We start from the raw sequence: 72,089 nt of genomic DNA on the forward strand, positions 1-72,089 counted from the left end.
AAAATTTTAGAGGTGTATGGAGAGGGAATACGGTATGAGATTGTCAAAGGTACCTTAAATTTAAGAAACCATGATTTAAAATGAAAAATGAACTTGGGTGGGGGATACACGAGGATTAGAGTGGGACATTGTCTCTAAATCAACTAGAAGTTTTGTGGTAATTCTTCTTAGGGTACACGAATGCACTCAGGAAGCTCAACATAAACAAATTGTTGTAGGAAATTACCGAACAATTTTTTCTAGCAATGTCAACCTAGTTAAAAGGTATTACTATAGTTAAAGTTTCAAGACTATCATTTTAAGTTTGATTTTCAAGTATCCCAAGTTTTATGGCATTTGAGGATATCCACCATGCTTATACAATACCAATTTTTATAAGAGAATACCAATTTTTATAAGAGAATTTTGTTAAGCCCATTCTTGGTATTACAAAGGCATTGAAAGGGTTGTGATGTCTTTCCATTATGGTTATAGGAACATTAGTTTTGGACGGTAGTGGATAAGGTATACCAAGAGAAAAGCCTATTTGACAATGTTTCCTATGGAAGTTACCAAATCCTCAAACTCTAGCTTGACCACAAATTAAATACAGGAAGTCGTTCCTAGATCCATGTGATTTACTAGTGCATTCTATTTGCATTGGAACAGGGTGGAGTTCTTAACTAGTTTCATGTCATGATTTTGACTCCAAAAATTTACTAGAATTGGGGTAGGTAGCCAAGAGAGAAGAAGTATTACCAATTTCTTGATTTTGTATGGGAAAATAGGCAAATTTGTATATGGAATTCATCTACAAAGATGAGACATTAATGATGAACCAAATCAAGTGGACACCAACAATAATGAGGAAAGGAAAACAATTCTTTCTTTCTTTTTAATTATTAAAAATATAGAGAACGAACAATTTTAATTGGAAACATTCCTCTAATGAATTCGTAAGGAACTCCTATAGTAAATGGACTATACAGAAATGTGATCAGTCAAATATTGCAAAGCCCCGGTATCTATTACCGGTCAGTATTGGACTGTAACAAAATTTCGGTCTACACTAGCACCGTAATATCTTATTGGTGAGGAAGATTAAAATTAGAGATAGATCGAGAAGCAAAGATATGAGCGCGTGTGAGTAGGAAACAGAAAATATCTATCCTAGTTCTACCATCAGCTATGGGTTCAAATCTTAAGAGAAATTCTAGAGAATGTTTCTAACCCCGAATTTTTCTTTCTTTAATGATAGGGAGAGAGAAAAAAAAAATTTGGATCAAAAGAAAATGCCATTTTGGATATTTAAAAATGAGATTTTGAGAACTCATGGACAAACAGGTCAATTAGTGAACCTTTAGCTAAGTGTAGAAAATTGGATTTGGAGAACAATGTAAAGCAGAAACTAGTAAAACTATTGATCTAGTAGATGGAATCATAGTAAAAAAAAAAAAAAAAAAAAAAAAAAAAAAAAAAAAAGTGAGGAACATTTATTTCAATGTATACATGAACATTTATTTCAATGAAGTGTCAGAGCCACAAACCTTAGATGAATTATGTTGTCCACGAAATTTTAGAAGAAGACCCAATATGACATGATAAGGCTAGGTACGAAATTTGGTGACTATTAGGTTATGATAACGGGCTAAACCAAGTGTAGGTGTAAAATGACTAATGACCAAAGTGACCTCTAAATGACATGAAATTTGATGAGGAGCCTTATATCATGGTGTAAAGGGATTACACAAAGTTACAAGACCATTGGAATATGCCGAAGAATTAAACCAAGATTTGGAGATAAATGACCAAAAAACCATTTTGGAGTATGAATTAAGATTTAAAATACCTAACTATCTGACAAGACACCTTATAAGGATTCAAAGATTTTATGAATACAAAGTGATAGGCTTATGAAAGTTTTATGCATGCAAATAAATGTTATGACTCATACGAATTAAGGTATACTTGTTAAGAATTTTTGCTTAGTGGTACTTGAAGACTTAACAAAGAACTCTTAGAATAAGAACCCGAGTTATTCCAAGATTAAAACACTTTCGAGGACGAAAGTTTCTTTTAGAGGGATATAATGTAATAGCCGAAAAGTAAATAAAGAAATAAACAAATAAATTTTTTTTTATAAAAAATAGGTAAAATAATAATAATAATTAATTAATTAATTAATTAAAATTAGAATTAAAAAATAATAATCATTCCCCACCTCTCTCCACTAACCCTTTGTCCCTTCCCACAATTATCTCTCCTCGACCCATCCCACCTGCCAAAAGAAAAAGAAAGAAACAGAAAAACAACAATGGTCAGATCTGAGAAGAAGTACAATGGCTTTCGTAGATTGCAGATTTAGAGATTTTTGTCAGTTATTACGGTAAAATCCTATCTCAGATTTTCTTTTCCTTTATAGTTATGGTGATAAGAAATTAATTTAGTATCAAATCTTGTTTCCTATCTTAACAGTCTGTAATAATTAGATCCCATATACAATTATTAGATTTTTGTTAGCATTTTAATTATACAATAAAATTTTAGGTGGCAAATCTATAAACTAAAAGATCGTAGTCTTTTGTTAGCATTTTAATTATACAATAAAATTTTAGGTGGCAAATCTATAAACTAAAAGATCGTAGTCTGTACTTAAAATTGACTAGTAATATCTGTTTACACAATTACCAAACCTATTTACAAAAGGAAAAGGATGAGAGAGAGAGAGGGAGATTGAGGAAAGATTTGTTAAAGTATTTAACAATAAAAGTAAATATCAGACTGCAAGGAGCTCCTTTCAATTTTAAAACCTATTTACAGAATGAAAAAAGATTAGAGAGAGAGGGAGGGAGATTAAGGAAAGATTTGTTAAACAGTATTTGTTGAGCTCCTTCCACTTCTGTGTAACCGAAAACATCACAATTTTTATTAGAGGGGAGTGAGATTCTTTAAATTTTGTCTAACAGAAAAGATCAGAATTTTACTATTCGGCAATGTAAATTAGGGAAATAATTTTATAGAGTTCAAATTGAAACTGATGTCATGAACTCATATAGGTTGACTCGGATTTCAAAGGACGGAATTGAACTTTCATTAAAGATATATTTGTGACAACGACTTAAGCTATCCAGGTAAGTGACCTTACTATCGGCATGGTTATTTTTTATGTTGACACATGCCCTGTGGTTCTGCACGTGTCATATATATTGATATGTGTGAATTGTCTGTGGATCGATATGCTTCCTATATGTTATGTTATGTTATGTTATTATATGTGGATTGTATGATAATAATTATGGTACGATGTGCTCTAGAAGATGTTTGAGATAGGGTACGAGAAGGATGCACAAAACAAAATGTAACGATAAGAGTAAGATACGTTCATGAAATGTTAGAGTTAGGTTACATACCAGAGTGCTATGGATAGGAGAGATTGATGAAAGAATACGGTCAGGTTATGGGTAGAAAGGGTTAGGTTTGTGATAGATTGATAGAACGATATCGTTAGGGTACGTTCTTGTGACGATATGACCAAGGTACGTCACGTAATGATATGTCTGTGATAGGTATAGGAACATTAAGGCTATGGTAAGTTAGAGAACGATATGACTATGAAGTGTTTACGTTATGACTTGGTTATGATATGATACATTGTATGCTAGATTATTGTGCTTAAGTACGAAATCATGTGAACGTGAATGTATGTTATTTATGTTGCTGAGTTGATGTGATATGAATGCATGTGACGATGTGTGACCCTTGTACGATTATGGCTTGTTGTATGAGTATTGGAATGTAACTGAATGAATTGTATGACATGAAATACGGTAAATTGCATGAAACATAACCCCGCTAGGAATATGTATGATATGTAACAGAATGAGAATGAGAATGACATGTAAGCATGAAAACGTGACACGGGGTTATGTTCATTAAATGATGACTATAGAACTAGTGGGACCTCATGCATATTGTGTGATCATGCATTTGGGGGATACCCCTATCCCATCACGAGGGTACGGACGCATACATCCAAATGGCAGGACAACGATCGTTATGCCCTGCATAGCGCTGCCGTGACGGTTTTAGTTTTAACGGGTCCCGGTGGGCCCCCAGAGCATGCCCATCGGCTAGGGACAGTGGCCCAGCAGTGTGCGAACTAGCTGGTGAGCCCATACTCGCACGTATGGGCTGCGTGTAGAGTATATGGTACACGTCCACGATTACCTGTTAGGATTACACCGTAGGGAAAACGAAACGAAACGAAATGAAATGAAACGAAACGAAATGAAAGATAGATCCCATCATTTCATTGCATGTGATTGTTGCATTTAACCCCAATAGTGGGGTCACTTACTGAATATTTCTTTAAATACTCAGGCCATGTGCTACTACATTTTTCAGGTTAAGGCAAGGCATTCCTGTATGGCTGACGACGGCATCGCAACTCGAGATCATGGCACATGCATAGGATAGTGGTATTTATTTTCTTAGACTTAGGATAGAATAGGATGTTTTAAACTTAAACGCTTATTTATTTTATTTTGGGTCTTTTGTTGTGTATTTTAAAGATGTTTTCGAAACACGTAAGTCCATGGCTGTGTTTTTAAGTTAAAGGTTATGTTTTGTGGAATTTAAATGAAGTCTTCCGCATTCAATGTTTATGGTAGGTATACAGTAGCGACCTTAAATTAAGTAGAAAATTTCGGGTCGTTACAGTTGGTATCAGAGCCAGTCACCGGACGATGTGCCGGCGTTCTCGCTGTTCCCCGAAGGGGGGTAGACACGAGGCGGTGTGCTAGTAAGGATGCTGGGCCCCAAAGGGGGGTGGATTTGGGGGCGGTCCCACATCGATTGGATAAAGGAACGAGTGCCAGCGAGGACCCTGGGCCCCGAAGGGGGGTGGATTGTGATGTCCCACATTGGTTGGGGAGGAGAACAAATCACCCTTTATAAGGGTGTGGAAACCTTCCCCTAGCAGACGCGTTTTAAAGCCTTGAGGGGAAGCCCGAAAGGGAAAGCCCAAAGAGAACAATATCTGCTAGCGGTGGATCTGGGTCGTTACACTCAGACCGGCAAACCTCGACGTATTTACAAAGAAGATTTCAAAAGAAGAGGCCGCGATGGCCAAAATAGAAGAAAAGTTGGATAGAATCCTAAATCCTGGGATAACACATCAAGATTCATCTGTTAATGTCGTTAACAATGACGACGAAATTCAAGAATTCGAACACGTGATTTTAGATGAGGTAGAAGAGCCTCTCTACAATCGAATTGAAAGAATCTCCAGGAGAGTAATCAGAAAAACTGGTATCCTCAACCGTCTTTTCCGAATATTCAATTCGAAGAAAAGACTCTACAAACTCAAGCTCATTACGATGGTCTACCAATATATGAATGGAATATCGATTAATTATCCGACTATCAAATAATGAATGTTGTCAATGAAATGATGATGGCCGCAGGCGCGTATAAATTACAGGGCCATAAATCCGACCATTAAATAGCTTAAGTTTTAGTGAACGGATTTACCGGGCAACTCAAGGACTGGTTTGATGTTTAAACCGATTCATTGAATTAGTTTTGATCAAGCTAATTTTGGAGTGAATTGTCTTGGTATCTAAGAGTGACCATCATAGATTCCAAGTTCGATCTAAGAGTCATTCATCTTTTAACCAGCTCTTGGTTGGAATCAATCCGTTAAGTTAGCTTTCTCTGTGAGCGTTTTGCAAGGATTCTAGAAGAACCTCTAGCTTTGCAAAAATCAGCATTGTAGGCGCTTATCACCAGTCCTTTCATGGAGGCATCACTATAGATCACATATTCTTCTGAGCTCTCGGGTACTATGAGTACTGGGGCGGCTACCAATCTCTCTTTTAGGTTTTGGAAGCTTGCCTCACAAGCATCATCCCATCTAAATGGTACCCCTTTTTTTGTTAACTTTGTTAAAAGCAAGGATATTTTAGCGAAGTCCTGCACGAACCTTCGGTAGTATCCCGCCAATCCTAGGAAACTCCTTACTTCTGTTACTGTAGTTGGGCGTTCCCACTTTGTGATCACTTCGACCTTGGTGGGATCTACAAATATTTCGTCCTTTGACACCACGTGTCCTAGGAAAGAGACTTGTCGCAACCAAAATTCGCATTTGGAGAACTTGGTGTACAACTTGTGCTCTCTTAGGGTGGTTAGGACTTTTCAGAGGTGTTCCTCGTGCTCTAGGTCTGTTTTCGAGTATATGAGGATGTAGTCAATGAACACCATCACGAACATGTCTAGGCATTCCTTGAATACCCGATTCATTAACTTCATAAACACAGCTCGTGCATTGGTGAGGCCAAATGACATCACTACGAACTCGTAGTGACCGTACCTTGTCCTAAACGCTATTTTTGGTACGTCTTTTTCATAATCCTAATTTGGTTGTAACCGGACCAAGATCTATCTTAGAGAATACAGTTGCCTCTCTGAGTTGATCAAACAAGTCTTCTATTCTAGGCAGAGGATATTTGTTTTTTATGGTTCTCTTGTTAGCTCTCTGTAATCGATGCACAGACGCATTGATCCATCTTTCTTCTTAACAAACAACACTGGCGCACCTCAGGGGGACACGCTAGGTCGAATGAATCCTTTATCTAGTAAGTCTTGCAATTGCACCTTGAGTTCCTTCAACTCTGCTGGCGCCATGCGATAGGGTGCTTTGGAAATAGGCCCAGTTCCCGGCTCAAGTTCGATGACGAAGTTGACCGCTCGGGAAGGGGGTATTCCAAGTAAGTCGTCTAGAAATACATCCGGGAACTCGTTTACTATTGGCACATTTACTAGGGTCCTTTCCTTTCCTCTTACGTCTACAGCACATGCTAATATAGCCCATCCACCTTGTTGGACTAACCTCTTTGCTTTCATCATCGATACTACCTTGGGGGTAATCCCGGTACTTGTGCCTTTAAATTTAAAGGTAGGTCCTATCGGTGGTGAAAATTTTACTTCCTTTTTGCGACAGTCTATACTAGCTCGGTTTTCAGCTAGCCAATCCATGCCTAGTATGACATCAAAATCTGTCATGTTTACCACCATAAGGTCAATGCTTAAAGTTTGGTTCCCTATGATTACTTGGCCATCCTTTACTCTATCCCTAGATACTAAGTCTACCCCCGCAGGGGTGCTTACAGACATTTCATGCAATAAGGGTTCTAAGTCGAACCCTGCTTGTACAACAAAAGGCATGGAAATAAAGAAATGCGTGGAACCAGAATCAAATAAGGTAAAAGTGAAATGACCTAAAATGGATAGTGTACCTGTCACCACGGCGTCAGGCCTCCCAGTGTCCTTGCTGGTTGATGCGTAGGCCCTAGCTTGAGCTTGCGGTGGTGCTGGTTGATCCGTTTGCTCTACTACTCTTGGCGGGTTTGCTTGTGCTGCAGCGTTTCCGGCCGTGCAGTTCACAGCGATGTGCCCCTCTTGACCACATCTATAACACGCTCGGCTGCTAGCCATGCACCTCCCACCGTGTAGTCTTCCACAGATAGTGCACCCTTCCTCTCTCCTCCCTCTGGCTCCATCTTGATTCCTGGGGTTCCTGTCAGTACGTCGGGGAGGGCGTCGCTCATTCTATCTAAGAGCGGGTCTGTTATTGGAACGGTGCCTACGTGCTGGTGGTGGACGGTTAGAGCCTCCTGATTCATGACGACGCTTTTGCCCAATTATGACTGGCTCTTCACGTCGTTTCTCATCCTTTGGTTTCTCTAAAGCCTTGCCAGTTCTCAAGGCTTTATCATAGGTCTTTGGGTTGAACACCTCCAACATGCGGCGGATTCTTGGTTCCAAACCCAATACAAACTTCTCTGTCATCTTTTCCTCAGTGTCCACCATGGACGGTGCAAATCTCTTGAGTATCTTAAACTCTCGGTTGTACTTCTCCACTGTGAGTCCGCCCTGTACCAGGTGGGCGAATTCCTACTGTCTTTTAAGTCGCTCTTACTTAGGATAATATTCCTTAAGGAAGGCCTCCTGAAATCGTTCCCAGTTCATCGGTCCCCCTTCTGGGTTAAGAAGGGTTTTGTTATCTCTCCACCATATCTCTGCGTCCTTTTGTAGGACGAAGGTTGCATAGGCGACCTTTTGGTTCTCTAGGCACTCCATAGTCTCAAAGGTGGTTTCCACTACTGCAATCCACATTTGGGCTTCTATGGGGTCTACTAAGGAACCAGTGCATGGTCGAGGGTCGTATCTCTTGAAATCACTTATCCAGTTTGAACATCTAACAGGTTGTGGAGGGTTTACTGGGGCATTGGCTTGTGCCTGTGCCTGTACTTGTGCCAGTGCCAACGCCTGTGCTTGGGCCTATGCTTGGGATTGTTCCTGGGCCTGTTGTAGATTAGCTTGCTGAGTGGTTACCAAGGTTTGAATTAGGGCTTGGATGGAGTCACACATTAACCTAGTATTAGCATCTACTCCACCCGCTGGGGGTGCAGCTTCAGGTGTGACTTGGAGTGGTAGGGTAGGTTGGGGTGGAGGTTCTACTTGTGGTGGAGGCTCGACTGGTGGTGGAGGCTCAGCTTGCAATGGAGCTAGAGGAGGTAGCTCAACTGGTGATAAGACTGGGGGCGGTGTAATTGTTACTGACCCAGTCTCTGATTTTTCTTGAGGTGGGCCCTCTACTGCTACACCTTGTCCTACTTCTCTTCAACGGGGTCGTCCCCATCCTCATCTTCCACTTCCTCTTTCCCTTTCTCTTCCTCATCCTCGTTCTCTAGGCATGGTTCTATAAACAAATATAAGGTTGCTTAAGTCTAAGGCCTTAATACTATGCATATATATAAATAACAATACACACACTATACAATACATCGTAATGCCAAAGAAGTAAACATTCATCATGCTAAACATCATATCATACCACCAACAAAATTACTCAGCATGCAACACATGACATCATACTCTTAAATAATAAATACGTGAAATATCACAACCATTTCAGTAATGTCTACATAAAAAAAAAATGCATGCGAGTTTTAAAACGTTTCTCTTATCTTATCTTATGCAAGGCGTACCTGACGGTGACGCGGCATCGACGTTGGGACTGTAGGCTAGTCTACAGAATCTAAAATCTAGAGCTCTGATACCAACTGTAACGACCTTAAATTTCCACATATCTAGAGTCGCCACTAACGTCTCATGCTCATCTCTAATGCAGAATAAAAATCTAAGAATGCTAATCTTTATTAGCGGAAAAATTTAAAACTTCAAAACATTGGAAAACACTGCCGGACTTACGTGTTTCAAACATCATGCTGGAGTTCAAAAAGATAAAAAAAAAATGATTACAAATAAAATAATATAAATGAATTAAATGCAAACGCCCTATCCTAACCAAGACTAGGAATTTTAAATATGCAACTATCCTATGCACGCGCCACAGTCTCTGATCACGATGCCACCGTTAACCGTACATGGGAGTCTTGCCTTTACCTGAAAAACAATATGGCACACGGCCTGAAATACTCAGTAAGTGACCCCACTATAGGGGTCATGCTAATGCAAACACATGCAATCATGAATTAGGGACCTATCTCTAATCATCTTAGGGGTGGCCTCCAGTCTCAGACAAATTGGATGTGTAGTACTTCCCTACACACGACTCACACAAACGAGTGTGAATTCCCAGGGCGCTCACACACCCCCTGGACCCTCTGGTCAAGCTAATATATAGCGACGTCCGGAGGTCAGCGGAACCCCATAGTGTCATGCGCCTCATGAACACCCTCATTCGTGCGCATTCGCACCTATGCGAATTCGCGCTCATCATAAGGTGCGCGTCCACACTTATCATCTCTAGGGGAAGTAGCCTTATGCTTATGAATATATAATATGCATGACGTCCCTCTAAATCCATCGTAATGTCTCTTCTGACACAACCCTCTAGTCTCATCTCTTTGTTACTCTAGGTAACACATGCTCGTGGATATTTATATTAATATCATTTTCACGCTCTTAGGGTTGTGTCCTATGTCGATCTAACGACATGATGCAATATGGCACTCATCATCATCTAGCATGCTCAATATGGAAACCATCATCATATTAAGGTAAACATCATGTGATCATCATACTCATCATATTGCCACAAAGTGCGTCAAAAATATCAAGTACATCATTCATCAAAATATGTATATACTGCACATATCATCAAGCATCGTAATCCACACATCATCGTAACTCAATACAATTTTTTAGCCTATCCTATAGTAAGGCCACTTACTTGGTTGGCCTTGGTCGAAGTACTCCCTAAATAGCTAAACGTAAGCTCCCATTCCTTAAGAGCTGCTTCCTACGTCGCCGGGGTTTGTTTCCTATCACACCGTTCACCACTTTCTGTTAGTATTTCACAATTAATTTTCCTATAACTCAATAAATGTGAAATATGACTCTAAAACGGCCTCGAATACCTTAATCGGGGCCAAAAACAGAACTGGGAGGGTCGAAACAGTGGAAACCGGGCTGAAAATAGGTGAGCCGAGCCGAACAGCCGCTAGGAGCCGCTGGAGGGGGCCTGAGCCATTTGCGCCGCGTCGAGTCGAGCCGAGGGACTTCCTGCGCCGCTATGTGACACGTGGCAGTAGTAGAGCGAGCCACGTCATGCGGTAGCGTCGGGTCAAAGCACGGGTCGCAGTCCAATTTAGGTCGTGGTCCGGGTCGCAGGCTGCGGAGGCTACTAGGCCAAGACTATCGTTGGGCCTCGGCTTATTGGGCTGCTCCGAAAGTTTTTTTTGGGTTGCAGGCCTGCTCGATTGGACCGATGGTCTGGTTTCAGGTTGGTTCAAATAAATAGTAGCTTCTGGGCTGGTCTGAGGTTTGGGCCACTGTAGTTGGGCTGGGCCGAAGGTAGAGGCCGAGGGAAAGAATGGGCTGACTCTCTCGAGTTTTGGGTTCGGGTTGACCCGGATCCGTGGGCTGATAGTGTTAATATAACACATGCGGAAGCAATTTGGATCTTAGGCACTTTTAGAACATCAATTATAGTAAATAACTAGCATGTTCATAAGTATTAAAACTTAATGAGTTTAGATACTAACCTTTTGTAGTTCAAACTCCTTTTTCCTCACGAACCTGTTTCGAACCACCACTAGTGTCTTCTCCACTATTCTCCGGCCTTAGAACAGGATTGTGGAATCCGATGAGTGACTAAACTTGGGAGGGATTTTGTATATGTGAAGAGAGTGTTTGTAAGAGGTTTTTTCTCAAGGTTTTTCACCAAGAAGAAGAACACCTTCCATGTACCATGATCTCTCTATTTAAAGGGTCATATTTGCATGTTCATGCAAATTTGAGATCACCAAATTTTGACACTTAAAATTCCACTCAAATGTTTGGGATTATGTGGCAAGCATGCATGTTTGAGTTAACCAAATTTTGACACTCAAAATTCAACTCAAACTTGTGGGGTTTATTTGGCAAGCATGCAAGTTTAGTTCAACCAAATTTTGACACCTCAAAATTCCACTAACCTGGATTTTTCCATTAAATGAAGTCAACATTTTGACTTTCTTTATTTTAATTCAACAATTAATTTGAATAATGAATTTCAAATTAAAGTAACATTAAATGATTAATTAAACTATTTAATTAATTCAAATGTCAATCCCAATCAATTCCGACACATAATTGATTAAGATATTTAAATCTTATTTAAATATCTCAGATCCTCTCTTTTTGTTTAATTCGTAAATAAAACAAAAATGCGATTAAATATATCGTATATATGTAGTGCATATTCCCTAATTTGAATTCTAACACTTCGAACTCACTCGTCACACTGTTTTATGGTTTAGTCCGATATGAGCTAGCAGAGGGACCTAATGGACCTATATATCATAGGCTTCAACGATCCAAGATTAACCGGTTAAACTCATTAACCTTGTTAACCAACATTCGTTAACTACTAGGACACTCCACTATAGCCTAGTAGTTGCACTCCCCTCACTATAGATATATTTCTGTCCATTTGATATAACCATGATCAGTAAGTCGATCCTTCACAGGTTGTTCGTAACTAGAGCTAGGTCAATTTACCATTTTACCCCAAAAATTACTTCTTGTTCCTTATGTCTCACTGATCCTCTAATGAACAATTGGTTTGTGGTCCAACCAGTAAACCGAATCCCTCTCAGGCTAATGAGAGGGTGGGGCCCCTCGTTCAAGACCTGGAGTCAGTGTTTAAGGTAACTACCTCTCTTCTATCCTTAAAAGTGGGTAGGAGTGAATTCCATCTTGCACCCCACGTCCCCAGCCATTCACCCAGTCTTACCCTTGAAATGGGGGGCCTATTGAGTCGGCGAACTAGAGCCACTCTCACCCATGCAAATCTAAGAATAATTCCGAACAAACAGGAGTTCATGGTTAGCACAGGATTAAAACCGAGTTACCTAGGTTATCGAATGAAAAGAAAATCAGTCTCAACAGTAAACGACATTATAAAGTGAGAGTGGTTTTCTTCATGGTCCGATCTTATGCAATACTCATTGCATAGGACGTCCCCACTCACATGTCTCCACATGCACAATTTAGTGATCACATTGTTTATATCATATACAAAAGTGGGCCGCATCCATAGTGTCCCCAGAATAAGGTACTCAACCTTATCCTTATACTATAGATCATTTTGACTATATATACTTGAACTTGATCCACTCTTATGTCTCTACATATAGTTCAAGTAATCATACTATAGCCAGAGTGTTCTTAGTTTATTGGATTTAGATTAATGATCGTAAAGTTCACTTTATTCAATAACAATCTTTACTGAATAAACAACAATAATAACTTTATTGAAAATAGAATATGTTTCTGTTTACAAACTATGAGTTTTAGGACATAACAATCTTTACTGAATAAACAACATGGACCTCGTCTTCCTTACCCGACTCCGGTCGATTTTCCGGCGAGTTTTCTCTTTCCTTCCCGCGACGTTTCCGTTGCCAATTTTCGTCCTCTTTCTTCCTCTTCCTCTTTATTTGTCGTCCTTCTTTCTTTTCTGGGAGTTTTGCAGCCTAAAGGTTCCTAAAACCACATATCCAAGAACGATTAGGAAATACCCAATTTTCCGACCTTAGTTACCGACGACGACGTTTACGAAAAAGCACAAAACGCACCTTGAGTTATCGTGCTTTCGTTAGAGATCCTTCTCGTGGCGGTAACATGTCATTTGGTGTCGGTTTGAGGGTGGTTTGAGGGTTCGTCGGAGAAACTAGACACTCACCGACTTTTTTTTTCCCGAAATCTCTCTCTCTCTCTCGTAGTTTTTTTTGTCTTTTCTCCCTTTGTAGGTATCCTGATGGTGCTGGGAGTCGTGGGCTGAAGGCTGGCCATGCTGTGGCCGTCGTTTCGCGTGGGTTTCGCGAAACTTGGCGGTCGCCGGAAAACTCGCGGGTTTTCCGGCGACTAAGTTTTTTTTTGTTTTTCGTTTTCTCGTTTTCTCATTTTTTTTCTTTCTTTCCCGGGTCGTTACACTTGAGGCGAATGCAACTAAATGAATTGGAAGAATTCAGGTACCTAGCCTACGAAAATGCTAAGATGTACAAAGAAAAAACAAAAATGTGGCATGACAACAAAATTAGGCCCAAAGAATTCTACAAAGGACAAAGAGTGTTGCTATTCAACTCAAGGCTGAAGTTATTCCCTGGAAAATTAAAATCAAGATGGTCTGGTCCGTTTATAGTTGAAGAAGTCACTTCCTATGGGGCAATAACGATAAAACATGGAGACGAAAGGAGACCTTTCACAGTGAATGGACAGAGACTGAAGCCATATTTGGTGGAGAAGTAAAAAGAGGCATTGCCTCTTTAAGCTTAAAAAGCTGAAAAATAAAACATTTTGGAGCAAACGGGAGCTGACAAGAAACGGTAACAGGTAACAAACTCCCGGGAAGCCAAGTTAGTTTTTCTTCTCCTTTTATTTATGCACTTTTAATTGTTTTTAAATAGTTATCTTCACTTATCTTAGAATGATAGTTTTTTTTAGATGTTATTTTACATTTTTATCATGAATGACTCGCATGTCCCCAAGAAAGTAGCTAATTTTTTTTTTAGATGAATTAGGTGGATTCTGATGTGGTTAACCAGGCTAATTTCAAAGTACTAAGGAGGTTAATTACATTTGGTACATACTAAGTTGTGATTAGTGTCAAAGTTATTCTTTTTCGGTGTATGTTGCCATGAAGTACCTCGTTCTTCCTCATTTGCATGAATTTGATCTAATTTGTGTGCGCTTTCTCACGAAACCTCAAGTCAAAACACCAACACAAAAAGATGACATCAATTGATATCAAACAAGAAAAAGGAAAACTTTGAAAAAAAAAAAAATTACAGCAGCTTGCTGTCAACTTGACAGCAAACTGCTGTTCTACCCAAAGTAGAGCAGACTGCTGTTAGGGAAAAAAAAAAAAAAAAGAATACAAACTGTTGTCTGTTCTTGACACCAGACTGCTGAGCTGCATACTTTCCTTTGTGTAAATAAAATAAAATAAAATAAAATTACTTCCCCAAGAAGTCATCCTTTGTGTTATATACAAACTATTTCCACAAGAGATAACAATTCACCTTCACATTTACAAGCAACAAGGATAAAAAAAAAATTTCGCTTGCAACCGACAATCATGGCACTGAGAAAAAGAGAGAACAAAACGGTGCGAGGAAAGGAAGAAGGGCAGCAAGATGAAGTGCAAGAAATAAATCAAGATCTCTTCCTAACGGGCACCAGTTCGAAATGAAAAGAAAAGGGCAAGAACAAAATGGAGAACCTCCCAACACAAAAAGGAATATTCGCAAACGAGGAGACGTACAACAGGTATGAACTCTTCAAGTCAAGAGTAGTGTTGGTGGAAAGAAGGTTCCCAGCATTTTACCTTACATTCCTGGAGTTCTTTCTTAACGCCATCAACAATCTAGGGTGGGAGATGTTCTGTCACAAAAGGGAACAAGCTATAGTGCCGATAGTGAAGGAGTTTTACGCACATATTGATCAAGTGGAAGGGTACACAACATTAGTAAGAGGAAAAATAGTTGATTAGAGCCCTAAAGCCATCAACCAACTATTTCACCTACAATCTTTTGAGTATGTCACCTTCAACGAAATGGTGCTAGCTCCATCGGATGATCAACTTGAGATGGCCTTGAAGATGGTAGCCATAGAAGGAACACGGTGGCAACTCTCGAGAGGAGGAGCAAGGACGATAATAGCAGCAGACCTCAACCCCGAAGCGAAAGTTTGGGCTGCCTTCGTAAAAACCAACTTACTACCCACTACACATGATACTACATTGTTAGCTGACAGAGTTTTACTTGTGTATGCAATCATAATGAATTTGAGCATCGATGTGGGCAAGATTGTAGCGGATGAGATTGTCAAATGTGCAAGTAAGAAAATGGGGAGGCTGTTTTTTCCACAGCTGATAACCATGCTGTGCCTGGAGGCTGCAGTCCCTTTTGATGAGGAAGAAGAAAGACTTGAGGCAAGGAATTTGATGGACTACATAGAAACCCATAGGGATGGCGCCAGCAGTGGCAAAAGGAGGGACAGTAGAGCAACAGACGATATGGATCAACTGCTAAAACAGCAAGAGACTTTACTTAGCTGGTGTGAAAACAGTGAAGGGAGTTGTAAGGCGTATTGGTCTTATGTCAAAAAGAGGGATGAGGAAATACATAAAGCCTTAAGAACCAAGTCCAAAAATTCAGCATTCCCAAGTTTTCCAGACGAAATTTTTAAAGAGTGGAGCCGCAAAGAATCATCGCATGCGGTAGAGGACGAAGAGAACACTTTCTCTAATGATGCCTAAAATCAAGGGAATTCTCTTACCACACCTTTTATAACCTTGCTGCCTGATTTAGAAGCATGCATCCTTATGTTGTGTTTGTTTTGTTGTATTGACTGCATATAATTTTGAATCATGCTCATGCATGCAACCTAGAAGCATGAAGTTCTAGAAAGGGTAATAGATCATGCATATTTTGTTTCATATGTAGTCATGATGTCTTGTGCAAGAACTAGGGATGTATTGTCAAATGCTTTATGGATAAATAAAACAGTAAAGGTGAGCGGTGTGTTTTTGAAAAAAAGAAAAAAAGTTATCCTTATTGTTCAAGTGAGTTGCATCACAAATGTGGCCACACTGAAAACTACAGGATGCTAGCAAAAGAGTCGAGCTAAGGAGAATGAGTGTTAGCCTATATAGTCATCCCTTGAAGACATAGGTGATTTGCACCACAAGTGGGGCACCCAGAGAATAGGGGGATGACTTGAAGGATTATTGCGAGAAAAAAAAATGTAGAAAGTTAATCAAATAAATTATGAAGCCAAGTCACAAAAGCAAAGGTAAAGGCATAATAATCATTTTAGAAGTGTTTTGGGGAATATGGTGGAAGTGATGAATGTGTTATTTTTTTACTTGTAAGATTTGGTGATAAGTGTAGGGTGAAATGTGGGGAAAAAACTAATTTGAGGAAGGAATATAAAGAATGTGATCTAAATCATGCCTTTGATGAATACTCTACAAATATTTTGTTAATGAGAAAAAAAGGGGAGAGTGGAGAGAATGATTGCTCAAGGATGAGCAATATTTTAAGTTTGGGGGTGTGATAACTATCTAAAAGTAGAGTCGTATCAAGTCTTTTTGGAGTTAATATTGCACTCTTATTCACCATTTTCTCATTTATAACCCCATTTATTCTACTTAGTGAGCATGCAATTGTTTATTGCGGTCCAACGTGAAAAAAATATGATTTGGCATAAATCGATCTTAATTGTATATTTAATTGAGTTATGTGGTAAAATTTCAGACATTTATGCTAAACACGGTTGGAGTAGCGAATTTGGAAACAAATGGGGGATGACATGGAAATGATAAATTCACGTCAGCAATCCAAGTGGGTCATTGACTACCCAATGAGGAACATCCTATGTGTACTACTTATTTCTTTTCAGCCCTAAAGGGGAACCCATGCTCAATATAAAAGGAAAAGGAAGACCAAGAAGAGAAGAGCCACTTTTTCGGGAGAAAATCGAATTACACAGCAGCAGCTTCTGCTGCAATGAACTGCTGTGAAACTAGAGAAGAAGAAGAAAACCCTAATTCAGCAGCTGTAGACAACATAAGGAAAAGGAGACCAACAAGGATTGATTAGGGCAAAGAGGTGGACGTGAGAGCTCAAGAGAAGGGAACTTCCATTGACGAATGGCAACAAACCGGGATAACTCTTTATTTCCTTATTCCATCAATTTTACATGATGAAGATGCGGATTTCTTTGTTAATTCAGTTTGTATGGAAAGCTTAACTTAATAGGGGAGGCGATAGAGTTTTATATAGTTCAAGTATGTTGACGGTATGATTTTAGTTTATTAAAGAGTTGTTGTTAATGTAAATGTATGTTTAATTAGCTACTTTACATACATAGTTGTTCTCTTATTCGAGAGAAGAGAGGGAGCAATGAAATCCTCTTTAATACTCTAGTTCCATAGCAAGGAGACTTGAAGGGTAATAGAAGGGTTAGGAATAATTCTTCTGCTAGAGCCTTGTTAATAGAAATTACAACGATTATGGAAATAATCACCATTCATGACCCTCGGAAGTGGGCTTGAGAATCTATTAAAAGGAACTAAAATCTACAACAAAACTCAACAACTTATCTATTTAATCTCTCTTAGCTGAACCTTCCCCATTATAGTTGATTTTCTCATCATTTTCTGTTTTTCAACAGCAGTGGCACTCTGTTTTAGTTTTGTTTAAATAGTTAAATCTTCAACACCCATTTGAATGTTACTCAAATACTCACTTAATTTCCAGCGATAAAATTAACCAAAAAGATAGGTTCCCTGTGGAATCGATAATTTACTTATTACTTGCTACTTGTGATAGTGTATAGTTGCACTTATTCTTGTGAATTTTACATCACAAAGCATGTTGGAAAGACTACATTGGTCTATCGAGATAGTTTTCATGCCTAGAATCGAGTATCCGCTACAACATAAAAAAATAAAAAAATCGTAGGTGAAATATGTCAGGTCCTCACATATCTCATCATGTTTGTTTATCTTCTATCTTTTTCTTTATCATTTTCACTTTTCCCACCCATTTTCATCACATTATTGATGAATATGGATTTCCACTTTCATCTAATTATTTGTATGTACATTAAGAATTGTACTTTGAATATGTAAATTAAGCTAGGATGACAAAGCTCATGTAAATTGTAAGGGCTAAGAGAGATTAAGAAGAATTTGGAGTATGTGATAGCTGAGCGAATAACCCTTGTGTTCCAGGTGGTAAGACGCGGGAAGCGCAGTAAGTCCGTTGGCAAGCTTGGGTGCTTAGTCATATGAAAAATTCTGAAGAAAATCTTATCTACAACCTGACACCTTTATCAGAGACAAAAAAAAAAAAAAAAAAAAAAAGATTGACAACTTGTCAGCCACACAGTGAAGGCTCACATGTGAATTATCGGTGTTTGTAAATTATTAGTCTTTTAAATTGTTAGTTTGCTTTATATCTTTTCGAAAGCAGATCTTGCAGAGTCCTGTCATATTAGATTTGATCTTATCTCTTAGTTAGTGTTTTTCAAATTTACGTTCAAATCCGAAGTCTATAAAATGACTTCATCAATGTAAGGAGAGCATCGATCAGCTAATAGCTCTCTCTTAAATATCAATTGAAGAATTCAGAGAAAAAATATTCTACTCTATCTCTTATCTTATATATCTTCTTATGAACGAATTTCTGCGAAAGCTCAGAAAATCAAACCATTTCAAATGTTCTACCAATGAAGAAGAAAGTTCAAATGAACATAGAAGGGAGAAAATCTCACAATCTCAAATACTGTCAATCAAGAATCAGATTACCAAGATCGAAGATCAAATCCAAAATTGGACTATTCCAAAGGTAGATCCTAAAACTATCTACCAAATCTCAACCTTCAATTTTACTCAAAGATCATGCATCAAATTCTCAGAGAAAAACATCCCAATTCATAGCAATCGGGAATCTCTGAATCTTTTTTCAAAATCTCTTATACTCCAACACCGTGAAGAGTTTAACTATCTTCACGTCGGTCTTGTCCAAGTCGCTGTGAAACCATTGTTCAGACTTGGGTTAGATATCCCAGTCCTTATCTCCTTATGAGATAAGAGACATAAAGATTTCTCAAATTCTTTATTGGGAATGGTTCAATCCAATGTAGAGAATGGACCAGTCTATTTCAATTGTTATCCAAATTTTACTTTGTCGCTCCACGACCCGCACATATTATCAGCCCTCATGCTGGACTTACAATCAAAAAATTTGAACATCAAGGCTGAAACTCATTCTTCAGTCGTCATATTCAGGGTTTATTACAAACTCATGAATACAAAGATTTCTCCAAGAGCATTAAGATCCTCGCCAAAAGGATCAACCATGCTCATAAAGGCAAATATTGGAAAGTCCTCTGTGACTGTTCCAAAAACTCTTTCTTGGGATCAAATAACAAGAAATACTCTCTGGAAAATAAAAGATGCTAATCTTCTGAGGAAAAAGGAATCTCAAAACCCATTACAAATCATCGAACATGACGATGGAAGTGTTGAAATAAAATTTAGCGAAGAACCATCGTCAGAATCAAAAGTAAAAGAATTCTTTAGTTCTAGACCAAGTACGTCGGGAGTTTCAAGATCAATGTATGACCCCTTAAAGGTAAAAGAGGTCAGTTATGATCAAAAAAGGGCATCAATCCACTATGAAGATGGCTCAAGATCTCCAACCCATACAGATATGGATACTCAATCCGTCTACGAAAGTCAGCTAAATGTCATTACGACTGATTTCCAGATAGACAAAGAATTATTGAAGGCAGATTTTATGTCAGCTACCAACTCTTCAAAGAGAAAAGCTTTCTTCCAAACCTACAAAGAAGGTGAGCGAAGTGAATTAAGAGCTCAATGGTATTCTCATATGGAAACGATAAAAGAAAACATATCATTCTTCGAATGGTTTGAATAAAATATTTTGCAAATATGCATTTCGACTCAAAGAAGCTGGAAGACTACCAGAAGAGGCGAAGTATATTCAAAACATCCTCCGTAGGAAAACGTCGAATTTGACAATTATTACGGAGAAAGGGTCAAAGCTAGTCCTTTCAAAACTATCCAAGAAGAACTAGAAAAGGGCAATCCGGCCCTAAAGGATATCAAGAATATCCAACATCAAAATACTTATTCAAATAAGATTTTATCCATGATCTCCACCCAGCTTGAGAGTATCGAGGGGAAAATCTCAAAAAATTCTGGTACTCTGCAAGAACAAGTAGGCAGCTCTGTATCGAAAGTCGATGAGTCAATCCCAATACTCAGACCGGCAAACCTTGACGTATTTACAAAGAGGATTTCAAAAGAAGAGGTCGCGATGGCCAAAATAGAAGAAAAGTTGGATAGAATCCTAGATCCTGGGATAACACATCAGGATTCATCTGTCAATGTCGTTAACAATGACGACGAAATTCAAGCATTCGAAGACGATATTTTAGATGAGGTAGAAGAGCCTCTTTACAATTGAATTGAAAGAATCTCCAGGAGAAGTCAAAATAACACCAGTAATCAGAAAAACTGGTATACTCAACCGTCTTTTCCGGATATTCAATTCGAAGAAAAGACTCTAAAAACTCAAGCTCATTACGATGGTCTAGCAATCAATGAATGGAATATCGATGGATTGTCCGACTATCTGATAATGAATGTTGTCAATGAAATGATGATGGCTGCAGGCGCGTATAAATTACAGGGCCATAAATCCAACCATCAAATAGCTCAAGTTTTAGTGACCGGATTTATCGGGCAACTCAAGGACTGGTGGGACAAATATCTCGATGAAGCAATTCGCCAACAGATATTAAGCCACCATGTCAATAGGCCAACTACTCAAATCATCAAAGAGGAAGGTCCATCTGATGGTGTTAATATAACACATGCGGAAGCAATTTGGATCTTAGGCACTTTTAGAACATCAATTATTGTAAATGACTAGCATGTTCATAAGTATTAAAACTTAATGAGTTTAAATACTAACCTTTTGTAGTTCAAACTCCTTTTGCCTCACGAACCGATTTCGAACCACCACTAGTGTCTTCTCCACTATTCTCCGGCCTTAGAACGGGATTGTGGAATCCGGTGAGTGACTAAACTTAGGAGGGATTTTGTATACGTGAAAGAGAGTGCTTGTGAGAGGTTTTTCATCAAGATGAAGAATCCCTTCCAAGTATCATGATCACTCTATTTAAAGAGTCAAGTTTGCATGTTCATGCAAACTTGAGATCACCAAATCTTGACACTTAAAATTCCACTCAAATGTTTGGGATTATGTGGCAAGCATGCATGTTTGAGTTAACCAAATTTTGACACTCAAAATTTCACTCAAACTTGTGAGGTTTATTTGGCAAACATGCAAGTTTGGTTAAACCAAATTTTGACACCTCAAAATTCCACTAACATGATTTTTCCATTAGATGAAAGTCAACATTTTGACTTTCTTCATTTTAATTAGATGAAAGTCAACATTTTGACTTTCTTCATTTTAATTCAACAATTAATTTGAATAATGAATTTCAAATTAAAGTAACATTAAATAATTAATTAAACTATTTAATTAATATTTAATATTAATTCAAATGCCAATCCCAATCAATTCCGACACATAATTGATTAAGATATTTAAATCTTATTTAAATATCTCAGATTCTCTCTTTTCGTTTAATTCGTAAATAAAATAAAATTGCGGTTAAATATATCGTATATATGTAACGCATATTCCCTAATTTGAATTCGAACACTTCGAACTCACTCGTCACACTGTTCTATGGTTTAGTCCGATATGAGCTAGCAGAGGGACCTAATGGACCTATAGATCATGGGCTCCAACGATTCAAGATTAACCGATTAAACTCATTAACCTGGTTAACCAACATTCGTTAACTACTAGGACACTCCACTATAGCCTAGTAGTTGCACTCCCCTCACTCTAGATATATTTCTGTCCATTTGATATAACCATGATTAGTAGTCGATCCTTCACAGGTTGTTCGTAACTAGAGCTGGGTCAATTTACCGTTTTACCCCTAAAGTTACTTCTTGTTCCTTATGTCTCACTGATCCTCTAATGAACAATTGGTTTGTGGTCCAACCAGTAAACCGAATCCCTCTCAGGCCAATGAGAGGGTGGGGCCCCTTGTTCAAGACCTGGAGTCAGTGCTTAAGGGAACTACCTTTCTTCTATCTCTAAAAGTGGGTAGGAGTGAATTCCATCTTGCACCCCACGTCCTCAGCCATTCACCCAGTCTTACCCCTGAAATTGGAGGCTTATTGAGTCGGCGAACTAGAGCCACTCTCACCCGTGCAAATCTAAGGATAATTCCGAATAAACAGGAGTTCATGGTTAGCTCAGGATTAAAACCAAGTTACCTAGGTTATCGAATGAAAAGAAAATCAGTCTCAACAGTAAACGACATTATAAAGTGAGAGTGGTGGTGGTTGAGAATCCAAGAATGGCTGAAGAAAACCAATTAGGATGAGGGTGTTCATGAAGAAAACCACTCTCACTTTAGAAGACTTGTATGATCAACTCAGAGAGGCAACTGTATTCTCTAAGATAGATCTTCGGTCCGGTTACCACCAATTAGGATTAATGAAAAAGAAGTACCAAAAACAGAGTTTAGGACAAGGTACGGTCACTACGAGTTCGTAGTGATGTCATTTGGCCTCACCAATTCCCGAGCAGTGTTTATGGAGTTAATGAATCGGGTATTCAAGGAATGCCTAGACATGTTCATGATTGTGTTCATTGACGACATCCTCATATACTCAAAAACAGATCTAGAGCACGAGGAATACCTTCGAAAAGTCCTAACCACCCTAAGAGAGCACAAGTTGTACGCCAAGTTCTCCAAATGCGAATTTTGGTTGCGACAAGTCTCTTTTCTAGGACACATGGTGTCATAGGACGAAATATCTGTAGATCCCACCAAGGTCGAAGCGATCACAAAGTGGGAACGCCCAACTACGGTAATGGAAGTAAGGAGTTTCCTAGGATTGGCGGGATACTACCGAAGGTTCGTGCAGGACTTCGCTAAAATATCCTCGCCTTTAACAAAGTTAGCAAAAAAAGGGGTACCATTTAGATGGGATGATGATTATGAGGCAAGCTTCCAGAACCTAAAAGAGAGATTGGTAACCGCCCCGGTACTCATAGTACCCGAGAGCTCAAAAGGATATGTGATCTATAGTGATGCCCCCATGAAAGGACTGGGATGTGTTGGGTTTTATGTCTTAAAACTCATAGTTTTTAAACAAAAATATATTCTATTTTTAATAAAGATACTATTGTTGTTTATTCAGTAAAGATTGTTATTGAATAAAGTGAACTTTACGATCATTAATCTAAATCCAATAAACTAAGAACACTCTGGCTATAGTATGATTACTTGAACTATATGTAGAGACATAAGAGTGGATCAAGTTCAAGTATATATAGTCAAAATGATCTATAGTATAAGGATAAGGCTGAGTACCTTATTCTGGGGACACTATGGATGCGGCCCACTTTTGTATATGATATAAACAATGTGATCACTAAATTGTACACGTGGAGACATGTGAGTGGGGGCGTCCTATGCAATGAGTATTGCATAAGATCAGACCATGAAGAAAATCACTCTCACTTTATAATGTCGTTTACTGTTGAGACTGATTTTCTTTTCATTCGATAACCTAGGTAACTCGGTTTTAATCCTGAGCTAACCATGAACTCCTGTTTGTTCGGAATTATTCGTAGATTTGCATGGGTGAGAGTGGCTCTAGTTCGCCGACTCAATAGGCATCCCATTTCATTTGTAAGACTGGGTGAATGGCTAGGGACGTGGGAGGCAAGATGAAATTCACTCCTACCCACTTTTAGGGATAGAAGAAAGGTAGTTCCCTTAAGCACTGACTCTAGGTCTTGAACAAGGGGCCCCACCCTCTCATTGGCTTGAGAGGGATTCGGTTTACTGGTTGGACCATAAACCAATTGTTCATTAGAGGATCAGTGAGACATAAGGAACAAGAAGTCACTGTGGGGGTAAAACGGTAAATTGACCCAGCTCTAGTTACGAACAACTTGTGAAGGATCGACTTACTAATCATGGTTATATCAAATGGACAGAAATATATCTATAGTGAGGGGAGTGCAACTACTAGGCTATAGTGGAGTGTCCTAGTAGTTAACGAATGTTGGTTAACAAGGTTAATGAGTTTAGCCGGTTAATCTTGGATCGTTGGAGCCCATGATCCATAGGTCCATTAGGTCCCACTGCTAGCTCATATCGGACTAAACCATAGAACAGTGTGACGAGTGAGTTCGAAGTGTTCGAATTCAAATTAGGGAATATGCGCTACATATATACGATATATTTAACCGCATTTTTGTTTTATTTACAAATTAAACAAAAGGAAAGAATCTGAGATATTTAAATAAGATTTAAATATCTTAATCAATTATGTGTCGGAATTGATTGGGATTGACATTTGAATTAATATTAAATATTAATTAAATAGTTTAATTAATCATTTAATGTTACTTTAATTTGAAATTCATTATTCAAATTAATTGTTGAATTAAAATGAAGAAAGTCAAAATGTTAACTTCATTTAATGGAAAAATCCATGTTAGTGAAATTTTGAGGTGTCAAAATTTGGTTAACTCAAACATGCATGCTTGCCACATAATCCTAAACATTTGAGTGGAATTTTAAGTGTCAAAATTTGGTGATCTCAAATTTGCATGAACATGCAAACATGACTCTTTAAATAGAGTGATCATGGTACATGGAAGGTCTTCTTCTTCTTGGTGAAAAGCCTTGAGAAAAACCTCTCACAAACACTCTCTTCATATATACAAAATCCCTCCCAAGTTTAGTCACTCACCGGATTCCACAATCCCGTTCAAAGGCCGAGGATAGTGGAGAAGACACTAGTGGTGGTTCGAAACCGGTTCGTGAGGAAAAAGAAGTTTGAACTACAAAAGGTTAGTATTCAAACTCATTAAGTTTTAATACTTATGAACATGCTAGTTATTTACTATAATTAATGTTCTAAAAGTGCCTAAGATCCAAATTGCTTCCGCATGTGTTATATGAACACCATCAAGATGTGTGTTAATGCAACACGGCAAGGTTGTTGCATACGCATCACGTCAACTTAAGGAATATGAAAAGAACTACCCTACCCACGACCTAGAGTTGGCCGTTGTAGTGTTCGCGCTGAAAATCTGGCGACATTACCTGTATGGAGAGAAAACCCAAATTTTTACGGACCACAAAAGTTTGAAATACTTCTTCACCCATAAAGAGTTAAATATGAGGCAGAGAAGGTGGTTGGAATTGGTTAAGGATTATGACGTAGATATCCAGTACCACTCTGGAAAAGCAAATGTGGTCACAGATGCCTTGAGTAGGAAGACGGTCCACTCGTCGCCCCTTATTACGAGGGAAGTAAGGGTACAAAGAGAGTTCGAGCGAGCCAACATAGCTGTAGCGACCGAGGGAGTCATAACACAGCTGGCCTGACTCATGGTACAACCTACGCTTAGGCAGAGAATTATTACCTCCCAACGAGAGAATCCTAACTTACAAAAAGTCCTAGGACAACTAGACAAAAGTCCGGTAGATGGATTCTCGAAGTCATCAGATGAAGGACTATTGTATCAGGGACACTTATGTGTTCTGGCAATAGAAGATTTAAGGAAGAAGATACTGATGGAAGCTCACAACTCGCCATTTGCCATGCATCCAGGAGGTACTAAGATCTACCAAGATTTAAAACAACATTTTTGGTGGAAGAGCATGAAGAGGGATGTGGCCGGGTTTGTGAGCAAGTGCTTAGTTTGTCAATAAGTGAAAGCTCCAAGACAAAAGGCGGCGGGGTTGTTGCAACCCCTAAGCATACCGGAGTGGAAGTGGGAAAACATAGCGATGGACGTCATAGTAGGTTTACCCAAAACGCCCAAAGGTTATACAGTGATCTGGGTAGTTGTCGATAGGTTGACCAAGTCGGCACACTTTCTACTTGGGAAGGTTACATATACAGTTGACAATTGGGCACAACTGTATGTGAAAGAAATAGTAAGACTACATGGAGTCCCAGTGTCTATAGTGTCGGATTGGGATCCACGCTTTACGTCAGCGTTTTGGCGCGGACTTCAAAAAGCACTAGGTACCTGCCTCGACTTTAGTACCGCCTTTCACCCCCAAACAGATGGACAAACGGAGCGTTTAAACCAAATTCTAGAGGACATGCTACGCGCTTGCGTACTAGATTTTAAGGAAAGTTGGGATTCCAAACTCCACCAGATGGAATTCTCGTATAACAATAGTTTCCAAGCAACTATTGGAATGGCATCATTTGAGGCCCTGTACGGTAAATGGTGTAGATCTCCACTATGTTGGGACGAGGTAGGAGAGAGAGAATTAGTAGGACCCGAGTTGGTTCGACTCACCAATGAGGCTGTCTAGAAAATTCTAGTGAGGATGCGTACCGCTCAAAGTAGACAGAAAAGCTACGCCGATGTAAGGCGTAAAAGCCTATTGTTCGAGGTAGGGGACCCAGTATTCCTCAAGGTGGCACCTATGAAAGGGGTGTTAAGATTCGGACATAAGGGCAAGTTAAGTCCTAAATTAATTGAACCATTCGAGATCTTAGAGCGAGTTGGTCCGGTAGCGCATAAGTTAGCCCTACCTCCAGCCCTCTCAAGAGTACATGATGTATTTCACGTGTCGATGCTGAGAAAGTACATTACGGACCCTATCCACGTAATAGACTATAAACCACTCCAACTCAATGAAGATCTGAGTTACGAGAAAAAACCAGTAAGAATCTTAGCTAGAGAAGTAAAAACCTTACGCAACAGGAGCATTGCGTTCGTTAAGGTACTGTGGCGGAATCACCACAGTGAGGAAGCCACGTGGGTGCGTGAGGGTAAAATAAGAGAGAAATACCCCGAGTTGGTACAAGAGTTTGAGACTTTCGAGGATAAAAGTTCTTTTTAGGGGTAGATAATGTAACGACCCGGGAAAGAAAGAAAAAAAAACGAGAAAACAAAAAAAAAACTCAGTCGCCGGAAAACCCGCGAGTTTTCTGACGACCGCCGAGTTTCGTGGAACCCACTCGAAACGACGGCCACAGCATGCCTAGCCTTCAACCCATGACTCCCAGCACCATCAGGATACCTCCAAAGGGAGAAAAGACAGAAAACTACGAGAGAGAGAGAGAGATTTCGAAAAAAAAAAAGTCGGCAAGTGTCCAGTTTATCCGATGAACCCTCAAACCACCCTCAAACCGACACCAAACGACCTGTTACCGCCACGAGAAGGATCCCTAACGAAAGCACGATAACTCAAGGTGCATTTTGTGCTTTTTAGTAAACGCCATTGTCGGTAACCGAGGTCAGAAAATTGGGTATTTCCTAATCGTTCTTAGATCTGTGGTTTTAGGAACCTTTAGGCCGCAAAACTCCCAGAAAAGAAAGAAGGACGACAAATAAAGCGGAAGAGGAAGAAAGAGGACCGAAATCGGCAACGGAAACGCCACGGTTAGGAGAGAGAAAACTCGCCAGAAAATCAGCCAGAGTTGGGTAAGGAAGACGAGGTCCATGGATCCGGGTCAACCCGAACCCAAAACCCAAGAGAGTCAGCCCATTCTTTCCCTCGGCCTCTGCCTTCGGTCTAGCCCAACTACAGCGACCCAAACCTTAGACCAGCCCAGAAGCTACGGTTTAGTTGAACCAACCCGAGACAAGCCCGACGGTCCAATCAAGCTGGTCTACAACCCAAAAAAAAAATTTCGACCTATCCTAATAAGCTGAGGCCTAACGATAGTCTTGGTCCAGTAGCCTTCGCAGCCCGCGACTCGGACCACGACCCGAACCGGACTGCGACCTGCGCTTCGACCCGACGCTATCGCACGACGTGGCTCGCTCTACTGCTGCCACATGTCACTTAGCGGCGCAAGTAGTCCCTCGGCTCGGCTCGGTGCGGTGCAAACGGCTTGGGCTCCCTTTGGTGACGCTCCAGCGGCTGTTCGGCTCGGTTCACCTGTTTTCAGCCCAGTTTCCACTGTTTCGACCCTCCCGGATCAGTTTTTGGCCCCGATTAAGGTATCCGAGGCCGTTTTAGAGCCGTATTTCACATTTTATTGAATTATAGGGAAATTAATTGTGAAATACTAACAGAAAGTGGTGAACGGTGTGATAGGAAACAAACTTCAGCGACGTAAGAAGCATCTCTCACAGAACGGGAGCTTACGTTCAACAATTTAGGGAGTACTTCGGCCAAGGCCAACCAAGTAAGTGGCCTTACTATAGGATAGGCTAAAAAATTGTATGAGTTATGATGATGTGTGGATTACGATGCTTGATGATATGTGCAGTATATACATATTTTGATGAATGATGTACTTGGTATGTTTGATGCACTTTGTGGCAATATGATGAGTATGATGATTGCATGATGTTTACATTAATATGATGATGGTTTCCATATTGAGCATGCTAGATGATGATGAGTGCCATATTGCATCATGCCGTTAGATCGACATAGGACACAACCCTAAGAGCATGAAAATAATATTAATATAAATATCCACCGCATGTGTTACCTAGAGTAACAAAGAGATGAGACTAGAGGGTTGTGTCAGAATAAACATTACGATGGATTTAGAGGGGCATAGGGCTACTTCCCCTAGAGATGATGAGTGCGGACGCGCACCTTATGATGAGCGCGAATGCGCACAGGTGCGAATGCACACAGATGAGGGTGTTCATGAGGCGCATGACACTATGGGGTTCCGCTGACCTCCGGACGTCGCTATAGATTAGCTTGACCAGACGTTCCAGGGGGTGTGCGAGCGCCCTGGGGATTCACACTCTCATGTGTGAGTCGTGTGTAGGGAAGTACTACACATCCAATTTGTCCGAGACTGGAGGCCACCCCTAAGATGATTAGAGATAGGTCCCTAATTCATGATTGCATGTGTTTGCATTAGCATGGCCCCTATAGTGGGGTCACATACTGAGTATTTCTTTGAAATACTCAGGTTGTGTGCCATATTGTTTTTCAGGTAAAGGCAAGGTTCCCATGTACGGTTAACGGTGGCATCGTGATCAGAGACTGTGGCGCGTGCATAGGATAGTTGCATATTTAAAATTTCTAGTGTTGGTTAGGATAGGGTGTTTTGCATTTCATTCATTCATATTATTTAATTTGTAATCGTTTTTTTTTTCATCTTTTTGAACTTAAGCATGATGTTTGAAACACGTAAGTCCGGCAGTGTTTTCTAATGTTTTGAAGTTTTAAAATTTTCCGCTAATAAAGATGAGCATTCTTAGATTTTTATTCTACATTAGAGATGAGCATGAGACGTTAGTGGCGACTCTAGATATGTGGAAATTTAGGGTCGTTACATCAAGTCTCCATCTGTTGTATAGTCAAAATTTAACTTCTTTAATTCCCAAAATGCTTTATGATCCAATTCCAGGGGTAGATGACATGCCTTCCCAAAAACTAGCTTGTAAGGAGACATTCCTAAAGGGGTTTTGAAGGCTGTCCTGTATGCCCATAATGTATCAAGTTTCACCGATCAATCTTTCCTGTTGGGTTGTACCACCTTTTCCAAAATACTTTTAATTTCTCTGTTGGAGACCTCTGCTTGCCCATTGGTTTGTGGGTGATAAGGTGTCGCCATTCTATGTTTTACATTGTATCTCTCTAAAAGGCTATTCATCAATTTGTTCCCAAAGTGCATTCCCTCATCGCTGATTAATGCTCTTGGTACACCAAACCTAGTGAATATGTTTCTTTTTAAAAACTTGAGTACCGTCTTCCCATAGTTGGATGGATAAGCTATTGCTTTCACCTACTTGGACACATAGTCGACAGCCACTAGAATATATAAGTTCCCATAAGATGGCGGAAATGGTCCCATAAAGTCAATGCCCCATACATCAAAAAGTTCAACTTCTAGAATTGAATTCAGGGGTAGCTCATTTTTTTTACTGATATTTCCCGTCCTTTGACATTGATCACAACCCTTGCAAAATTCTTTTGCATCTTTGAAAATTGTTGGCCAATAGAAACTCGATTGAAATACCTTGGCTGCTGTCCTTTGCCCTCCAAAATGACCTCCATAAGGAGATGCATGACATTGTTCAAGAATTGTTGGTATTTCACTGTCTGGAATGCATCTTTTCATTATGTCGTCTCCACATTGTTTAAAAAGAAAAGATTCATCCCAAATGTAACTTTTGGATTCATGGAAAACCTCTTCCTTTGTTGATAATTTTTCTCTTTGGGTATGATGGCACAAGCCAAAAAATTTGCTATGTCTACATACCATGGAGTTGCTGGCATTCTGCTACTGCTATTGCTGCTGCTATTGCTGTTTATCCCAAGCAGCTGTTCATCCGGAAATACATCATCAATTTCTTTGCTATTGACCTTTTCTTCCATGTTCTCCATTCTAGATAAGTGATCCGCTACATGGTTATTAGCTTCTTTCGTGTCCACGATTTCTATCTCGAACTCTTGTAACAGTAGAATCCATCTAATTAATCTTGGCTTGGCATTCGGTTTCATCATTAGGTGCTTGATTGCTGCGTGGTCAGTGTACACTTTCACCTTCTCTCCAAATAAATAAACTCTGAACTTCTCAACAACGAATACTACGGCCAACAATTCTTTTTCAGTTGTTGTATAATTCACTTGAGCCTAATTCAACGTTTTGCTGGCATAATAGATAGGATGAAGTACATTCCCCTTTTTCTGTCCTAACATTGCCCCACAGCATGGCCACTAGCATCACACATCAACTCAAATGGTGAATTCCAATCGGGTGTTGACATTATAGGAGTTGTGGTCAGCGCTGTCTTTAATGCTTGGAAGGCAGTCATGCATTGTTTGTCAAAAACGAATTTTCTATTTGACTCCAAAAAACTACATAATGGTTTTGCAATCTTTGAGAAATCTTTAATAAACCTCCTATAAAACCCTGCATGGCCCAAAAAGCTTCTTATACCTTTAACTGACGTAGGTAGATTCAATCTTTCAATAGCTTCTATTTTGGCTCTATCAACTTCCATTCCTCGTCTTGAGATCTTGTAGCCTAACACTATTCCCTCATTGACCATAAAATGACATTTTTCCCAATTCAGTACAAGATTCTTCTCTTAACATCTTTGTAGAACCTTCCCTAAATTGCACAAACAAGTCTCAAAAGATTCTCCATAAACCGAAAAATCATCCATGAATATCAACATAAATGTTTCTACCATATCTGTAAAAATGGCCATCATGCAACGTTGAAATGTCGCTGGAGCATTACATAGTCCAAAGGACATTCGTCTAAAGGAAAAAATTCCATATGGGCATGTGAACATAGTTTTCTCTTGATCTTCTGGACTGATTGTAATTTGATTGTATCCCGAATAACCATCCAAGAAGCAATAATGTGACTTTCCAGCAAGCCTATCAAGCATTTGATAAATGAATGGTAAGGGAAAATGATCCTTACGTGTCGCTTTGTTTAGCCTTCTATAATCCATGCAAATTCTCCATCCATTCACTATTCTAGTGGGGATAACCTCATTGTTCTCATTTGCCATTACTGTTATCCCTTCTTTCTTCGGAACACATTGAATAGGACTGACCCAACTGCTGTTTGCATTTGAGAATCTCCTTTCTAACAACCTCCTTCATCATGGGATTTAATCCTCTTTGTTTCTCAATGGACTTAACTTTTCCTTCCTCCAATTGTATTTTGTGCATGCATAGTGAAGGGCTAATTCCTTTTATATCCGCCAATGTCCAACCTATCGCCCCCTTGTGCTTCTTCAATGTTTCTTGGAGCATATCCTCTTGAGTCGAGGATAGTGTCGCTGAGATGATGATGGTTAGTGTTTTCTTGTCACCTAAATAAGCATACTTAAGGTTAGGTGGTAGTGGTTTCAAGTCCAGTTGCGGCGCTTCCTCAATAGATGGTCTCATCGGTGAACTCTTTCTTCCCTCACATTCTAGTGACTCAAAAGTTCTGCTGAATTGACCTAAAACTGCTAACTGTTCTGTTCTGTTATTCCACCTGCTGTCTTCTTCCTGCCCACTTTCCCCATCATCCCATTCCTCGGTCGCTGGTTGTTCTGTCAATTCATACACTGCTGAGTATTCTTCTGTCACTGCTGGATATTTCTTGCTGTCATTGATGTTAAATTAAACTTTTTGGTCACCCATTCTTAATGTGATGGTTCCTTTGTAGACATCGACTAATGTTCTTCCGGTCTTTAAAAAAGGCCTCCCCAAAATAATTGGAACATCATGATCGACTTCATAATCTAAAATGATAAAATCTGCAAGAAATATGAATTTGTCAACTTGAATTAAGATGTCCTCAATCTTTCCTTTGGGATAAGTGAAAGATCGATCTGCTAGTTGAAGAGTGACTGTAGTTGGTCTAGCTTCACCAATACCTAACTTTTTGTAAATAGACAGCGACATTAGATTAATGCTTGATCCCAAATCACATAATGCTCGACCTAGCTTCTTCCCTCCTATTGATATTGGAATTGTGAATGAACCGGGGTCTTTCTCCTTTATCGGGATCTTGTTTTTCAATATTGCACTACACTCTTCATTCAATGGTACCACCTTGAATTCTTCAAACTTTCTTCTATTTGTGAGCACATCCATCAATAATTTCACATAATTTGGCATTTGCTTCAAAGCTGCAACTAATGGTATATTTATGTGAATTTCCTTAAATATGTCCATGAACTTCTCAAAGTGGGCTTCTTCCTTCTTTCTTTTTATTCTTTGTGGAAAAGGAGGTGTTGGTGTGTATATTTTGCTTTCTTGTCCACTGCTGACTGATGTTTGTGTTTTAGGAGGCTTCACAATTTCTGCTGTGTTCTTTCTGTACAGCAGCTTCTGCATCATTTTTGTTGTGCTCTTCTTGCAGAACGGCTTTCTCCTTTCTCTGCTGTGTATCAGCAGTTTCTTGAGTGCGACTATCATCGTGTTCTTTAATTTTTTCTCCTCTGCTGGGTATTTCTTTCCCACTTCTCAACTCTATTGCTTGACATTGTTCCATTCCCTCTCTTTTTGGCATTTCGGTGTCTACTGGCAGCATACCAAGAGGTCTATTTCGTAACTCATTTGCTAATTGACCTACTTGAACTTCCAAATTTCGCAATGATGCTTGTTGACTTTGTATCACAGCATCATTTTTAGCCATATATTCCTTTATTAGGCTCTCAAGCGATGTTCCCGATATGTGTTGAGCTTGGCTAGTTCCTTCCCCTTGGCTTGTGGCTTGTTGAGAACCATATGTCAATTGATTTTGTAATCCAAAACCCAGAGGGTAATTTGCTTTAGGGGGCATTTGTTGGTTGTACGAGCCTTGTCCCTTCCATGAGAAATTTTGATGATTTCTCCACCCCGGATTATAAGTATTTGAGAAGGGGTTATTTTTCAGGTTGCCTTGACTAACTTGATTCCTGACATAGAAAATTGAGACCGGATTGCTTGGACATTGATCAAAGGTGTGTTCCTCTCCACAATATACACAAGATTCGGCTGCTGTCTGGTTAATTACAGCAGCTGTATGGACTGGTGCTTTGATATATGGAGTCTTGCCCCAACGCTAGATTTTGTAAAATATTAGTCACCGAATCTAGTTGAGCATTGATAGAGGACAAAGCATCAACTTCAAGTACTCCTCGAGTCTTCCTTCCTGGGTTGCTTCTCACATCGGCCCATTGACAATTGTTAGATGCTATTCTCTCTAAAATCTCATATGCTTCATTGTATGTCTTTGACAAAATAGCTCCATTGGCGGAAGCATCAACTACTTGTTTAGTAACAATATTTAATCCATTGTAGAAAGTCTTCATTTGTATACAATGAGGTAGTCCATGGTGAGGACACTTTCTAAGCATCTCCTTAAATCTCTCCCAAGCTTCACTTAGTGTCTCATCTTCAAACTGTTGAAAATCAACAATCTCATTTCTGAACCGTGCATTTCTCGTGGGTGGAAAATACTTGATAAAAAATTTCTCTGCTAGACTATTCCACGAATCAATTGTTCCTGATGCTAAGGTATTCAACCATGATTTAGCACCATCCCTCAATGAATATGGGAATAAGCTTAGTCTAATCACATCTTTATCCACTCCTTGAAATTGAAATGAGTCACTAACTCCCAAAAATGACTTTAGGTGTAGGTGAGGATCTTCCGACGGTAGTCCATGAAATTGCCCAATGGCTTGCAGCATTTGAAACATCACAGGTTTTAGCTCAAACGTGGTTGCTTGTATTTCGGGTCTAATGATGCACAAATTTAGCTCTTCCACAGCTGGGTGTGCATATGCTCGGATCGCTCTCTCTGTCATCTGCTAAATGAATGGCATTGGCAGTAATTCTCTCTTGATTAGCCATCATCACTGGATTTTCAAACTCCTGATTTAGTTGGGCCATTTGCTGTATATTATGTTCTGTCATTTTCTTTTTCTCCCTCAACCCCCGTCTAAATGTTCTTTCTATTTTAGGATCCAAAATAAATTCCAAACCCGTAGGTGGGTTAATTTTATCGCTGGAAATTAAGTGAGTTTTTTTGGTAACATTCAAATGGGTGTTGGAGATTTTAACTATTTAAACAAAACTAAAACAGAGTGCAAACTGATGTTGAAAAACAGAAAATGATGAGAAAATCAACTAGAATGAGGAAGGTTCGGCTAAGAGAGATTAAATATAGATAAGTTGTTGAGTTTTGTGGTAGATTTTAGTTCCTTTTAATAGATTCTCAAGCCCACTTCCGAGGGTCATGAATGGTGATTATTTCCATAATCGTTGTAATTTCTATTAACAAGGCTCTAGGAGAAGAATTATTCCTAACCCTTCTATTACCCTTCAAGTCTCCTTGCTATGGAACTAGAGTATTAAAGAGGATTTCATTGCTCCCTCTCTTCTCTAGAATAAGAGAACAACTATGTATGTAAAGTAGCTAATTAAACATACATGTAAATCATTAACAACAACTCTTTAATAAACTAAAATCATACCGTCAACATACTTAAACTATATAAAACTCTCTCGCCTCCCCTATTAAGTTTAGCTTTCCATACAAACTGAATTAACAAAGAAATCCGCATCTTCATCATGTAAAATTGATGGAATAAGGAAATAGAGAGTTATCCCGGTTTGTTGTCGTTCGTCAATAGAAGTTCCCTTCTCTTGAGCTCTCACGTCCACCTCTTTGCCCTAATCAATCCTTGTTGGTCTCCTTTTCCTTCTGCTGTCAACAGCTGCTGGATTAGGGTTTTCTTCTTCTTCTCTGGTTTCACAGCAATTCACTGCAGCAAAAGCTGCTGCTGTGTAATTCGATTTTCTCCCCAAAATGTGGCTCTTCTCCTCTTGGTCTTTCTTTTCCTTTTATATTGAGCATGGGTTCCCCTTTAGGGCTGAAAAGAAATAAGTAGTACACATAGGATGTTCCTCATTGGGTAGTCAATGACCCACTTGGACTGCTGACGTGGATTTATCATTTCCATGTCATCCGCCATTTGTTTCCAAATTCGCTACTCCCACATGGTTTAGCATAAATGTCTGAAATTTTACTACATAACTCAATTAGATATACAATTAAGATCGATTTATGCCAAATCATATTTTTTTCACATTGGACCGTAATAAACGATTTCATGCTCACTAAGTAGAATAAATGGGGCTATAAATGAGAAAATGGTGAATAAGAGTGCAATATTAACTCCAAAAAGATTTGATATGACTCTACTTTTAGATAGTTATCACTTTGTCCTCATTCACATGCATCCTAGTAAAATTTCTAAAAGGTCTCCCAACATATAATTGCTCCGAGTAAAGCATGCTTAACCATGTGGTCATATGATTGAGCTACCATAAAGGAAGGTACTCCTTGGTTGTATAGGTAGTGACTTTCAAGTCTTTTAAACATTTCTTAGTCATCTTATCCTCACGGTCGCTCTTATAAGGATGTGATCTTAGGTGATTCATGTACCCATAATTTACTCCGAAGTCACACTTATTCACATAGTATTGTTTTTTCATAAATTACTTTTTCAACAAAATTTAATAAATTCAAAGTAAAAAAGAAAAATAAAATAAAATAAAATGGAATTTGAGATAAATTGACAAGAATATTACGTTAAAATCTTTTTTAATTATTATATGGATAAATATATTTTTGTTCTACTAATTGTAATATTATATATATTACATAAATTTAGTAGTTAGTCAATTGATTTTTTGTCTGAGCTTTTTTTTATTTATTATTTTAATCAAACTAATATGTTTTTCTTGACAAAAAAAAAAATGTTAGTTAATATGCAAGGAATGTTGGAAAGAGAAAAATAAAATTTAACAAATGTGAAATAGAAGTTTTAGTCGTAAAAAGTATACCTAGTTGAAGAATAATCATTCTATTTTGCGTACAAATCTACTAATTTTGCTACGGCATAGCAATATAGCATAACGTGAGACATCCAATCCCTTCAAAAACTTTTTTTCAGAACATTCCCACTAGTAGATTCATTAACAAAGAGGGGCTCTGTGGTGGACCTCTTGACAACTGCAATGGAGATTCATCGTCTCCATCTTTTAAGGTAGGTGGAGTTTCTATCGTTCTAATTATGATCATCTTATATTGCATGACACGTCCATTCGAAATGGAGCAAAACAAGGAAAGAAAATCTATGGATTCAGATGTCTATTTCCCACCTAAGGAAAGAATTTCTTCCCAAGATCTAATGGAGGCCACTATTAATTTTCACGAGATATGTGCTTATGGCGAGACTGTATACAAGGCAGTGATGCATTATGGACAGACCATTACTGTCAAGAAGTTAACATGAAATAGGGAAGGGAGTAACATCGATAATAGGAAAGAGCCTGTAAAGTATTTTCAGAGTTTGTAGTATATGTGGTAATGGTTATCTTACCCAACTATTGCTTAGATTTTGCATTTATTCTAGGATTCAATAAAGCATCATCTGTATAGTTTTTGAAAGGAGCTATATTGTTCTTGATTCTCAATCTTGTAAGTTTCTAAGGTTCATAATTTCTTGAGGCAAAAGTTATAACATGCATTCGTAAATATATGCATACATCGAAATAACAAACATGGGTTGTTCTAGAAGGTCATACATTCATAATGAATTCCTTAGAGGATTCTATAAGGGTCTTGACTTTTGTGTCTTGAGGTGTTTCCTTTAGGTGTTTCCTTGGTCCTAACTTGCTTTAGGTTCCAAGCTTGCTCTAATCAACTTGAACCATTGAACATAACTCCTTGTCCTTACGAATAGGCCTTAAAAGAAGTAGCCAGTCATTTGGAGCACATATAGACCTTGAATTTAAATAAGTAGTCCTAGGGGCATGTTGGTCATTTTATCTATAATTCTTGGTTTTGCTAATCAACGTGTTCCAATAACTTTCAAACGTCTTCACATCTTCAGACATCACATAATAAGGTCTACCACATAATTTAAAAGCATTTGGAGGTCTTTTAGGTCATGAACCATAGTTAGATATCCTTAGGGATAATATAGTTTTGCACCATTTCTTTGTTTACCTACTTATCCTTCCTTATCCAATGTAATACACCAAAAAATGAAGAAAAGCCATCCATGTAAGACCGAATGAATGCAAGAAAAGAAATTGAGAGGATTGATCAAGGACATCATCCTTAATAATGACCAAGAAGGGATGAAGAATTGTTAGGAAAATTATGGATTTTTTTTTTAGAAAAATAGTAATAATATATTCTGAACGTGACAAACTACCTAATGACCCCTGAAGATATGGATAATTACGAAACTGCCATTATGACAAGAATCAGATGATCAACCGTGACCATCTGCACAAAATCCATCGAATCTCGACTCTTAGCCTATTGGAGCAAAGATCTTAAACAAGGTAAGGGGTTTGACCCATATCGAATCTCGACTCTCAATAGTGACCATCTCGACTCTCATTACTTGTGGATTCATAGACTAGTCGGAGCAAAGAATCCAAGCCCTATATTCTCCACCTTCAAATTTCTTAAACATGGTAAGGGTTTGACCCATTTGTCGAATGACATCTCTTTCATTATCATGAGGACCTCCAATAAGATGGAATACATACTTTATGATGAAGTTTTAAAATCATGTAAGATTAAAAGGGTATTGGACATTCAAAGTTATCTATATTATACATTTAGTCCACGACAAACTTTCAACTTCATATCTATTTGGTCCGTAAACCTAAGACTATGTCCAATAGGTCTCTAAATTTTCATTTTTTTAAGTTCAACATTTTACTAGTAAGAAATTGAACTACCAAACTTTGTGATCTTAATTCATACCGTATCTACTAAATTATGCTTAGGGTAGTTCATACCTTATTTGCAAACGGTCAAAATGTATGGGTCAAACTACTATAATACGACAGTTTCTCATTAGTGGAAGCATTTGCGGGTCAAACTAAACTGAGTTTATTATGCGAGTGTCGCCCATCGGACCACTTGAGAGTCGTAATAAACAAATTCCATTATGTGATTGATGTAAGACCGTGACACTAATCATGTCAATTTGAACAAACTTATAAAATGAATTGTTTTGATTTGGTGGCTATAAATTAATTGATAATTCCATAGTAAATAGATTAGAAAATAAAAATAATGATATTCTTCGAGACTGCGCCCACATTGAAATCGGACCCATTTTCATCGAAATAATATAGACAAGTAACGTAACATTAAAAGCTAATGAGATGTTTAAATTTTATAACCAATAAAAAAAAGAAAAAGAAAGTTAATTTGGTTTTGTATTCTTGTCATATTTGAGTTTGATTTATGTTCGAATAAATGATGGGAGATTTCGATAAATGAGGGCAAATAATTGGGATCAAAGTGGAAGAAATTAGTAAATAAGCATTTTATGCATTGAAATACCTTAACAAATCTTAATAATATAATTCATTAAAACTAATACACTGTATCAAATTTATATCGATTTATTATAATATCATAATCAAAACCCTCCAATTCATGGATATATCGATCTTTTATATTCATTTAGCCGGCCATGTGTAGCAAATATCATACAATTTTGTTTTATAGTTGAACATACAAATACCATGTTCAACCACTAACCACAAACATAGAGTATCGTTGCATTTGGTTCTATCTCTATCATCCTTGTATATATCAAAGTAATGCGACCAGCCAGACCACTGGAAGGTGCAGTAAAACTGTGTTGAGCCCCAAAAGTTTGGTCGAAAACTAAAAGCATAACCGCTCAAAGGTAGGAGATGATGGACTCCCAAGTCATCATCACCGGATTTGCAGTGAATAGTGAGCTGATCATGACTTCTTAGAACATTTGTTATGTTTACTGTAATCGGTGGGTTTTGGAAAATTTTTCCATCGATGTTAGTAAATAGGGTAGCAAAGAACAATGACAATAGGAGAGATGGTGAAAGTGTTGAAAATGAATTCATTTTGTAAATATGAGAATATTTGTGCTCGATTTGTTCCACTTTTATATCAGTAAAATTAGGTTCCATTGTCAATTACACCCACTAAAACTAAAGAAACATATTATTGTTATATTGGAATGGGTAACCACCACCATGTTAAGCTTGTATATTTTTTTATTTATTATTAGTAATATTTTAGTTATTTTCAAAACCACCAATGGGAGCTATTGTTAACCATCTGTTGTTAGCAGTAACACCTGTTCTAAAGTGTAATGCAATGGTCCTTTAAATTTAAAGTTGATGAACAAGGATGACGTTTCAATATTTTATATTCTTGTTGTGAATGAAGGCAATTATGGACATGTTTGGTAACGAGTTCTCCTTCATTGTTTACAATAAAAATAGAACCATGTTTAACGGGTTTTTTAATTGAAAAATACACATTTCAAACTCCTTAGGGGTCTTATGAAAACTCCACGAGAGAGTAGCATGAATGAGTTAAACAATTCTGAGTAAGTAATCAATTCATGGGTGTTTAAAAAACTCAATTAATATTTTTATTAATTATTCTATAATCTCTTAAAATAATTAATATTTTTATTAATTATTCTATAATTTCTTAAAATAATTTTTTTGAAGTATTTAGAGGGTGATTTTTCAAAATTTATATTGAGATTGAATTAAAAAAAATGTAATTCAATGTTTTAAAATAAATAAATAGATTTTTTAAATAAATTAACATTTTATTTTTATTGAAAATAAAATTTAAACAAATGACCGTCTTACCCAACCTAACACAAATATTCATTTGTGTGGGTCGATTCCATTATTTAATAAGGGTTGCTTAGGTTAAAAAATTTACAGTCAAATAATGGAACTGGATCTAAAAAATGTCTCAACAAAACCTAATGCAACTCATGAACACTCCATAGTGTGCAATTACGATATCATACTAGGAGAGTTACACTCATCACAATAATGTCAAAAAATATAAACCCCGATTTAGTTTTTTTCATCATATGGTTCTTATTAAGATTTCAACTTTAAGCAGAGAATGACGATGATTCGATACAATTAGCAGAAGACATTGGAGATGCTCTAATCCTCAGCGTGGATAGTCCGATTGAATCTTGGATTTTGGATTCAGGTGCGTCTTTTCATTCGTCTCAAAATAAAGAGTTGTTTCGAAATTTCAAGTCTGGAAATTTCGAGATGTGTATCTTGCCAACAACAAAGATTTGAAGATCGAAGTAAAAGGGGATGTCTGCATAAAAACTCCGACAAGAAATTAGTGGACATTAAAAGATGTTAGATATATTCCTAGTCTCAAGAAGAACCTGATCTCTATTGGTCAGTTGGATAGCACAGGTTATGCAACAAAGTTTGGTAAGAGTTCGTGGAAGATTGTGAAGGGTGCTATGATGGTAGCACGTGCACAAAATTTGGAACTTTATACACCACTGCAGGGTGTATGAACAGAGCTGCTGTTCCTGAAGTGTTTCAAATTGAAGTATTTGGCACAATAGACTTGGACATAGCCAGAAGGAGTTTTTGGAAGGTCTGAAATCTGTTGATATGAGTCCTTGTGAGAACTGCGTTATGAGGAAACAGAAACAAGTTAGCTTCACAACGTCTGGCACAGAATTGAAGAAAAGTACCCGGACAACGAAGCCTGTAGGAGTTGAGGTTGAGTTGCAGAATAATTCACAGAGTGATGTTGTAGCAGATACTCGAGAAACTTCTGAGACTGTTGCTGACAAACTAGAGGTGAAGCAAGTGGGAGCGGAGGTTGAGTTGGTAAAAGATTCACATAGTGATGTTGTAGCGGATACTCAAGAAACTTCTGAGACTCTTGCTGAGGAACCAGTGGTGAAGCAAGTTGGAGTTGAGGGTTTAGTGGCTTGAGCCCTTACAATTTACATGAGCTCTATCATCCTAACTTAATTTACATATTCAAAATACAATTCTTAATGTACATACAAATAATTAGATGAAAGTGGAAATCCATATTTATCAATAATGTTATGAAAATGGAAAAAGTGAAAATAATAAAAGTGGGAAAAGTGAAAATAATAAAACAAAAGATAGAAGACAAACAAACATGATGAGATATGTGAGAAAATATGTTTCATCCTGACATATTTCACCTGCAATTTATTTTTTATTTTTTACAAATAGTTTAACGACTATTCAGTCATTGATGATGATATTTACAGAGGTGGTTGAGAATCCATGAATGGATCATTAAAATCATAAATCGTGTCTTCCTCTTCTTCTTCTACAATAGAAGGAGAAGATGTCGAACCGACTGATGCGGCCTCTTGAAGATTCTTTTGAAAATCAGCTTCCGAAGTTTAATTTTTTGTTTATACACAACTAAACCGCTTCTATTGACTGTCGTAAAAAATGTTTGAAGATGCTTGAAGTGTTGATTGAGTTTGTAAAGTTTTGATTTTAGACTGGACGGTCTTACTTTGAATCTGTTCTTTTCTTTTGAATGAAATTTCTTCCTTCAAAAAAGAAATTTGTTTTTCTTTATAATTTAATACATTTATTGATTGAATAATTGTATTCTTTTGAAAGTTATTTATTTCACTAATTCTTATGGGAGGAGGGAAATTAAATTTTATCTTCCTTCCTAGGGCTTTTGACTCTAACCCCTTTTCAATTATTTTAGAAGGGTATGATTGAGTAATGAAAGGAGTACCTAGGATTAGTTCTTGTCCTAAGTCCTTTACTAAAAGGAAGGAATTTATGAAGCAAATTCCGTCATTACAAACATGGACTTTAGATAATTTGTAATTATTTTTTAGTCTATTGTTATTTGCACCACTAAGGCCCTCAGTAGTTTTTTCAAAATACTTTGTAGGTATTAGGCCTTCTTGAATGCAATTTTGATCGGCTCCGGTATCTATGAGAGCCTTTAGTGTGATTTTGAAATCATAAATTTTTAAGGTAAGGAGAGCATACAATTTTTGGTATTGAGGAGTGGTGATGGCTCCAACGAAGGAACTTTGAAAGTCATCCTCGTCTAGGTTTGGTTGCGCCGTTTCCTTTCGTTTAGGCAGCCGTTCCTAAAGATTGTGAACTTCTTGGCGAAGCATGTAGGATTCTGACCTGGTTCCAGATCTTAATGCCTGTACTTCTTGTTTGAGATTATTAATCTCTCTTTGTAGGTCTTGAGTAGTGTGTTCTCTCGGTTTTTCAAACCTTTGGAGAACTTATTGAAGTCTGTAGGGATTTCTTTCTTCCATTTCAGGTGGCTTAGAGATTGTCAAGGCATCTCTGAGTCGTTGAGCGAATTTCTGTTGAATTTCTGGATCTTGAACTTTTTCTACTACTTCGAGTAGAATTTCTTGATCCTTTGTAAGGACATTTATGCATCCTTCGCACGTCCTCTTTCCTTCCTGTCTTGATTCATATTCTGTGCTAGAATATGAATCGGATTCTTCTTGGAGTTCAAGGATTTCTCCCTCGCTTGATTGTTCTGAGTCGGTTAGAGCCAGTCGTAGTAGCTGATTTTTCAGCTCTTGATCTATATCCAACTCATTGATCTTTCCTCTTATCGGACACTTGTTAGCATAGTGTCCTTCTTCTCGACATTTGAAGCAAGTTTGCTTTTTCTTTCCTCTATGGGTTTTTGTAGGAGTATACTTTCTTCTTGAATATGTTGGCTTTTGAGATTGTATTGGTTTGTTCCGATACTTTTCTCTGGGCCCGTACGAATTATAAGGCTTTGGATGCGTCTTAACTTTCTTCCTTTGGAGGTTGAGGGGGCCTCTATCCCCTTGCATCCATATTAATCGCAAAATCTTCCAAGCTGTTTCTATTTGATATCGAAGAATTGAGCTTCTTTTGAATCTTTGACTCATTGCAAAGTCTGAGTCCTTCTTCTATGAAGGATGCTATTGACCCGTATGACAAAGTCTACCATGGAATTGTTCCATTATACTTTGTCTTAAGACCATCTTTGATCCTTCTTGAGTAGTGTTTTGGTAGTCCATTCACAAAATTCTCTTTCCAGAATTCCAACGAATTGTCTGTTCTAATAAGAACTTTGCTCAAATACATGTCTTTGTACCACCTGAAATCTCCTAAGGTGGGGCACTTCAGGTTCATGAGTGTTGGATGATGGAAGTCCCACATCGGCTAATTTAGGGAATGATCATGGGTTTATAAGTGAGGAATACTAACTCCATTGGAATGAGGCCTTTTGGGGAAGCCCAAAGCAAAGCCATGAGAGCTTATGCTCAAAGTGGACAATATCATACCATTGTGGAGAGTCGTGTTCGTCTAACAATGAGTATTTCAGCGGATCTTTCCTAGTATTTCAAGGGGTCGCCAACGAAGAATTCTATAAGGGTATAAATGAGGGTGTTGACAGCATCCTCTACCCTTTCATGTTGTACTTCGGTCCTAGTTGATGGACCTTCCTCTTTGATGATTTGAGTAGTTGGCCTAATGACATGGTGGCTTAATATCTGTTGGCGAGTTGCTTCATCAAGATATTTGTCCCACCAGTCCTTGAGTAGCCCGGTAAATCCTTTCACTAAAACTTGAGCTATTTGATGGTCGGATTTATGGCCCTATAATTTATACGCGTCTGCGGCCATCATCATTTCATAGACAACATTCATTATTTTATAGTCGGACAATCAATCGATATTTCATTTATAGATTGGTAGACCATCGCAATGAGCTTGAGTTTGTAGAGTCTTTTCTTCGAATTGAATATTCAAAAAAGACGGTTGAGGATACCAATTATGTGTCGGAATTGATTGGGATTGGCATTTGAATTAATATTAAATATTAATTAAATAGTTTAATTAATCATTTAATGTTACTTTAATTTGAAATTCATTATTCAAATTAATTGTTGAATTAAAATGAAGAAAGTCAAAATGTTGACTTCATCTCATGGATTTTTCCATGTTAGTGGAATTTTGAGGTGTCAAAATTTGGTTTAACCAAACTTGCATGTTTGACAAATAAACCCCACAAGTTTAAGTGGAATTTTGAGTGTCAAAATTTGGTTAACTCAAACATGCATGCTTGCCACATAATCCCAAACATTTGAGTGGAATTTTAAGTGTCAAAATTTGGAGATCTCAAATTTGCATGAACATGCAAACATGACTCTTTAAATAGAGTGATCATGGTAGATGGAAGGTCTTCTTCTTCTTGGTGAAAAACCTTCAGAAAATCCTCTCACAAATACTCTCTTCATATATACAAAATCCCTCCCAAGTTTAGTCACTCACCGGATTCCACAATCCCGTTCTAAGGCCGGAGGATCGTGGAGAAGACACTAGTGGTGGTTCGAAACCGGTTTGTGAGGAAAAAGAAGTTTGAACTACAAAAGGTTAGTATTCAAATTCATTAAGTTTTAATACTTATGAACATGCTAGTTATTTACTATAATTGATGTTCTAAAAGAGCCTAAGATCCAAATTGCTTCCGCATGTGTTATATTAACACCATTAGGGTGTTTTTGAAAAACTCAATTAATTTTTTTATTAATTATTCTATAATCTCTTAAAATAATTTTTTGAAGTATCTAGAGGGTGATTTTTCAAAATATATATTGAGATGGAATTAAAAAAAAATGTAATTCAATGTTTTAAAATAAATAAATAGATTTTTTTAATATATTAATATTTTATTTTATTGAAAATAAAATTTAAACAAATGACCGGGCCTTACCCAACCTAACACAAATATTCATTGGTGTGGGTTGATTCCATTATTTAATATGGGTTGCTTAGGTTAAAAAATTTACAGTCAAATAATGGAACTGGATCTAAAAAATGTCTCAACAAAACCTAATGCAACCCATGAACACTCCATAGTGTGCAATTACGATATCATACTATGAGAGTTACACTCATCACAATAATGTCAAAAAATATTAACCCCGATTTAGTTTTTTTCACCGTGTGGTTCTTATTAAGATTTCAACTTTAAGCAGAGAATGACGATGATTCGATACATTTAGTAGAAGACATTGGGGATGCTCTAATCCTCAGCGTGGATAGTCGAATTGAATCTTGGATTTTGGATTCAGGTGCGTCTTTTCATTCGTCTCCAAATAAAGAGTTAGTTCGAAATTTCAAGTCTGGAAGTTTCGAGATGTGTATCTTGCCAACAACAAAGATTTGAAGATCGAAGTAAAAGGGGATGTCTGCATAAAAACTCCGGCAGGAAATTAGTGAACATTAAAGGATGTTAGATATATTCCTAGTCTCAAGAAAAACTTGATCTCTATTGGTCAGTTGGATAGCACAGGTTATGCAACAAAGTTTTGTAAGAGTTCGTGGAAGATTGTGAAGGGGGCTATGGTGGTAGCACGTGGCACAAAATCTGGAACTTTATACACCACTACAGGGTGTATGAACAGTGCTGCTGTTGCTGAAGTGTTTCAAATTGAAGTATATGGCACAATAGACTTGGACATATGAGCGTTAAAGGAATGAAGATGCCGGAAGAAGTTTTTGGAAGGTCTGAAATCTGTTGATATGAGTCCTAGTGAGAACTGCGTTATGAGCAAACAAAAACGAGTTAGCTTCACAAAGACTGCCAGAGAATGAAGAAAAGTACCGGGACAACGAAGCCAGTGGGAGTTGAGGTTGAGTTGCAGAAAAATTCACAGAGTGATGTTGCTACAGATACACGAAAAACTCTTGAGACTGTTGCTGAGAAATTAAAGGTGAAGCAAGTGGAAGCTGAGGTTGAGTTGCTGAAAGATTCACATAGTGATGTTGTAGCGGATACTCAAGAAAATTCTGAGACTCTTGCTGAGGAACAAGTGGTGAAGCATGTTGGAGTTGAGGGTTTAGTGACTTGAGCCCTTACAATTTACATGAGCTCTGTCATCCTGGCTTAATTTACATATTCAAAATACAATTCTTAATGTACATACAAATAATTAGATGAAAGTGGAAATCCATATTCATCCGAACATGGAAAAAGTGAAAATAATAAAAGTGGGAAAAGTGAAAATAATAAAAGTGGGAAAAGTGAAAATAATAAAACAAAAGATAGAAGACAAACAAACATGATGAGATATGTGAGAAAATATGTTTTATCCTGAAATATTTCACCTACGATTTTTTTTTTTTTTTTTTTGACAAATAGTTTAACGACTATTCAGTCATTGATGATGATATTTACAGAGGTGGTTGAGAATCCAAGAATGGATCATTGAGATCATAAATCGTGTCTTCCTCTTCTTCTTCTACAATAGACGGAGAAGATGTCGAACCGACTAATGCGGCCTCTTGAAGAAGCTTTTGAAAATCAGCTTCCGAAGTTGTCTGGGCTAATGCAGCGAGTAGCTTCGACTTTGAATTAAGGAATTCAGAGGTCCTCTTCTTGGATAAACCCTGAAGGTGGCCATTCTCTAATAGCCAGACCTTTACCGCTTTGATATCTGCGTGGGTACAAGTATATTTATCCCACCATTTGATTTTAATAGTTTTGTACTTGTCTTTTTCTGAAATCTAGATTTGCCAAAAATCCTGATTTCATATCAAATTTTGAAAATACTTTTGCATTTGAAATTCTTTGCATTAAATCTGATTTATTTGGAATTGGATATCTAATCCATTCCAAAACCTTATTTAAGGGTTTGTAGTTTATTACCAGTAGTGGGACTCCACGTTCCTTCTCTGCCTGGTTGTTGATGTAAAAAGCTGCACATGACCAGGGGCTTTTTGACGTCCTTATAAGACCCATCTGCAAAAGAACATTGATTTATTCTCTGCAGAATATTAGTAATTCCTTATTCATTTGAATAGGCCGGGCCTTCGTAGGAATATTTTTCTCCTCGAAGTTTTTGACATAAGGAAGATTAACTATATGTTGCTTTCTATTCCAAAAGGCATTACGGATAGTTGAACAAATCTTCTTTTCTATTTGAGTTTGTCAAGTTTTGATTTTAGACTCGACGGTCTTACTTTGAATTTGTTCTTCTATTCTTTTGAATGAAATTTCTTCCTTCAAAAAAGAAATTTGTTTTTCTTTATAATTTAATACATTTATTGATTGAATAATTGTATTCTTTTGAAGGTTATTTATTTCACTAATCCTGATAGGAGAAAGGAAATTAAAGTTTATCTTCTTTCCTAGGGCTTTTGACTATAACCCCATTTCAGTTATTTTAAAAGGGTATAATTGAGTAATGAAAGGAGTACTCGGGATTAGTTCTTGTCCTAAGTCCTTTACTAAAAGGAAGGAATTTACGAAGCAAATTTCGTCATTACAAACATGGACTTTAGATAATTTGTAATTAATTTTGAGTCTATTGTTATTTGCACCTCTAAGGCCCTCAGTAGTTTTTTTCAAAATACTTTGTAGGTATTAGGCCTTCTTGAATGCAATTTTGATCGGCTCAAGTATCTATAAGAGCCTTTAGTGCGATTTTGAAATCATAAATTTTTAAGGTAACGATAGCGCGTACCATTTTTTATATTGAGAAGTGGTGATGGCTCCAACAAAGAAACTTTGAAAGTCATCCTCGTTCAGATTTGGTTGCGCCGTTTCCTTTCGTTCGGGCAGCCGTTCCTGAAGATTGAGAACTTCTTGGCGAAGCATATAGGATTCTAACCTGGTTTCAGATCTTAATGCCTGTACTTCTTGTTTGAGATTATTAATCTCTCTTTGTAGGTGTTGAGTAGTGAGGTCTCTCGATTTTTCAAACCTTTGGAGAAATGATTGGAAGTTTGTAGGGATTTCTTTCTTCCCTTTCAGGTGGCTTAGAAATTGTCATGGCATCTCTGAGTCATTGAACGATTTTCTATTGAATTTCTGGATCTTGAACTTTTTCTACTACTTCGAGTAGAATTTCTTGATCCTTTGTAAGGACATTTATGCATCCTTTGCACGTCCTCTTTCCTTCTTGTCCCGATTCATATTCTGTGCTAGAATATGAATTGGATTCTTCTTGGAGTTCGAGGATTTCTCCCTCGCTTGATTTACTTTCTTCTTGAATATGTTGGCTTTTGAGATTGTACTGGTTTGTTCCGATACTTTTCTCTGGGCCTGTACGAATTATAAGGCTTTGGATGCGTCTTAACCTTCTTCGTTCTGGAGGTTCAGGGGGCCTCTATCCCCTTGCATCCATATTGATCGCAAAATCTTCCAAGCTCTTTTCTATTTGATATCGAAGAATTGAGCTTGTTTTGAATCTTTGACTCATTGTAAAGTCTGAGTTCTTCTTCTATGATGAAGGATGCTATTGACCCGTATGACAAAGTCTGCCATGGAATTGTTCCATTATACTTTGTTTTAAGACCGTCTTTGATCCTTCTTGAGAAGTGTTTTGGTAGTCCATTGACAAAATTCTTTTTCCAGAATTCCAACGAACTGTCTGTTCTAATAAGAACTTTGCTCAAATACATGTGTTTTTACCACCTGAAATCTCCTCAGGTGGGGCACTTCAGGTTCATGAGTATTTCGGCGGATCTCTCCTGCTATTTCAAGGGGTCGCCAACGAAGAATTCTATAAGGGTATAAATGAGGGTGTTGACAGCATCCTCTACCCTTTCATGTTGTACTTCGGTCCTAGTTGATGGACCTTACATTTTGATGATTTGAGTAGTTGGCCTAATGACATAGCGGCTTAATATCTGTTGGCAAGTTGCTTCATCGAGATATTTGTCCCACCAGTCCTTGAGTTGCTCGGTAAATCTGGCCACTAAAACTTGAGCTACTTGATGGTCGGATTTATGGCCCTATAATTTATACGCGCCTGCGGCCATCATCATTTCATTGACAACATTCATTATCAGATAGTCGGACAATCCATTGATATTCCATTCATAGATTGCTAGACCATCGTAATGAACTTGAGTTTGTAGAGTCTTTTCTTCGAATTGAATATTCGGAAAAGACGGTTGAGGATACCAGTTTTTCTGATTACTGCTATTATTTTGACTTCTCCTAGAGATTCTTTCAATTCGATTTTAGAGAGGCTCTTCTACCTCATCTAAAATCTCGCATTCAAATTCTTGAATTTCGTCGTCATTGTTAACGACATTGACAGATGAATCCTAATGTGTTATCCTAGGATTTAAGATTCTATCCAACTTTTCTTCTATTTTTGCCATCGCGGCCTCTTCTTTTGAAATCCTCTTTGTAAATACGTCGAAGTTTGCCGGTCTGAGTATTGGGATTGACTCATCGACTTTCGGTACAAAGTTGCCTGCTTGTTCTTGCAGAGTACCAGAATTTTTTGAGATTTTTCCCTCGATACTCTCAAGCTGGGTAAAGATCGTGGATAAAATCTTGTTTGAATAATTATTTTGATGCTGGATATTCTTGATATCCTTTAGGGTGAGATTGCCCTTTTCTAGTTCTTCTGGGATAATTTTGAAAGGACTAGCTTTGACCTTTTCTCCGTAATAATTGTCAAATTCGACTTCTTCCAACGGAGGATGTTTTGAATATACTTCTTTTCTTCTGGTAGTCTTCCAGCTTCTTTGAGTCGAAGTGCATATTTGCAAAATATTTTATACAAACCATTCGAAGAATGATATGTTTTCTTTTATGGTTTCCATATGAGAATACCATTGAGCTCTTAATTCACTTCGCTCAGCTTCTTTGTAGGTTTGGAAGAAAGCTTTTCTCTTTGAAGAGTTGGCAGCTGACATAAAATCTGCCTTCAATAATTCTTTGTCTATTTGGAAATCAGTCGTAATGACATTTAGCTGACTTTCATAGACGGATTGAGTATCCATATCCGCATGGGTTGGAGATCTTGAGCCATCTTCAGAGTGGATTGATGCCCTTTTTTTTTTATCATAACTGACCTCTTTTACCTTTAAGGGGTCATACATTGATCTTGAAACTCCCAACGTACTTGGTGTAGAACTCAAGAATTCTTCTACTTTTGATTATGACGAGGGTTCTTCGCTGAATTTTATTTCAACGCTTCCATCGTCATGTTCGATGATTTGTAATGGGTTTTGAGATTTCTTTTTCCTCGAAAGATTAACATCTTCTATTTTCCAGAGAGTATTTCGGGTTATTTGATCCCAAGAAAGAGTTTTTGGAACAGTCACCGAGGACTTTCCAATATTTGCCTCTATGAGCATGGTTAATCCTTTTGGCGAGGATCTTAATGCTCTTGGAGAAATATTTGTATTCATGAGTTTGTAATAAACCCTGAATATGACGACTGAAGAATGAGTTTCAGCCTTGATGTTGAAATTTTTTTATTGTAAGTCCAGCATGAGGGCTGATAATATGTGCGGGTCATGGAGCGACAAAGTAAAATTTGGATAACAATTGAAATAGATTGGTCCATTCTTTAGATTGGATTGAACCATTCCCAATAAAGAATTTGAGAAATTTTCATGTCTCTTATCTCGTAAGGAGATAAGGACTGGGATATCTAACCCAAGTCTGAACAATGGTTTTACAGCGACTTGGACAAGACCGACGTGAAGATAGTTAAACTCTTCACGGTGTTGGAGTATAAGAGATTTTGAAAAAAGATTCAGAGATTCTTTATTGCTATGAATTGGGTTGTTTTTCTATGAGAATTTGATGCATGATCTTTGAGTAAAATTGAAGGTTGAGATTTGGAACATAGTTTTAGGATCTACATTTTGAATAGTCTAATTTTGGAGTTGATCTTCGATCCTGGCAATCTGATATTCTTGATTGACTGTATTTGAGATTGTGAGATTTTCTCCCCTTCTATGTTCATTTGAACTTTCTTCTTCATTGGTAGAACATTTGAAATGGTTTGATTTTCTGAGCTTTCTCAGAAATTTGTTCATAAGAAGATAGATAAGATAAGAGATAGAGTAGAATATTTTTTCTCTGAATTCTTCAATTGATATTCAAGAGAGAGCTATCGGCTGATCGATGCTCTCCTTACATTGATGAAGTCGTTTTATAGACTTCGGATTTGAACGTAAATTTGAAAAACACCAACTAAGAGATAAGATCAAATCTAACAGGACAGAACCCTGCAAGATCTGCTTTCCTAAAAGTAAGAAAAGACATAAAGCAAACTAATAATTTAAAAGACTAATAATTTACAAACACTGATAATTCACATGTGAGCCTTCACTGTGTGGCTGACAAGTTGTCAAACAAACATGATGAGATATGTGAGGACCTGACATATTTCACCTACGATTTTTTTTTTTTTAAATGTTGTAGCGGATACTCGATTCTAGGCATGAAAACTATCTCGATAGACCAATGTAGTCTTTCTAACATGCTTTGTGATGTAAAAATCACAAGAAAAAGTGCAAGTATACACTATCACAAGTAGCAAGTAATAAGTAAATTATCTATTCCACAGGGAACCTATCTTTTTGGTTAATTTTATCGCTGGAAATTAAGTGAATTTTTTAGTAACATTCAAATGGGTGTTGGAGATTTTAACTATTTAAACACAACTAAAACAGAGTGCTGTCGAAAAACAGAAAATGATGAGAAAATCAATTATAATGAGGAAGGTTCGACTAAGAGAGATTAAATAGATAAGTTGTTGAGTTTTGTGGTAGATTTTAGTTCCTTTTAATAGATTCTCAAACCCACTTCCAAGGGTCATGAATGGTGATTATTTCCATAATCGTTGTAATTTTTATTAACAAGGCTCTAGGAGAAGAATTATTCCTAACCCTTCTATTACCCTTCAAGTCTCCTTGCTATGGAACTAGAGTATTAAAGAGGATTTCATTGCTCCCTCTCTTCTCCAGAATAAGAGAACAAATATGTATGTAAAGTAGCTAATTAAACATACATGTAAATCATTAACAACAACTCTTTAATAAACTAAAATCATACCGTCAACATACTTAAACTATATAAAACTCTCTCGCCTCCCCTATTAAGTTTAGCTTTCCATACAAACTGAATTAACAAAGGAATCCGCATCTTCATCATGTAAAATTGATGGAATAAGAAAATAGAGAGTTATCCCGGTTTGTTGCCATTCGTCAATGGAAGTTCCCTTCTCTTGAGCTCTCACGTCCATCTCTTTGCCTAATCAATCCTTGTTGGTCTCATTTTTCTTCTGCTGTCAACAGCTGCTGGATTAGGGTTTTCTTCTTCTTCTCTAGTTTCACAGCAGTTCACTGCAGCAGAAGCTGCTACTGTGTAATTCGATTTTCTCCCCAAAATGTGTCTCTTCTCTTCTTGGTCTTCCTTTTACTTTTATATTGAGCATGGGTTCCCCTTTAGGGCTGAAAAGAAATAAGTAGCACACATAGGATGTTCCTCATTGGGTAGTCAATGACCCACTTGGAATGCTGACGTGGATTTATCATTTCCATGTCATCCCCCATTTGTTTCCAAATTCGCTACTCCCACATGGTTTAGCATAAATGTCTGAAATTTTACCACATAACTCAATTAAATATACAATTAAGATCGATTTATGCCAAATCATATTTTTTTCACGTTGGACCGCAATAAACGATTTCATGCTCACTAAGTAGAATAAATGGGGTTATAAATGAGAAAATGGTGAATAAGAGTGCAATATTAACTCCAAAAAGACTTGATATGACTCTACTTTTAGATAGTTATCACACCCCCAAACTTAAAAGATTGCTCATCCTTGAGCAATCAGTCTCTCCACTCTCCCCTTTTTTTCTCATTAACAAAATGTTTGTAGAGTATTCATCAAAGGCATGATTTAGATTTTTTCCCCAAATTAGTTTTTTCCTTTATATTCTTTATATTCCTTCCTCAAATTAGTTTTTTCCCCACATTTCACCCTACACTTATCACGAAATCTTACAAGAAAAAAATAACACATTCCTCACTTCCACCGTATTCCCCAAAACACTTCTAAAATGATTACTATGCCTTTATCTTTTCTTTTGTGACTTGGCTTCATAATTTATTTAATTAACTTTCTACATTTTTTTTTCTCCCAAGAATCCTTCAAGTCATCTCCCTATTCTCTGGGTGCCTCCACTTGTGGTGCAAATCACCTAAGTCTTCAAGGGATGACTATATAGGCTAACACTCATTCTCCCTTAGCTCGACTCTTTTGCTAGCATCCTGTAGTTTTCAGTGTGGCCACATTTGTGATGCAACTCACCTGAACAATAAGGATACTTTTTTTTTTTTTTTTTTTTTTAAAAAAAACACACCGCTCCACCTTTACTGTTTTATTTATCCATAAAGCATTTGACAATACATCTCTAGTTCTTGCACAAGACATCATGACTACATATGAAACAAAATATGCATGATCTATTACCCTTTCTAGAACTTCATGCTTCTAGGTTGCATGCATGAGCATGATTCAAAATTATATGCAGTCAATACAACAAAACAAACACAACATAAGGATGCATGCTTCTAAATCAGGCAGCAAGGTAAATCGGACAGCAAGGTTATAAAAGGTGTGGTAAGAGAATTCCCTTGATTTTAGGCATCATTAGAGGAAGTGTTCTCTTCCTCCTCTACCGCATGCCATGATTCTTTGCGGCTCCACTCTTTAAAAATTTCGTCTGGAAAACTTGGGAATGCTGAATTTTTGGACTTGGTTCTTAAGGCTTTATGTATTTCCTCGTCCCTCTTTTTGACATAAGACCAATACGCCATACAACTCCCTTCACTGTTTTCACACCAGCTAAGTAAAGCCTCTAGTTGTTTTAGCAGGTTATCCATATCGTCTGTTGCTCTGTTGTCCCTCCTTTTGCCACTGCTGGCGCCATCCCTATGGGTTTCTATGTAGTCCATCAAATTCCTTGCCTCAAGTCTTTCTTCTTCCTCATCAAAAGGCAACATAAGGATGCATGCTTCTAAATCAGGCAGCAAGGTAAATCAGACAGCAAGGTTATAAAAGATGTGGTAAGAGAATTCCCTTGATTTTAGGCATCATTAGAGGAAGTGTTCTCTTCCTCCTCTACCGCATGCCATGATTATTTGCGGCTCCACTCTTTAAAAATTTCGTCTGGAAAACTTGGGAATGCTGAATTTTTGGACTTGGTTCTTAAGGCTTTATGTATTTCCTCGTCCCTCTTTTTGACATAAGACCAATACGCCATACAACTCCCTTCACTGTTTTCACACCAGCTAAGTAAAGCCTCTTGTTGTTGTAGCAGGTTATCCATATCGTCTGTTGCTCTGTTGTCCCTCCTTTTGCCACTGCTGGCGCCATCCCTATGGGTTTCTATGTAGTCCATCAAATTCCTTGCCTCAAGTCTTTCTTCTTCCTCATCAAAAGGGACTGCAGCCTCCAGGCACAACATGGTTATCAGCTGTGGAAAAAACAGCCTCCCCATTTTCTTACTTGCACATTTGACAATCTCATCCGCTACAATCTTGCCCACATCGATGCTAAAATTCATTATGATTGCATACACAAGTAAAACTCTATAAGCTAACAATGTAGTATCATGTGTAGTGGGTAGTAAATTTGTTTTTACGACGGCAACCCAAACTTTCGCTTTGGGGTTGAGGTCTGCTGCTATTATCGTCCTTGCTCCTCCTCTCGAGAGTTGCCACCGTGTTTCTTATATAGCTACCATCTTCAAGGCCATCTCAAGTTGATCATCTGATAGAGCTAGCACCATTTCGTTGAAGGTGGCACACTCAAAAGATTGTAGGTGAAACAGTTGGTTGATTGCTTTAGGGCTCCAATCAACTATTTTTCCTCTTACTAATGTTGTGTACCCTTCCACTTGATCAATATGTGCGTAAAACTCCTTCACTATCGGCACTATAGCTTGTCTTTCCACCAACACTACTCTTGACTTGAAGAGTTCATACCTGTTGTACACCTCCTCGTTTGCGAATATTCCTTTTTGTGTTGGGAGGTTCTCCATTTTGTTCTTGCCCTTTTATTTTCATTTCGAACCGGTGCCCGTTAGGAAGAGATCTTGATTTATTTCTTGCACTTCATCTTGCTGCACTTCTTCCTTCCCTCGCACCATTTTGTTCCCTCTTTTTCTCGGTGCCATGATTGTTGGTTGCAAGCTAATTTTTTTATTTTATCCTTGTTCTTGTAAGTTTGAAGGTGAATTGTTATCTCTTGTGGAAGTAGTTTGTATATAACACAAATGATGACTTCTTAGGAAAGTAGTTTGCTGTCAAGCTGTAATTTTTTTTTTTTTTTTTTTTTTTTAACATAGCAGTCTGCTGCCAAATTTTTTTTTAATGCAGCAAATTGCTGTAAATTTTTTTTTTTCCAACGTTTTCCTTTTTCTTGTTTGATATCAATTGATGTCATCTTTTTGTGTTGGTGTTTTGACTTGAGGTTTCGTAAGAAAGCGCACACAAATTAGATCAAATTCATGCAAATGAGGAAGAACGCGATACTTCATGGCAACATACACCGAAAAAGAATAACTTTGACACTAATCACAACTTAGTATGTACCAAATGTAATTAACCTCCTTACTACTTTGAAATTAGCCTGGTTAACCACATCAGAATCCACCTAATTCATCTAAAAAAAAAAACAATTAGCTACTTTCTTGGGGCATGCGAGTCATTCATGATAAAAATGTAAAATAACATCTAAAAAAACTATCATTCTAAGATAAGTGAAGATAACTATTTAAAAACAATTAAAAGTGCATAAATAAAAGGAGAAGAAAAACTAACTTGGCTTCTCGGGAGTTTGTTACTTGTTACCGTTTCTTGTCAGCTCCCGTTTTCTCCAAAATGTTTTATTTTTCAGCTTTTTAAGCTTAAAGAGGCAATGCCTATTTTACTTCTCCACCCAAATATGGCTTCAGTCTCTGTCCATTCACTGTGAAAGGTCTCCTTTCGTCTCCATGTTTTATCGTTATTGCCCCATAGGGAGTGACTTCTTCAACTATAAACGGACCAGACCATCTTGATTTTAATTTTCCAGGGAATAACTTCAACCTTAGTTGAATAGCATCACTCTTTGTCCTTTGTAGAATTCTTTAGGCCTAATTTTGTTGTCATGCCACATTTTTGTTTTTTCTTTGTATATCTTAGCATTTTCGTAGGCTAGGTACCTGAATTTTTCCAATTCATTTAGTTGCATTTGCCTCAAGTGTAACGACCCAGGAAAGAAAGAAAAAACAACGAGAAAACGAGAAAACGAAAAAAAAGAAAAAACTTAGTCGCCGAAAAACTCGCGAGTTTTCCGGCGACCGCCGAGTTTCGCGGAACCCACGCGAAACGACAGCCACAGCATGCCCAGCCTTCAGCCCACGACTCCCAGCACCATCAGGATACCTACAAAGGGAGAAAAGACAAAAAACTACGAGAGAGAGAGTGAGATTTCGAAGAAAAAAAAAAGTCGGTGAATGTCAAGTTTCTCCAACGAACCCTCAAACCACCCTCAAATCGACACCAAACGACCTGTTACCGCCACGAGAAGGATCCCTAACGAAAGCACGATAACTCAAGGTGCGTTTTCTGCTTTTTCGTAAACGCCGTCGTCGGTAACTAAGGTCGGAAAATTAAGTATTTCCTAATCGTTCTTAGATCTGTGGTTTTAGGAACCTTTAGGCCGCAAAACTCCCAGAAAAGAAAGAAGGATGACAAATAAAGAGGAAGAGGAAGAAAGAGGACTGAAATCGGAAACGGAAACGTCGTGGGAAGGAGAGAGAAAACTCACCAAAAAATCAGACGGAGTCGGGTAAGGAAAACGAGGTCCACGGATCTGGGTCAACCCGAACCCAAAACCCGAGAGAGTCAGCCCATTCTTTCCCTCGGCCTCTGCCTTCAGCCCAGCCCAACTACAGCGGCCCAAACCTCAAACCAGCCCAGAAGCTATGGTTAAGTTAAACCAACCCGAGACCAGACCATTGGTCCAATTGAGCCGGCCTGCAACCCAAAAAAAAAACTTTCGGCCCAGCCCAATAAGCTGAGACCCAACGATAGTCTTGGCCTAGTAGCCTCCGCAGCCCGTGACCCGGACCACGACCCGAACTGGACTGCGACCCGCGCTTCGACCCGACGCTACCGCACGACGTGGCTCGCTCTACTGCTGTCACGTGTCACATAGCGGCGCAGGTAGTCCCTTGGCTCGGCTCGACGCGGCGCAAACGGCTCAGGCTTCCTCCGGCAATGCTCCAGCGGCTGTTCCGCTCGGCTCACCTGTTTTCAGCCCAATTTCCACTATTTCGACCCTCCCGGATCTGTTTTCGGCCCCGATTAAGGTATCCGAGGCCATTTTAGAGCCGTATTTCACATTTATTGAATTATAGGGAAATTAATTATGAAATACTAATAGAAAGTGGTGAACGGTGTGATAGGAAACAAACCTCAGCGACGTAGGAAGCAGCTCTTATGGAACGGGAGCTTACGTTTAGCTATTTAGGGAGTACTTCGGCCAAGGCCAACCAATTAAGTGGCTTTACTATAGGATAGGCTAAAAAATTGTATGGGTTATGATGATGTGTGGATTACGATGCTTGATTATATGTGCAGTATATACATATTTTGATGAATGATGTACTTGATATGTTTGACGCACTTTGTAGCAATATGATGAGTATGATGATTGCATGATGTTTACCTTAATATAATGATGGTTTCCAAATTGAGCATGCTAGATGATGATGAGTGCCATATTGCATCATGTCGTTAGATCGACATAGGACACAACCCTAAGAGCGTGAAAATGATATTAATATAAATATCCACGAGCATGTGTTACCTAGAGTAACAAAGAGATGAGACTAGAGGGTTGTGTCAGAAGAGACATTACGATGGATTTAGAGGGACCTCATGCATATTGTATGTTCATAAGCATAGGACTACTTCTCCTAGAGATGATGAGTGCAGACGCGCACCTTATGATGAGTGCGAATGCGCACAGGTGCGAATGCACACATATGAGGGTGTTCATGAGGCGCATGACACTATGGGGTTCCGCTGACCTCCAGACGTCGCTATATATTAGCTTGACCAGAGGGTCCAGGGGGTGTGTGAGCGCCCTGGGGATTCACACTCGCATGTGTGAGTCATGTGTAGGGAAGTACTACACATCCAATTTGTCCGAGACTGGAGGCCACCCCTAAGATGATTAGAGATAGGTCCCTAATTCATGATTGCATGTGTTTGCATTAGCATGACCCTTATTGTGGGGTCACTTACTGAGTATTTCTTTGAAATACTCAGGCCGTGTGCCATATTGTTTTTCAGGTAAAGGCAAGACTCCCATGTACGGTTAATGGTGACATCGTGATTAGAGACTGTGGCGCGTACCTAGGATAGTTGCATATTTAACATTCATAGTCTTGGTTAGGATAGGGCGTTTGCATTTCATTCATTTATATTATTTTATTTGTAATCGTTTTTTTTTTTTTTATCTTTTTGAACTCCAGCATGATGTTTGAAACACGTAAGTCCGGCACTGTTTTCCAATGTTTTGAAGTTTTAAATTTTTCCGCTAATAAAGATGAGCATTCTTAGATTTTTATTCTGCATTAGAGATGAGCATGAGACGTTAGTGGCGACTCTAGATATGTGGAAATTTAAGATCGTTACAGTTGGTATCAGAGCTCTAGGTTTTAGATTCTGTAGACTAGCCTACGATGTAGGCTTGGCACGCTCCACGGTCCTAACGTCAATGCCCCATCACCGTCAGGTACGCCTTGCATAAGATAAGAAAAGAGAAACGTTTTAAAACTCGCATGCATTTTTTTTATGTGGATATTACTGAAATGGTTGTGATATTTCACGTATTTATTATTTAAGAGTATGATGTCATGTGTTGCATGCTGAGTAATTTTGTTGGTGGTATGATATGATGTTTAGCATGATGAATGTTTACTTCTTTGGCGTTACGATGTATTGTATAGTGTGTGTATTGTTATTTATATATATGCATAGTATTAAGGCCTTAGACTTAAGCAACCTTATATTGGTTTATAGAACCATGCCTAGAGGACGAGGATGAGGAAGAGAAAGGGGAAGAGGAAGAGGAAGACGAGGATGGGGGCGACCCTGTCGAAGAGAAGTAGGACAAGGTGTGGCAGTAGAGGGCCCACCTAAAGAAAGATCAGAGACTAGGTCAGTAAAAGTTACACCGCCCCTAGTCTTACCACCAGTTGAGCTACCGCCTCTAGCTCCACTGCAAGTTGAGCCTCCACCACCAGTAGAGCCTCCACCACAAGTAGAACCTCCACCCCAGCCTACCCTACCACTCCAAGTCGCACCTGAAGCTGCACCCCCAGCGGGTGGAGTAGATGCTAATACTAGGTTAATGTGTGACTCCATCCAAGCCCTAATTCAAACCTTGGTAACCACTCAGCAAGCTAATCTACAAAAGGCCTAGGAACAAGCCCAAGCGCAGGCCCAAGCACAGGCGTTGGCACTGGCACAGGTACAGGCACAGGCACAGGCACAAGCCAATGCTCAGGACAATGCCCCAGTAAACCCTCCACAACCTGTTAGATGTTCAAACTGGATAAGGGATTTCAAGAGATACGACCCTCGACCATTCACTGGTTTCTTAGTAGACCCCATAGAAGCCCATATGTGGATTGCAGCAGTGGAAACCACCTTTGAGACTGTGGAGTGCCCAGAGAACCAAAAGGTTGCCTGTGCAACCTTCGTCCTACAAAAGAACGTAGAGATATGGTGGAGAGATAACAAAACCCTTCTTAACCCAAAACGGGGACCGATGAACTGGGAACGATTTAAGGAGGCCTTCCTTAAGGAATATTATCCTAAGTCAGAGTGACTTAAAAGATAGTAGGAGTTCGCCCACCTGGTACAGGGCGGACTCACAGTGGAGAAGTACAACCGAGAGTTTAAGAGACTCAAGAGATTTGCACCGTCCATGGTGGACACTGAGGAAAAGATGACAGAGAAGTTTGTATTGGGTTTGGAACCAAGAATCCGCCGCGTTGGAGGCGTTCAACCCAAAGACCTATGAGGAAGCCTTGAGAACTGCCAAGGCTTTAGAGAAACCAAAGGATGAGAAACGACGTGAAAAGCCAGTCATAATTGGGCAGAAGTGTCCTCATGAATCAAGAGGCTCTGACCGTCCACCACCAGCACGTAGGCACCGTTCCAATAATAGACCCACTCCTAGATGGGATGAGCGACGCCCTCCCCGACGTACTGACACGAACTCCAGGAATCAAGATGGGGCCAGAGGGAGGAGAGAGGAAGGGTGCACTATCTGTGGAAGACTACACGGTGGGAGGTGCATGGCTGGCAGCCGAGCGTGTTATAGATGTGGTCAAAAGGGGCACATCACTGTGAACTGCACGGCCAGAAACGCTGCAGCACAAGCAAACTCGTCCAGAGTAGTAGAGCAAACGGATCAACCAGCACCACCGTGAGCTCAAGCTAGGGCCTACGCGTCAACCAACAAGGACACTGGGAGGTCCGACGCCGTGGTGACAGGTACACTATCCATTTTAGGTCATTTCACTTTTACCTTATTTGATTCTGGTTCCACGCATTCCTTTATTTCCATGCCTTTTGTTGTACAAGCAGGGTTCGAATTAGAACCCTTATTGCATAAAATGTCTGTAAGCACCCCTGCGGGGGTAGACTTAGTATCTAGAGATAGAGTAAAGGATGGCCAAGTAATCATAGGGAACCAAACTTTAAGCGTTGACCTTATGGTGGTAAACATGACAGATTTTGACGTCATACTAGGCATGGATTGGCTAGCTGAAAACCGAGCTAGTATAGACTGTCGCAAAAAGGAAGTAAATTTTCACCACCGATAGGACCTACATTTAAATTTAAAGGCACAAGTACCGAGATTACCCCCAAGGTAGTATCGATGATGAAAGCAAAGAGGTTAGTCCAACAAGGTGGATGGGCTATATTAGCATGTGCTGTAGACGTAAGAGGAAAGGAAAGGACCCTAGTAAATGTGCCAATAGTAAACGAGTTCCCGGATGTATTTCTAGACGACTTACTTGGAATACCCCCTTCCCGAGCGGTCAACTTCGTCATCGAACTTGAGCCGGGAACTGGGCCTATTTCCAAAGCACCCTATCGCATGGCGCCAGCAGAGTTGAAGGAACTCAAGGTGCAATTGCAAGACTTACTAGATAAAGGATTCATTCGACCTAGCGTGTCCCCCTGAGGTGCGCCAGTGTTGTTTGTTAAGAAGAAAGATGGATCAATGCGTCTGTGCATCGATTACAGAGAGCTAACAAGAGAACCATAAAAAACAAATATCCTCTGCCTAGAATAGAAGACTTGTTTGATCAACTCAGAGAGGCAACTGTATTCTCTAAGATAGATCTTGGTCCGGTTACAACCAAATTAGGATTATGAAAAAGACGTACCAAAAATAGCGTTTAGGACAAGGTACGGTCACTACGAGTTCGTAGTGATGTCATTTGGCCTCACCAATGCACGAGCTGTGTTTATGAAGTTAATGAATCGGGTATTCAAGGAATGCCTAGACATGTTCGTGATGGTGTTCATTGACTACATCCTCATATACTCGAAAACAGACCTAGAGCACGAGGAACACCTCTGAAAAGTCCTAACCACCCTAAGAGAGCACAAGTTGTACACCAAGTTCTCCAAATGCGAATTTTGGTTGCGACAAGTCTCTTTCCTAGGACACGTGGTGTCAAAGGACGGAATATTTGTAGATCCCACCAAGGTCGAAGTGATCACAAAGTGGGAACGCCCAACTACAGTAACAGAAGTAAGGAGTTTCCTAGGATTGGCGGGATACTACCGAAGGTTCGTGCAGGACTTCGCTAAAATATCCTTGCTTTTAACAAAGTTAACAAAAAAAGGGGTACCATTTAGATGGGATGATGCTTGTGAGGCAAGCTTCCAAAACCTAAAAGAGAGATTGGTAGCCGCCCCAGTACTCATAGTATCCGAGAGCTCAGAAGAATATGTGATCTATAGTGATGCCTCCATGAAAGGACTGGTGATAAGCGCCTACAATGCTGATTTTTGCAAAGCTAGAGGTTCTTCTAGAATCCTTGCAAAACGCTCACAGAGAAAGCTAACTTAACGGATTGATTCCAACCAAGAGCTGGTTAAAAGATGAATGACTCTTAGATCGAACTTGGAATCTATGATGGTCACTCTTAGATACCAAGACAATTCACTCCAAAATTAGCTTGATCAAAACTAATTCAATGAATCGGTTTAAACATCAAACCTAAAGCAAGGTTTGAAAAAGGATAACACCGAAAGGGTATCAAGAAAACACAAAGGTTTTTTTTTTTCTGTATTCAACCAAAATCCCTCAAACATGAGTATTACATGCTTTTAAATAGGTCTAAAAGGTAACCCTAACATAATATGGTTCAGCCACCAATCACTAATAAATTCTAATAAATGCTATTAAATACAAATTGAAGAATATAAGGCAATTCATACAAACTATTAATAAATTATATTAAATATAAATCGAAGAAAATAAGGCATTAATAAATTTCCTTAATTGGTAATTCAACTACCAAAGGCAAGTCTTCTAATTACTTTCCAATATCAGCCACTTCATTATTTTCTTGATTTGATTCTTGAATCTTCTTTGTATTGCTTTTTGTAATTGCTCGTTCGGGTACATGGAAGTGAACAGTTGTTGGATTCATATCATCCCCCCTTTCTTTAAAAGGATTTGTCCTCAAATCAAATTCTTCGTTCTTTCCGGGCAAGAACTGAATATTGTTTTTTTTTTCCCACTTTTTTTTTCTCACCTTTACCTTTGTTTCTTCTCTCCACTGTTGTTCTTCATATTCTTTTCTTTTCTTCTCTAATTTCAATTTGTCACAATGTACTTCATATGGAGACAATGGAAGTAAAGTAAATTTCTTCCCACACAAAGTAAAAGTATACTTGTTCATCAAACCATCAAATGTTACCTTTCTATCATATTGCCAAGGTCGGCTGAATAAGATGTCCCCCGCATGCATTGGTACGACATCACAAAGAACTTCATCTTTATATCTTCCAAGAGTAAAAGAAATAAGAGCTTTGGAATTCACCTTAATTTCTTCTTTGTTTGTTAACCAATGAAGTTTGTATGGTTTTGGATGGGGATGGACAGAAAGTTGAAGTCTTTTTACAAGGAAGCTGCTTATCACATTTGTGCAACTTCCACTATCAATCACCAAGCTGCATGGGTTTTCTTTGACCAAACATCTTGTGTGGAACAAGTTTTCTCTTTGATCTTCAAATTTCTCTTCCTTGATTTGAACATTGAGTACCCTTCTTGTGATCAAAGATATGGAATTACCTTCTTCAACATACTCATCATCATATGCTGCGATTTCTTCCACAAGCTGTGAGTCATGATCCTCACATTCATCATCTGAATCAAGTATACCATTCCTTATCACCATAACTTTTTTATTAACACACTCTTTGCTCATGTGTCCAAACCCTTTGCACTTCCAACATTGAATAGAACTAGACTTCTCCTTTACCGTCTTTGAAGCTTCATTCTTTTTACCAATGGAACTCTCAGCCTCCACTCTTTTAGCAGCCACAAACTTTTCTTTTGGTGACATTGATTCATTTCTATTCACAAAACTATCCTTGTTCCAAGTTTTAGAATTTGAAAAGGTGTTAGTTCGTGATGTGTACCTTTTTGAATGCTCTTTTTCTTCCTTCAATTGGTCTTCAATTCTGAGAGTATAATGATACATGTCTTCCAGATATGGTGGTGGATTTCTGTCAACAAGATGAGCAATTTCTCGATTCAAACCTCCAAGGAATCTAGACATGGTATCTTCTTCTTCTTCTCTAACATTTGCTCTTTCCATCATAGTTTCCATCTCTTGATAATATTCCGCCACACCTTTTGTTCCTTGCCTCAAACCTTGCAATTTAGTTTTCAAATTTCTTTCATAATGTTTTGGAACATACCTTTTTCTCCTGGCTTCTTTAAGTTCTTCCCATGTCTCTATTGGATCCTCCTCTTTTCTTCTTCTCTCGGATTTGAGATGTTGGTACCAATCACCAGCATGATTGGTAAATTCGGCAATAGCAAGTCTCATCTTCTTATTTTCACTATAGGTGTTGCAATCAAACACATGCTCTATCTTTCTTTCCCATTGCAAGTATGCCTCAGAATCTGCCGTTCCACAAAATGGTGGGATTTTGAGTTTAACTCCTCCATCTCTATCTTCATGTACTCTTTCCATTCTTCTAGGTTGCATAATAGTTGCATGGTTATTTCTTCCTCTCCATCTTCTTTCAACAACTTGTCTTTCTTGTACTACTATATCTTCATCATCTTCTAATGTTCGTTCTTGTCTTTGTTGTTGCACCCTTCTTTCTTGTCTATCTTCCATCATCATTTGCATCATACCTTGAATTGCTTGAAGAATGGTTGTATTAAGATCTGGTACTGGTGGTACTCCTTCTCCATTATGTGACATTTTGTTATCAAGGGGCCTCTCCACACTTCTCACAAAAATTTCACTCAGGGACACCGTGTTTAACACTCAAAGGTGGGCTTTTGGTACTAGGTTAAGAATGTAAAGGCTGACTTTTTTTTTCTTTTTTTTCGAGAATCTGAGAGAGAGAAAAAATTGTTACAAAAAAAATAACAATAAAAATATTTCACCTCTAGAGGGGCCAAAGAACGTCGACCAAATGCTCTGATACCAAATGATAAGCGCCTACAATGCTGATTTTTGCAAAGCTAGAGGTCCTTCTAGAATCCTTGCAAAACGCTCACAGAGAAAGCTAACTTAACGGATTGATTCCAACCAAGAGCTGGTTAGAAGATGAATGACTCTTAGATCGAACTTGGAATCTATGATGGTCACTCTTAGATACCAAGACAATTCACTCCAAAATTAGCTTGATCAAAACTAATTCAATGAATCGGTTTAAACATCAAACCTAAAGCAAGGTTTGAAAAAGAATAACACCAAAAGGGTATCAAGAAAACACAAAGGTTTTTTTTTTTCTGTATTCAACCAAAATCCCTCAAACATGAGTATTACATGTCTTTAAATAGGTCTAAAAGGTAACCCTAACATAATATGGTTCAGCCACCAATCACTAATAAATGCTATTAAATACAAATTGAAGAATATAAGGCAATTAATACAAACTATTAATAAATGATATTAAATATAAATCGAAGAAAATAAGGCATTAATAAATTTCCTTAATTGGTAATTCAATTACCAAAGGCAAGTCTTCTAATTACTTTCCAATATCAGCCACTTCATTATTTTCTTGATTTGATTCTTGAATCTTCTTTGTATTGCTTTTTGTAATTGCTCGTTCGGGTACATGGAAGTGAACAGTTGTTGGATTCGTATCAACTGGGATGTGTGTTAATGCAACACGACAAGGTTGTCACATACGCATCTCGTCAACTTAAGGAATATGAAAAGAACTACCCTACCCACGACCTAGAGTTGGTCGCTGTAGTGTTTGCGCTGAAAATCTTGCGACATTACCTGTATGGAGAGAAAACCCAAATTTTTACTGATCACAAAAGTTTGAAATACTTCTTCACCCAGAAAGAGTTAAATATGAGGCAGAGAAGGTGGTTAGAATTGGTGAAGGATTATGACGTAGATATCCAGTACCACCCTGGAAAAGCAAATGTGGTCGCAGATGCCTTGAGTAGGAAGACGGTCCACTCGTCGGCCCTCATTACGAGGGAAGTAAGGGTACAAAGAGAGTTCGAGCGAGCCAACATAGTTGTAGCGACCGAGGGAGTCATAGCACAGCTGGCCTGACTCACGATACAACTTACGCTTAGGTAGAGAATTATTACCTCCCAACGAGAGGATCCTAACTTACAGAAAGTCCTAGGATAGCTAGACGAAAGTCTGGTAGATAGATTCTCGAAGTCATCAGATGAAGGACTATTGTATCAGGGACACTTATGTGTTCCGGCAATAGAAGATTTAAGGAAGGAGATACTGATGGAAGCTCACAACTCGCCATTTTCCATGCATCCAGGAGGTACTAAGATGTACCAAGATTTAAAACAACACTTTTGGTGGAAGAGCATGAAGAGGGATGTGGCCGGGTTTGTGAGCAAGTGCTTAGTTTATCAACAAGTGAAAGCTCCAAGACAAAAGGCAGCGGGGTTGTTGGATGGACTTCATAGTAGGTTTACCCAAAATGCCCAAAGGCTATACAGTGATCTGGGTAGTTGTCAATAGATTGACCAAGTCAGCACACTTTCTACTTGGGCAGGTTACATATACAGTTGACAATTGGGCACAACTGTATGTGAAAGAAATAGTAAGACTACATGGAGTCCCAGTGTCTATAGTATCGGATCGGGATCCACGCTTTACGTCAGCGTTTTGGCGCGGACTTCAAAAAGTACTAGGTACCTGCCTCGACTTTAGTACCGCCTTTCACCCCCAAACAGATGGATAAACGGAGCGTTTAAACCAAATTCTAGAGAACATGCTACGCGCTTGCGTACTAGATTTTAAGAAAAGTTGGGATTCCAAACTCCACCTGATAGAATTCTCGTATAACAACAGTTTCCAAGTAACTATTGGAATGGCACCATTTGAGGCCCTGTACGGGAAACGGTGTAGATCCCCACTATGTTGGAACGAGGTAGGATAGAGAGAATTAGTAGGACCCGAGTTGGTTCGACTCACCAATGAGGCTGTCCAGAAAATTCGAGCGAGGATGCGTACCGCTCAAAGTAGACAGAAAAGCTACACCGATGTAAGGCGTAAAACCCTGTTGTTCGAGGTAGGGGACCCAGTATTCCTCAAGGTAGCACCTATGAAAGGGGTGTTTAGATTCGGACATAAGGGCAAGTTAAGTCCTAAATTAATTGGACCATTCGAGATCCTAGAGCGAGTTGGTTCAGTAGCGCATAAGTTAGCCCTACCTCCAACCCTCTCAAGAGTACATGATGTATTTCACGTGTCGATGCTGAGGAAGTACATTATGGACCCTATCCACGTAATAGACTATGAACCACTCCAACTCAATGAAGATCTGAGTTACGAGGAAAAATCAGTAAGAATCTTAGCTAGAGAAGTAAAAACCTTACGCAACAGGAGCATTGCGTTCGTTAAGGTACTGTGGCGGAATCACCACAGTGAGGAAGCCACGTGGGAGCGTAAGGACGAAATAAGAGAGAAATACCCCGAGTTGGTACAAGATTTTGAGACTTTCAAGGATGAAAGTTCTTTTTAGGGGTAGATAATATAACGACCCGGGAAAGAAAGAAAAAAAAACGAGAAAACGAAAAAAAAAAAAACTCAGTCGCCGGAAAACCTGCGAGTTTTCCGACGACCGCCGAGTTTCGCGGAACCCATGCGAAACGACGGCCACAACATGCCTAGCCTTCAACCCATGACTCCCAGCACCATCAGGATACCTCCAAAGGGAGAAAAGACAGAAAAGTACGAGAGAGAGAGAGATTTCGGAAAGAAAAAAAAAAGTCGGCGAGTGTCAAGTTTATCCGACGAACCCTCAAACCACTCTCAAATTGACACCAAACGACCTGTTACCGCCACGAGAAGGATCCCTAACAAAAGCATGATAACTCAAGGTGCGTTTTGTGCTTTTTAGTAAACGCCGTCGTCGGTAACCGAGGTCGGAAAATTGGGTATTTCCTAATCGTTCTTAGATCTGTGGTTTTAGGAACCTTTAGGCCGCAAAACTCCCAGAAAAGAAAGAAGGACGACAAATAAAGAGGAAGAGGAAGAAAGAGGACCGAAATCGGCAACGGAAACGCCGCTGGAAGGAGAGAGAAAACCCGCTGGAAAATCGGCCAGAGTCGGGTAAGGAAGACGATGTCCACGGATCTGGGTCAACCCGAACCCAAAACCCAAGAGAGTCAGCCCATTCTTTCCCTCGGCCTCTACCTTCGGCCCAGCCCAACTACAGCGACCCAAACCTCAGACCAGCCCAGAAGCTACGGTTCAGTTGAACCAACTCGAGACCAGGCCGACGGTCCAATCGAGCTGGTCTGCAACAAAAAAAAAAAAAAAAACTTTCGGCCTACCCCAATAAGCCGAGGCCCAATGATAGTCTTGCCCTAGTGGCCACCGCAGCCCGCGACCCGGACCACGACCCGAATCGGACTGCGACCCGCACTTCGACCCAACGCTACAGCACGACGTGGCTCGCTCTACTGCTGCCATATGTCACATAGCAGCGCAGGCAGTCCCTCAGCTCGGCTCGGTGCGGCGCAAACAGCTCTGGCTCCCTCTAGTGACGCTCCAGCGGCTGTTCGGCTCGGCTCACCTGTTTTCAACCCAGTTTCCACTGTTTCGACCCTCTCAGATCTGTTTTTGGCCCCATTAAGGTATTCGAGGCCGTTTTAGTGCCGTATTTCACATTTATTGAATTATAGGGAAATTAATTGTGAAATACTAACAGAAAGTGGTGAACGGTGTGATAGGAAACAAACCCCAGCGACGTAGGAAGCAGCTCTCATGGAACGGGAACTTACGTTTAACTATTTAGGGAGTACTTCGGCCAAGGCCAACCAAGTAAGTGGCCTTACTATAGGATAGACTAAAAAATTATATGAGTTCTGATGATGTGTGGATTACGATGCTTGATGATATGTGCAGTATATACATATTTTGATGAATGATGTACTTGGTATGTTTGACGCACTTTGTGGCAATATGATGAGTATGATGATTGCATGATGTTTACCTTAATATGATGATGGTTTCCATATTGAGCATGCTAGATGATGATGAGTGCCATATTGCATCATGTCGTTAGATCGACATAGGACACAACCCTAAGAGCATGAAAATAATATTAATATAAATATCCACGAGCATGTGTTACCTAGAGTAACAAAGAGATGAGACTAGAGGGTTGTGTCAGAAGAAACATTACGATGGATTTAGAGGGGCATAGGGCTACTTCCCCTAGAGAGGATGAGTGCGGACGCGCACCTTATGATTTGCGCGAATGCGCACAGGTGCGAATGCACACAGATGAGGGTGTTCATGAGGCGAATGACACTATGAGTTCATGGTTAGCTCAGGATTAAAATCGAGTTACCTAGGTTATCGAATGAAAAGAAAATCAGTCTTAACAGTAAACGACATTATAAAGTGAGAGTGGTTTTCTTCATGGTCCGATCTTATGCAATACTCATTGCATAGGACGCCCCCACTCACATGTCTTCACATGTACAATTTAGTGATCACATTGTTTATATCATATACAAAAGTGGGCCGCATCCATAGTGTCCCTAGAATAAGTTACTCAGCCTTATCCTTATTCTATAGATCATTTGACTATATATACTTGAACTTGATCCACTCTTATGTCTCTACATATAGTTCAAGTAATCATACTATAGCCAGAGTGTTCTTAGTTTATTGGATTTAGATTAATGATCGTAAAGTTCACTTTATTCAATAACAATCTTTACTGAATAAACAACAATAATAACTTTATTGAAAATAGAATATGTTTTTGTTTACAAACTATGAGTTTTAGGACATAAAACCCAACAAACTCCCACTTGGACTAAAACTCTAGTGGGGTTTTATAACGTTGAGTAGAGAGAAATAAAATAAACTAGGGCATCACATACTCATGCCTTTTCTCCCACTTGCCCTAGATTACATAACTCGTAGTCCTAGACTCACTAGGTGCCCTTCAAACACTTTAGTCGTGAGGGGCTTTGTAAATGGATCAGCAATGTTGTGCTCTGAAGCTATCTGTGTGACGATCACATCTCCTCGTTGCACAATCTCCCTTATGAGATGATATTTGCGCTCAATATGTTTTCCTCGCTTATGGCTTCTTGGTTCTTTTGAATTTGCAACTGCTCCACTGTTATCACAATAAAAAGTGATAGGAAGATGTATATTTGGAACGACTTCCAAATCAGTTAAAAACTTCCTAAGCCATACAGATTCTTTCGCTGCTTCACAAGCAGCAACATACTCAACCTCCATGGTGGAATTAGCAATGCAACCTTGCTTTATGCTTCTCCATATTATTGCTCCTCCGTTTAGAGTGAAGACAGATCCTGATGTCGATTTCCTCGAATCTACATCGGTCTGAAAATCTGAGTCAATGTACCCTGTAAGGATCAGATCCTTAGCACCGTACATTAGCATATAGTCCCTCGTTCTCCTAAGATACTTGAGGATATTCATAACGGCAGTCCATGAACATGTCCCGGATTGGACTGATATCTGTTGACAATTCCCACAGCATAACATATGTCGGGTCGGGTACATAGCATGGCATACATCAGACTACCGACCGCTGATGCATAGGAAATGTGTCTCATATCCTCAACTTCTTGAGGTGTCCTAGGACTTTGTTCCTTCGACAAATGAACTTCATGCCTGAAAGGTAATAATCCTTTCTTGGAGTCCTGCATCTTATATCGAATCAACATTTTGTCGATATACGATGCCTGAGACATTGCTAGTGTTTTGTTCTTGCGATTCCGAACAATTTGGATTCAAAGAACAAACTGAGCCTCTCCCAAATCTTTCATTTGGAATTGTGTCGCTAGCCAATGCTTAATGTCAGTCAGAAATCCCACATCATTTCCAATGAGTAGGATATCGTCAACATACAACACTAGGAAAGCTACTGTAGAGTTGACTATTCTTTTATAAACACAAGGTTCGTCAACATTCTGTTTAAAGCCATAAGATTTGATTGCAATATCAAACTTTATATTCTAGGATCAAGATGCTTGCTTCAACCCATAAATGGATCTTTTAAGCTTGCAAACCCTTTGCTCGTGATCCTGTTCAATGAACCACTCTGGTTGAGCCATATAGATACTCTCTTCAAGATTGCCGTTTAGAAAGGCTGTCTTAACATCCATTTGTCAAATTTCATAATCATAAAATGTGGCAATAGACAAGAGTATTCTAATCGATTTAAGCATAGCAACAGGAGAGAAGGTTTCTCATAGTCCACCCCCTCTCTTTGGGTATAACCCTTTGCTACTAGTCGAGCTTTAAAGGTCTGTACCTTACCGGTTTGGTCTCGTTTCCTCTTATAGATCTATTTGTAACCAATAGGTTTTACCCCATCTGGTTGATCTACAAGTTCCCAGACTGAATTGAAGTACATTGACTCCATTTCAAGATTCATGGCTTTAATCCACTGATCTCTATCTTCATCATTCATTGCCTGTTTATAGGTTAATGGATCCTCAACGCCATCATCAGGTATGATGACTTGAGTTTCTGCAAACCCAAGTAACGATCGGGTTGAGTTATAGCCCTCCCACTACGTCAAGGCATTCTCAACTCTTGAGAAGGATGTGATTGACAAGAAGTGTCAGCTCCATCAACAACTCTGGTTGAAGGACTAGCTTGATCAACAACTCTTGTTATTTTATCAGTAGCTTCTTTAGAAATCTCACTTAATACTAGTTTGCTACGAGGTTGATGATTTCTTACGTGGTCTTCCTCTAAGAATGTAGCGTTTGTTGATACAAACATTCTATTTTCTTGAGGGTCATAAAATAAACCACCTTTCGTCTCTTTGGGGTATTCTACGAATAGACATAATTTTGAACGACGTTCTAATTTCTTGGGGTTTTGCATCCCCAAATTCTGAAGTGATGTAAACTACCTTTACACCCTTTCCATAACTCATAAGGTGTTTCTGAAACACTCTTAGTAGGAACCATGTTCAAAATGTATGTAGCAGTCTCC

At 38.7% G+C, this 72,089-nt stretch overlaps 1 non-coding gene and 1 pseudogene across 1 annotated transcript; one reads left to right on the forward strand and one right to left on the reverse strand.

The window, feature by feature from the left end:
* Positions 1 to 29,479: 29,479 nt before the first annotated feature.
* LOC147790182 (uncharacterized) lies at positions 29,480 to 33,081 on the reverse strand (annotated as a pseudogene).
* An 894-nt stretch (positions 33,082 to 33,975) lies between these two features.
* LOC147790183 (small nucleolar RNA R71) lies at positions 33,976 to 34,081 on the forward strand. Its single transcript, XR_015423045.1, has one exon. It is a non-coding gene; the product is annotated as a small nucleolar RNA R71 (small nucleolar RNA).
* The last annotated feature ends 38,008 nt before the right edge of the window (positions 34,082 to 72,089 follow it).

This window comes from Cucurbita pepo, chromosome 11, assembly GCF_057944985.1.
Source record: "Cucurbita pepo subsp. pepo isolate OVF chromosome 11, ASM5794498v1, whole genome shotgun sequence".
Lineage (NCBI taxonomy): Eukaryota > Viridiplantae > Streptophyta > Magnoliopsida > Cucurbitales > Cucurbitaceae > Cucurbita > Cucurbita pepo.